Below are 72,089 nucleotides of genomic sequence, written 5' to 3'. Positions count from 1 at the left end.
CTTAGGAAGTTAGGGATTGTTTTCTTGATTGTGTTATTCCTCTCTTTATAACTGTAAACTAATTAGTAGAAAAATAATATAGAGTATTTTTTCTCTAAGTTTGTTCATGGCATTAGAGCTCTAGGATTCGTTCGATCCTACTCATTCGCCTCTAATCTCCCTTCCTAAAAATCCCTTCGGTTTAGTCCTCCCATGGGTGATGTCAATGAAACTCTATTTGGAATTGAGACTTCACAAATAACTCAAAATGTCAATCAGAGAATCACTCAAAGTGAGCTTAATTCCTCCCTTATAATCACCAATCATCGGCTAGATGGGAAGAACTTTTTGCAATGGTCTCAATCGGTTCTTATAGTGAACCGTGGTCCTGGCAAATTAGGGTACATCAATGGAGAAATTCCACGACCAACCACAGCTGACCCTACTTATGCTACTTGGAAACTCAACAACTCAATTGTAATGGTTTGGCTAATTAATTCGATGGAAGGCCATCTAAGCCGCACCTATCTCTTTTTCAAAACTGCAAAAGACATGTGGGATGTAGTCAAAGAAAACTACTCGGATCTTGGAAATGCCTCCCAAGTATTTGAGATCAAGCTCAAGTTAAAGGATATTCGATAAGGGATACTCGAAGTAACTCACTACTACAACAATCTGAAAATTTTGTGGCAGGAACTGGATATGTACTATGAGGCAGATTGGGGTGAAGGCTTAAAACACGAGAAGTTTATGACCCATCTCAATAATGAACGTCTTTATGAGTTTCTAGCAGGAGTAAACCGTGAGTTAGATGAGGTCTGTGGCTGAATTCTGAGAAGATCACCTTTCCCAACCATCGGTGAAGCATTTGCAGAAATTAGAAGAGAAGAAAAATGTCATCTTGTCATGATGGGGATTCAAAGGAACCTAAACCTATGACACCGCTTGGCAACCGTCCTACTGAGATCTCTACCCTCATCTCCAGAGGTCCACAGCCACAAAAACTACGTGCTGGAAATGATTCTGGATCAACCAGACCATGGTGTAACCATTGCAACCGTGTTGGTCATACAAAGGAAAAGTGCTTCAAACTTCATGGCTATCTTGAAAAAAAACAGAAGGATAACAAGACTGCCCTGTTATCCTCCACTGCTACGGATGATGTTATCGATGTTCACCTAAGCAAAACCCAACTTGAGACTCTCCATAAGATACTTGGTACTTACACTACTCATAGATCTCTAGCCACTCAAGGTACTGCCCTCAACATTGCTTTTGAATTTAATAATCAATCCTCTTGGATACTCGATTTGGGTGCCTCTGATCACATGAGAGGTGACTCCACGTTGTTTCACACCTACACTCATTATCATAACAAGTCCCGAAGCCGCATCGCTGACAGTTCTTACTCACCTGTGGCTGGAGTAGGAGAAGTACAAATAACAGAGAATTTTTCTCTCGATAAAGTCCTACATGTCCCAAACTTGTCCTGTAATTTACTTTCAATCAGTAAACTTACTAAGGATGAAAAAGTTCTTGCTGAATTTTCTGCAATTGGTTGTGTAATACAGAAACAGAAATCAGGGAGGATGATTGGCACTGCTAAAGTTGATGATGGACTATATGTTTGGAATAAAGACAGTACACAAGGGGGATTGGCTCTATCCACTTCAAAAGAGGACACTATTATGTTATGGCACCGTAGGTTAGGGCATCCAAATTTTTTGTATTTGAAGAAACATCTTCCGCTGTTATTTCGAAATAAAAGTATTAATTCCTTGAAGTGTGAAATTTGCCAATTATCCAAACATATCCGTGTGCCATACCCATTAAAACTATATATTCAATCCCAACCATTTTTATTAATCCACAGTGACCTATAGGGAGCCAACCGAGTGAAAAATATTACGGGGGCTAGGTGGTTTATAACATTCATTGATGATCACACTAGGGTCTGTTGGGTCTATCTCCTCAAAGAAAAATCTGAAACACCCAAAGTATTCTAAAATTTTCATTCAATGGTTCGAACCCAGTTCAACTCTACCATACATACTCTCCACACTGACAATGGGAGAGAATACTTTAACTCTGTCCTAAGCTCATACCTTCTTGACCAAGGCATTATACACCAAAGCTCTTGTCCTGACACTCCTAAACAAAACGGGATCTCCGAGAGAAAAAATCGACATCTCCTTGATGTGGCTCGAGCCATAATGTTCACCATGAATGTTTCAAAATACTTATGGGGAGGGCTGTCCTCACTACCTGTTATTTCATAAACCGAATGCCATCAAAGGTTCTCAATTTCTAAACACCTCTAAATACCCTTCTAAAGGCATTTCCTCTATTTCATATTTCTAATCTTCCAGCCAAAATATTCAGCTGCAAAGCTTTTGTCTATAACCATCAACCAAATCAATCCAAACTTGATCCTCGAGCCCACACCTACATCTTCATTGGATATTTCCCTACACAAAAAGGCTATAAGTGTTACTCACCAACCTTGCGCCGAATGTTTATCTCTCGAGATGTTACCTTCTTTGAAAATGAATCATACTTTGCAGCATATCATCTTCAGGGGGAGACTTTCAATGAAGATGAGACCCTTAATACTCTACTCATTATACCTCATGATCCTGCCACTACTATCACAAACAAGCCTAACAACTAAGGTGCTATCCCAAGTTTAAATACTATTTCCCCTGTGCTGTAAGAAGTTAGCATGATCCCAAATTTAGATGCTTTTCCCCCTGTGTAGCAAGAAGTTAGCACAATCTTTCCCAATAACAATACCTCCACCGAAGTGCAACATCCCCATGATTAAGGAAAACAGCAAAAATAGGTTCCCGAAATACAGGTTTACTCCCAACGGAATCGTTCTCCTGAAACTGATACAGCAGTGCCAATTATATCCCCAACCGAGGACTATTCTAAAATAGAAGCCTCATCTCCGTTACCATCTATCTATCTTCCAATTGCAGTTCGAAAGGGCACAAGGAGCTGCACTCAACACCCTATTTCTCGGTTCGTGTCTTATAGAAATTTATCTAAGTCTTATAAAGTTTTTGTGACTAATGTAGATTCTATAAAAACTCTAAAAAATATAAAACTGGCTCTTGAATCAGCTGAGTGGAGACAAGCTGTGATGGAAGAAATGAAATCCCTCAAAAACAATGAAACATGGGAAGTCTCGGATCTACCTAAGAAAAAAACAGTAGGATGCAAATGGATCTTCACTACGAAATTTAAACCCGATGGCCGTATTAACCGATACAAGGCCCGACTTGTGGCTAAGGGATTCACCCAAACTTATGGTCTTAACTACAACGAGACGTTTGCACCAGTTGCTAAGCTAAACACCATTCGAGTCCTCCTATCTCTTGCTGCCAACCTTGATTGGCACTTGACTCAATTGGATGTAAAAAAAAATACTTTTTTTCAATGGGGAATTAAATGAGGAGGTGTACATAGATTTTCCACCCAAGTTTGAAGAAAGCAAGGGCCAAGTGTGCAAGTTGAAGAAGTCCTTGTATGGGCTGAAACAATCTCCACGGGCGTGGTTCAACCGATTTGCAAAAGCTATGACTAGCAGAAATTACATTAAAGGACAGACAGACCACACCATGTTCTACAAGCACTCGAAAAAGGGAAAATGCTGCATCCTCATCATTTATGTGAACTTAAAGACTTGAGGAATCTTAAATACTTTCTCGGTATGGAGGTAGCAAGGTCCCAAATAGGTATTTCCATCTCCCAAAGGAAATATGTTCTTGATCTACTGTCAGAAGTTGGTTTGATGGGCTGCAAACCAGCCGAAACTCTTATGGAATTTAACCTTAAATTGGGAACTGCTGAGGATGGAGAAGAAATTGACAGGGGGAGATATCAACGACTAGTAGGAAGACTCATCTACCTATCTCACACCCGTCCAGACATAGTCTTCAGTGTGAGTGTTATCAGTCAGTACATGCATGCCCCGAGAGAGAAGCACCTGGAAGCTGCATATAGAATATTAAGGTACCTAAATGGAACTCCTGGTAAAGGCCTGTATTTCAAGAAAACTGCTAACCAAAATGTGGAAGTCTAATGCAGACTGGGCAGGTTCTGTTAATGATAGAGCTCTACAAGTGGCTATTGTAGTTATGTTTGGGGTAACCTAGTGACGTGGAGAAGCAAAAAAACAATGCGTGGTAGCACACAGGCAGTCAGAGAAGCGAGTATCGAGCACTATCTCATGGTATATGCGAAGGAGTTTGGATACAAAGACTTATGGGGAACTAAAAGTGCCTTACACGGACCTATGAAGATGTCTTGTGACAACCGACAGGTTGTCAAGATAGCATATAATCCTGTGCATCACGATCGGACCAAACATGTGGAAATAGATCGCCACTTTATAAAAGAAAAAAATACACTCAGGAGAAGTGTGCATTACCTACCTACCTACTAGACAACAAGTTGCAGACGTGTTAACTAAAAGTTTGAACAAAAACATGTTTGAAGAACTTATTGGCAAGCTAGGTTTGATAAACATCTACACTCCAGCTTGAGGGGGAGTGTTGGAATCCCTTATGATTAAGGACATAAAACTTACCTTATTACTAGGAGTTCCCTTGTAAATAGAAACTAATCTCAGTCACTGATTCTTAAGAAGTTAGGGATTGTTTCCTTGATTGTGTTATTCCTCTCTTTATAACTGTAAACTAATTAGTAGAAAAATAATATAGAGTATTTTTCTCTAAGTTTGTTCATCTAATATTTTGTTTTTATTGTAGAATAATTAAATTATTCGTTTCATTAATGATATTTTAGCACATTAAATATATATTGCGTTTAAAAATAATAAAATAGATTATATATTATTTTTATAGTGTTATATATTATGATTTTTAATTCAAATAATAATAATTATATTAAGAATTTTATTAAATTATATTTAATAATAATTATGTTAAAATATGGTTAAATTATTTATTATTTTATTAAATTATTTTAATAATAATCTTATTAAAATTTAATAACAATAACAATAATCTAGCTAAAAAAAATTCTGCTAAGGGTATTCTAGTCATTTTAGTTTTTTTTCCTTATGCTATTACAACATTATTCCATTTAACCAAACACAAGAATACTATTACAGTTCTATTCCATTCCATTCCATTCAACCAAACAATTGAATTACTGATTACAGCTTTATTACATTACAACTCTATTCAATTACAGCTCTATTCCATTACGGTGAACCAAACGTACCATTACTATGTTGATTAATAATACTAGATCATGAAACACTCACAATATTAAAGAAATAAATTATCTGAAAAATATATTAAAAATATTTATATTAAAATCAAGTAAAAATAATGTCATCATAGTATTATTTTATTGAAAAATATTAAAAATAAAAATATTCGTTTGTAAAAATATGATATATATTGAAGTTTATTTTTTTCATCGTTGGGGGCAACCCAACAAAGAAAGAGCAAAAAAAGTAAGAAGCCACACTCCAACCATAACTGCTGTCTTCCATTCCATAGCGTCAAATCACCCAAACAACAATAAAACTAATCTGCTGATGAAATTGCCACCGTGTCTCCGAAATGTCCCTTTGGTTACGATTCCAACAACTTCAAGCTTGGTCCTCTCAGTTGTATGATCTGCCAAGCTCTTCTCTTTGACTTCACCAAATGTATCCCTTGTTCACACCTCTTTTGCCAGTAATAATCAAATTAACCCCTTCTTTCTTTATCTATAAATTTCTCGGCTTTTCTTATTCTTTTTGGTGATGATAATTCTTTAGTAGGTCTTATTGGATTGCTTTCTTTAAATGATAATTTTTTGTCTTGTTTGATAATTTTTTTCTGTTTATCATGTCACTTCTTTGATCCATTTTTGACAATCTCTCTGTGCTTTTTAAATGATAGTAATGTATTTTCCTTAATTGGTCCTTCTTTTAATGATACTTTTATTCTGTTTAGAGTGTGTACATCTCGGTTTAAGGATTGTCTATTATGTGGAGCTGATATAGAGAAATTGGAAGCTGATACAAATCTTCAAAGCATGGTTGATCGGTTTATCGAAGGCCATGCAAGGATGAAGAGGCCACATGTTGACGCCAATGGAGGAGGAGGAGAGCAAGTTGTGAATGATGACAAAAAGGTTATTTACGAGGACATCTCGTTGGACAGAGGTGCTTTCTTGGTGCAACAGGCAATGAGGGTAACTCTTTGTTCATTGCTTTATTTCCTTATTCCTAGTAATAAGAGTCCTTCTGTATTTTCTTATATGAAATTAGTATTGGTTTGCTTCGTATAGGCGTTTCGTGCTCAGAATATAAAGAGTGCTCAATCTAGACTCATTATGTGTACCCAAGACATCTGAGTCCAATTAGAGAAAACGGGCAACACTTCGGAGTTTTGCTCACAACTGGGGGCAGTTCTGGGCATGCTTGGTGATTGCTGGTACGTTACCACACCCCTTTCTTGTCCCTTTTGTATTTATATCATCTGCAGATGTTTTAACAAGTGTTTAATGTTTAGGTACCGTATCCGTTGCTAAATGTTTGATTTATTTTGAGAGAGAAGAAGAACACGGTTTGGTTGTGCTTAATGCTTAGATAAAGAACCTGCTACCAAACAAGCATGTGAGGTCTGAAGATCTTTGAGCTATTGTAATCTGATTGATTTCCAATAGCAGAAAGGAAATGCCAATTCTGCCTTGTATAATACGGTTTGGGTTTCCATATTTTCTATTGCTGTTGTTAGCTTCATGGGGCGGGTCGAATTTATGCTAAATTTTAAACCCATTTTTTAGGCTTGAGCCCGATTCAGCCTGAAGATGAAAATGCTAAACCAGAGCTTGACCCACCCGGCAATAATAAAACAACAGTTGCCAGCCCAAAGACAAATTGGAAAGACATTAAAAAAAGCCACTTAGGCAGATTTGGACTGGGCCAAAAAAATTTCTGATGCCTAGCCAATTAGAAAACGGCTCTTATTTTTTATCCAAACCTCCCACTTTTCAGACAAATCTTTAGGCCTAGGCAGGTGGCCCGGCTCATAATCGGGTCTAACTTTGCTCCTTTTAGAAACATAATTAAAGAACTAGAGAAAGAAATAGTAAAAAATCAATAGCACTTAAGATGTCGGTCTAGACTCTGGAATATTGTTCTTGCCAAGGGTATTGCATTCATCTCTAAAAGATGATAATGCGATGGACAAGCTGGTTGACATGTCTGAGCTTTCATCAACATTTGGACTGTCATCTTTACTAAAGTTAATATTCATACTGGATTAGTTACCTGGGAGGATTCTCGAATTGTGTAACATTAAAGTTGCTATCATATTCGTGAACGAAGTAATTGGAGTTATATTCCCTTGTTATTCTTGAAATAATCTGGTTTATGAGGGAAAAATGAATTCTGATGTGAAAATATTTAACACATGATCTAGAAAAATTAGAGCCTCCCGTGAAAGCTTTATTTTTAGGGAAAGGCAAAACTCTCTCCTTGGGGACAACTAGACTAGACATCTTTGTATTTTGGAATTGTCTGAAGAAATATGAACATTCGAGTTTATTGCAGTCGAGCAATGGGAGATTCTGCTTCTGCAATAAATTATTTTGAGGAGAGTGTTGAATTCCTGACAAAATTGCCAACAGATGATCTGGAGGTTGTTGCACCTTAAACTTTGCTTGTGTTACTCACTGCCCGTAAAATTTTCAATAATGAGGTAACCCTGAACTTTAACTTTCTACAGATAACACATGCACTATCTGTTTCACTTAACAAAATCGGAGATCTCAAGTATTATGATGGAGATCTTCAAGCTGCAAGGTCTTACTATTTGCGCTCACTTGGTGTCAGACGTGATGTCATTAAGAATAATTCTGGTGTTGCTTCTCAGGTTAGCAACCTGTTCCTTTCCTTCCTGTAACTTCTTTCCTTTTCTGTTTAGCACCGGAGAAATTCTGTTGTTTTTTATTGGTTACAAGGTTATGTTTGATATGGATATGTTCAACTTTTTCCATGTATTTTGACCTTCCTTGAAGGATCATGTTGTTATACTCGTTTCTGAATTCGTACCAGACATGGATACCTAAAGAAAAGTTTAGTTTTGGAATGGCATAGGATGCTTTTGTTTCTATTGGAATATGGTGTAGCATTGTTTTTATCTTCTTGCTTCCTTATAGCAGGTTATAGATATAGCTGTCTCCCTGGCAAAAGTTGCAGATGTCGATAGAATTCTCGGAAAAGATGATGAGGCTATTGATGGATTTCAAGAAGCCATAAAGTTGTTAAGAGTCACTATCTCTGAAATCCAAAGAAGCTAGTCTTGAACCCCAGATAAGGTCACATTAGATGTAACTTCGAAGCAAATTAATAATCGGTATGTGATTTTTCTTTCTGTTTTCACTTGCAGCGCCTCTCCGTGCTTGCATTCCTCAGAACTCAACTTGAAGAGAAACAATCCAAAGCAACTGCGAGATTGGTGTCTCCGTAAGGAAAACTTACTACGATCCACAACAAAGGAGCCAAACTCGAGTTTGTCCGAGTAACAGGATCGGTTTCAGAAGAGATGATGTTTGTAGGATTAAAGATGTGTGTGCACGCCGGGGTTGTGAAGTACGAGGTCACACATTTGTCTACTAAAGTCTACTAAATCTTACATCAGAATTCAATGTCCTTTTTTTTTCGCTAGTTGGTATCCTTTGATCTATGGAATCATTTATGTGACCACAATAGAAAAAAATTGATTTAGATTTATTAAATACAAGATAAGATACATGTAAATTTTTATAAAAATATGACATGTAAACATAATCATGATATGAGATACAGTACATATTTCTTGCTGCAGGCTTATAATTTTGGATAAATGTATTGAAATTTGAATGCTACTGTGACAGTGTATGAATGGAATCAGGGTAAGTATTCCAGCATGTTAACCAGTTATAATCAACTGTTCCAAAAGTTTTATTTAAGTTAGAGAAGTATTAAAAAAATTTAAAAAAATTCTAATTAGCGAATTTTGAACAACAATGTGATGCTCGCTAAGGTGAATCAATATCTATTAATAAATAAAATATATTTTAAAACCAATTTGACGATCAAAAGAAAAATTATTTGAATTTTTAATTCATGAATTCGTGACATTTAAACAGTTTCATGACAAAAAAATAAACGATAAAAGATACGAGAAAAGAGAGTTTTAGATTAATACATACAGTGCGAATAGGGTTCATTCAACAATAATTTTAACAACCTAATGAATTAAATGGAAACAATGATCGTAACTAAAACGTAAAGTGACTAATAATTTTGTTACATTTACTTACTTTTTTTAATGGTTTGCCCCACGTTACAGTTTTATATTTTATATTTAGATTAGATAGGGATGAGAAATGTGATTAAGGCAAAGAGACCAATTTTGTAGCAACAGACCCATTTCATATGGAAATTCGATCACTACACTTGTAAAGAAAGAGAGATGATATGGGCTTGCAAAGAATGGTCGTAATTTACTCTTTTCATACCTCTATTGAGAAAAGAGTGGCTTATATGAAATGGTTATGCCACTAGTCTCTTCATGTTATACCTTGTAACCATGTTTTTTAAAAAAAAAAAAGTCAAGTAGAATCATCAATGAATTGTTGACATATATTCAACATTATTGTAAAGATTAAATCTTAAATTTTATTTTTAGGTACATAATCCACAACATATTCTCCTTTGATCTGCCTTGCCAATATCACAACCGGACTCACATCCGGACTCTTAAGGGGCAAAGGCATCTTAGATTTATCATTACATTTTAATATCCAAATTCGTAACTAACCTCTATCTCAGATTGTGACTTTAAAATAATGTGGAAAAAAACAAAAACAAAAATTCTTCAGATTATAATGTTAATTGACATAAAACTAATATTTGGCATCCAAAATCCTTAGAGAAGGATGATAAAACTAAACTTTCTCCTTTTATGACAAATCTTCTAACATTGTTCTGTCTCTTTAGAAGACAAAACTGTTTTAGAAGCCTTTGAACTACCGGGCTCGATCCGGCCGTGCTACGATCAAATCACAAAAAAGGGTAAAGTAGAGCAATACTATGATTTCTTTCATAAGACTAAATTTGCTGGAATTAAATCAATCTCTACTTACCAAGTCAGAAGGCCCGTCATTAGTTAAGAGAGTCCTTTTTGTTGTGTTAAAAACTGATCACAGCTCTTCGTGCATCTCTGATTCTGCATTATCTTCTTCGTTCTTTGAGCTATCTGACTCCTCAGCTGGTTTTTCATCTCCAGAGGTATCCTTCTCCGTTTCCTCATTATTTATGGGCTTCTCAGTCTTAGGCTTTGGCTTGGGGATTTTCTTAATGCTATCAGCCTAATCAAACAGCAATATGCATTTCAGGAAGCTACTTACAAATTCCAGAATTGATCAGCTAGAAATGGCAGCCATACCTTGTTTTGCACGAAGGTTACCTTCTCGTAGACTTCTTTAGATGTGAAAACAGGCGTGCTCAATCCAGACATCCTGGAGAGACAGCATGAAAGTAATTTTATAGAAAATGTAAGAACAAAGTCATAAACACAGAATATTCTGATAGTTAGCATTAAAGTAATTTAGTAAACAAGTAAGAACAAGCTCGTAAACACGGAGAATACTAATAATGATAGGAAATGCATGTTTTACTTGCATATGACTAAAAGTACGTTGATTAAATCTAAGAAAACAGAAGCAAATAATCAACAACAAAATGACCGCAGAAATTCTTCACCAACAATTATGTTTAAGGCTTAATAAAAATGAAACTGGATGCGAAAACTATCACTTTGAATACTTATAAGAACCCAAACAAAATAATATACCGGAAGTAGAAGATAAGGGGTGGTTTATAGGATGAGTAGGGTGGCAAATGGCATGGTGAGAACAAAGGAGTCAAAAATGGGCTGGGTTACCGTATAAGTTTAAAAAAAAGAAAACCACTAGTATCTTTGTCAAATATAGAGAAGAGACAAATTTTGAGGGCCTTGATAATTCGCAAATTCCAAATGGCTCTTGGACTTGCTTCTAATGATAAATATATATAAAATATTATGTGTTTTTTATTTACTTCTTTAGTATTCTTCTGTCATAAAATAGTTCTTTCTTATTTTACCCTTCACCTATGCAAATGATATGCAACTAGTTGGACAGCAGAAAAAAATTCTTTTTAATAATTTTCTGAAAGGTAAAGCTCTTAGAGCTTACATTTTTAAAAGAGGAATTTAGAAAGTAATTAAAATTAAGTGACAAGTTAGGCATTGCCCATATTAGTTAGAATATAACTTAGAAGTTAGAGATTGTATCCTATCATGCATATGTTTAGAAAACAAATGAAGATAACCAATGTTGACTTGCTATCCAGATGCTCTTAACATCGTACTAATAGCAATAACTTACTTCTGCTGCTCGGCCTCCTTTTCATCCAACCAAGTCTTGAACTTATCAATATTGATTGACAACTGAAAAGCAAAATGTTTGTAAGTTTCTGCCACAAACATAGGCAGATATCTATTCCAGAAAATACTACAAAATGAATTTGAAGAGAACAAATACCTCCTCTACTTTATCTTTTGGCAGCCAAGGTTTGTCCTTCTCCCACCCACGAATAGTCTACATAGAAACCCACAAAAATAAATATCCATGTAGAAAAATCTATATTATAAAGCCAACTAACGAAAAATCCATGTGGCACTAAAAGTTCATAAAAAAGATAATGTACTTCATCTAGATTGATGCTAGAATGTTTCTAAGGATTTCTTTTGGGCACAAGGAGCACTATGGCGTGAATACAGGGTGCCTACATGTACCCACTGTGCCCTTATCATTTAAGCTGAAGCCTAATTGGCTATAAATTCTTTGACATTTATAGAAATAATACAATTCTTTAACATTATGGAGTGTAAAGCATGTGCAAGGCATGGATAAATGCTGTTGTTTAGTGATGATATCTGATAATAACTTAAGGTTTGTTATTATATCTAGGTTGGAGCTCTCCGATATGATTAGATGTTAAGATAACTTCTTCAAGCAAACTGTTCCAATAGTTGAAGGAAATATGATAGAAGATTCTGAAAGGTGAAGAGCAGGATGTAGAAGGTGCCTCAATTTCTTTCTTCTTCTATGGAGACAGGCATTGAAGATTTTCAGACTAATAAGTCAAAATAGGTTTAAAAGAAGTCAGATTGGTTGTGGATTTCTCCTTCTGCAATTTGAAGAAAATTAGAGTGTTGAAGGAGGAAAAGGGATAAAACAGGGCTGCAGGATGCCCTTTGGTTCATGGATCTCAGTCTGGTCTCTTGGATTTCAGGAGAACAGTCCCTCCAAAAGATATCCCAAAATGCCAAGAAATGTAATGATGTTGGACCACATTAAAGAATTATTAAGCATTTATGGCTATATTTAGTATTTTGCAATTAAGAGTTTGTCAGTTGGAAGCTAAAATACTTTTTGAGTTCGTATTTCTTTGAAGCTGCAGGGTATAAATATTCAGATATTTACTGCAGATAGGTATTCTCTACACCTATTCTTCATCCCTAATTTCTCCTTCATTCTTTTCCTGTCCTCCTATTTTTCCTCCTCTGTTTCTCTGGCCCTTACATTTTCTGCCTACTTCTCCTCTATCTTCTCGTTTCTCGTCAGTTTTCCATCCAAAGACTTGTTCAAAATCAGATAATCATTGGTATCCATATTTGGTCCATTCAAAGAAGTACAAGAGGATTAAGGAATTAGTTATATTGAATCTGAGGTCACTGCCCCTGAAGAATAACAATGACTAACCAAACCTAAGTTGCCACATAACCTTTAGTAAAAACAGCATGTTGCAAATAAACAATCTTAAGTACCTGTTGCAATTCATTAAGGTATCGTCGCGCAAATTTTACTGCTTCTGGCCGTGCAGTCAACTCTTTAAATCTAAAAATTGGTCAGAGAAATTGTTTTAGTCCACTATTTTTAATTCCTTGTAACGAATGATTGTTCAGAATATAGTTTCCACAAAAAAGAGAACTTAATCCAAAGAAATATAGATGATACCGGAAAAATATTGGGTCAGTGGCAGCTTTTAACAAATTTAGGCGTTCTTGAAACTCTGTAGCAGTTGCATCTTCACCATCAGTATACAGCCATTCTTGAACCTGAACAAAGAAAATTCCCTATGCTCAATTTTTAATTCAGATAAACTGGCTAAAAAAATCTCTGAAAACACGAGATTAACCTCGTCAAGCTTTTTGATAACAGATTGGCGTTCATCATTTGAAGATATTCTTTCAAAGTCTTCAGATGTTTCAAACTGGTATAAGCAATAAGGTAATAGAAAATAAAATTAATAAGATATAAGATCAACTAAAGAACTGAATGCCATGGACCAGTGACTGCTCTAACAATCAACCAAACATAGTGAAAAAACTACAAGTTCTGGTTATGCAGAAAATCCAAACAGTTCTATTTTAAATTTGTTTAAAAAATGTGAAACGCGTAACTCAGAAAAACCATCACGAGGGATTGAAAATATAAAGCTAAATACATTTTAACCAGGAAAATTATTTGTTACAATGCCAATGGAGTTTTTAGATTCCACTTTTGAAGGGTGACACAAGTCCCATTTAGGGTGTAGTAAAAAATTTTAGAAGTTTAGTTTTAAAAAATGGACACGTGACATATTTGAAGCTTACTTGTGGAGTTAAAATATCCCAAATGGTAATATAACAAATACTAACCATATTAACAAAAAATGAATAAACAAACACAATCTTTGCACCTTCTCTTTCGTAGCATATATATATTCTTCAAGGTTATTTTTTAATTCTGCTGTCCTTCTCCGTTCTGCATCCTTCTTGTCCAATGCTTCCAATTTACTTTTAGCATTCAACAAAGATTCTTTTGAAAGAGGTATTCCAGGTCCCATTGTTTTCTCCACTATCTACATGGAAAAGAAAATGGGGGAAAGAGTAAGAAATATGAAATAATAATCAGCTTATACTGGATTATTTAGAAAAAGCATGGCAAATAATGGCATGAAACTAATTGAAGAAATTTTCTAACATAGGTTTCTTGTTTGCACCTTGAGTGGGATTCTGAAGGTCATCTTCTTCAGTTTTTTTTCTGTACCAAGATCCACTGTATTTGGTTCAGTGGTACTGTTAGATGCATTACTGATCTCTCCATCTGACTCCAAGCTATTGCTATTTTGTTCAGAAGTGTTTTCAGCACCTAGATCAACAGATACATTGGAAGAAGCAATGGTTGAATTCTCCACGGTCAAATTCCTTTTAGGAACTTCTATCCATTCTGTTACTTGAAAAGCAGCCTCTGCTTGATCCAGAGAAAGAATTCCACTTCTACTAAGAGAGAAATGCAAATTTGTTTTGATGGGAGAAGACAAATTCCGAGATGAGTACCTAAGAATGGCACAGATGAACAAAAGAACTTGATTATTTCCAGCAGAAAGAGTTAAAGAAAATTGTAATAAAGCATAAAGTAGGTGTTTGCTATTAATTAAATAATAACATTAGTATTAAACATAGGTGATCTTTGACCAGATAAAAAAATCATAGAAAGGTTTAGTTTAGTTGGTTTGTTTTGAACTTCCTATGTGAGATAAGAGGAAACAAGAAGCCTAATCTGTAAATCAGCTATTAATCATTCATTTAACTATGCAATTTAATAACTTCATTTGAATCATTTGAACTACTTAAATAAATTAACACTACTTATTTCAACGAATTTGTGCCAAAGATGATAGGATGCCAAAAATTAGGTTGAAAATGTCGAAAGTTTACATTTGAGCCTCCAACTCCAAGTGTGTAAACTTAGAAACTCCAAAGCAAACTATGAACCAAAAAGGTTTCCATGCCAGTATTCATTTTCATTTGTTTCAAATATTGTGAGACCAGCAGTTTTACTTGTTTCAAAATCCCCTTGAAAAGAAACTAAACTAAACCAAACAATTAACACCCCAAACATTGAAAGTGGGCAGAGATCAGCAAGATCCTTACTTATTGGCTGCATCTGTTAAACCAGAAACTGCATACTGAGCAAACACAGGGGAGGAAAGCCCAGGAGGTAAAAGACCTTCATTATCATAGGCAAGCAACAATTCAAAATCTTTGCTGCGATTAAAGGACTTGAAAATCTGTAATGGAAAGTTTGACAATACCATTAGTAAAACTAGAAAGAATATGAGTGGTGCTTTTAAATCTCCAACTCTACAATATGGGTTCAAACAACATATTATTTTTTACCTTGCTGGGAAGCTTTTTCATCCTTGGCACAAGTAAAAGCCTGGTATCCCCATCTTTTGAAAGATCAGGCCCATCTAATTCCATGAAAAAACTGTAGGAGGAACCATCAACCATCCCCAGCTTACGGTTCAACTTAATCCCGTCACTTAAATTTGCAGCATGTAGTGCTGCACCAAGAACAATAGCTTCATCAGCATCCAGATGTTTGTCCAGATCTTTCCTTCCAAAATATTCCAGGAGCTTAACCTGTTAAGGGAAGAGGGAGTTTACTTCAGTTTGTCTTTCATCAACTAAACATATTTCAATCTATGGAAATTACATGGCAGAGATCATTTTGGCAAGTTCATCTTTCTTATAACTAACTGAATCACACTGCAAAGAAGTATAACTTATTATGATGCAGGGTCTCCAAATTTATACCAAATATGCATGTTGCTTTTGTTTCTTTCCTTTATGCTTTTTTTTCCTTTCCTTTGGTACTTGTTCAGTGCACATCACAATGGCGAGCTGTCTATTAAGGAAGATATTTCAAGATCTTAAATGCACAGAGTAAAGAAAAATAATATCTAAGAAAAGTAAGATATCTAGTTATACCCACAGAAATTTTGATAGCTGCGTAGCAGGTTGCAACATTCAAATATTTTTATTTCATGTTGGAAACACCACCAAACATGAATTATGTAATATGCCATCATACTATTAATATATTAATGGAAATAGAAGCTTCCCAAACATGACATGAAAACTTCATCCAGCTGCAAATAATTCTAGAAAAAGGTCCAAGGAATTTGCTTTAAAGTTTTCACCAAGATTTACAAGATTATATTTGCTTTAGTATTTGCAAACTATCATTACAAAAACAACATGCGGAGAATGATACTTAAACTAACCAGGTCAACAGAAAGAAGAAATTTATCGCAATTCCATACTACAACTACGACAATCCTATCTAGCACAAGGAAAATATAAATTGATGTGATCCCACATCCATTAAGTATTAGATTTACTATGGTCTTATATTCAAGTTGAAACTCTCCACCTATTGCCTTAGGTTTTAGGATGGATGCTTGACATGGTATAAGAGTTCAATTTTTCTTGCCTACCCCATGTAAGGTAGACCCCCTTGTCAGGTTGTCCATGTGTAGGGTCCTTGTTGAGCTACACAAGGGGGGGGAAGTGTTAAATGGTGTTATCCCACATTTACTAAGTATTGGGTTTCCTGTGGTATTTTGTTCAAGTTGAGTCTGCCCCTATGGCTTACTGGTATATATCTGCAAATTTAGGAGAAAGTGTAGTACAAACCTGCAACTTTGGAACTCTAGTAGCACCTCCAATCAACTCCACGGCATATATATCATCAGCTTGCAAACCTGAATGCTTCAGCACTTCTTTCACAGGCATAAGAGATTTATCCCAAAGGTCCCCACAAAGCTCTTCAAACTTCTCCCGAGTTATCGTGCTCCTGAAGGAAGAAAAGAAGAACAAAATAATTTTCACACAAGAACATGTGTTACACTCGTATACTACCACAAATTCCAAACATTTGCCCAGCTTATTTTCTCTGTGGTTTTGTGATTTCAGCCTTATGAAACGACACCTAAGGTTTGTCTTCTAGCTCAAATTTTATTTTTCTTCTTTTGATTTACTCTTTTTTATTCAGCTTCAGATCTGAAAGCAGCCACAACAAATAGACACAGCTGACCTCCATAACTTATTTTATAAGAAAATTTTAAACGATCAAAAATCTAAGGATTGAATGAGATTAAAGGGAAAAATAATCAGGGAGAACAAGGAAAAATAGCTACACCATCCTTAGCGTCCTAGACAGCTAATGGATTAAGATGATATACAAAAAAACAAGTACTCTATTCCTTTTCTTCCCTTCTTAAATTGTAAAGAAGAACTAATAGGTCTTTTCCTTATCATTTAAGCAAACACCACAGGAAACTATAATACTTTTGAAGGAATGGTGAATGCCCCAATAATCTATAGGGGAATATAAAAGAAAGAATGTCTATCTTAAATTGTCTAGAGACTGTTACATGATATCTTGGCCTTAACAAGATAGAATACGTGAAAAAAATAGTTAGAAGAAAATATTTAAAGCAACAAGTGGCAAATGAGGTCCCAGGTAAGTTAGTATAGCTGCAGCTAAACTGCATCCAGCTAAGACAAGTCAACAGTTTCAGAAAAACATTAACCTCTAGGCTTGGGTTCAACCATAAATTTAATTTTTAAAACCATTTAAAATGTTTCAGCTATATCCGATAGCTCTTTGGTTCATAAAAGAAATTCCTAAGCTACCTCAAAGAACAGAGACTTGCAATGAGAAACTATGAGGCTTCACAGAATAAACTTTCTCGGATACATCACAGACCTCAAGAATTATTTTTCATGGAACAGAAATATACAAAGCTATACGCAATAACAGGAATAGATGTGTTGGAAGCATGTACTAAAACTAGATTAGATTATTCAAAGGCTACATACCTGAAGTCCCGATCATCGTGAAGAGATTCAACAGATATTGGAGCTGCGGTATTTGCACTTAAAATTTCTTTTGTACGCTTAACCTGTTTCTTCAATTTAGCCATTGCCTTGGGATACTTCCTCACGTCAACCCCGTTTCCAACTTGCTTATTGAATTCATCTGCAAAGTACTCAACTAGCCGTAATTCCATGTTCTGTCCTCCAAGTCCCGAGTCCCATCTAACATCCTTCACCTGATAAAATGCTAAACGTTAATAGCCAAGGAAACAATAGCCAAATGCGGTATAGTGTGACAACAAATTGTGAGCCCAAGATCTGAACAATAGTGTTACACCCCAAAGATAGAGCATGATGCGGCAATATTACCCTAGAACAATGCTCTACAACTATAATTATTTTTTCAAGGTAACATAACTAGAAAATGGCAAATGTAAACTACAAACAGTTTCCAAATTTGTAAAAAACAAATGCAATGAGAGTGTTGTTTTTTTTTACCTGGAATTGATTGGCAGAAACAGTTTTCCCAAACTCCTTAGCATTATAAGCAGAAAAATAAACAAGAGCTGCATAAGTACTACTCGAACCCATATCATAAAAAATCACATGCCTCGAACCATTCGAGAAATCCTTATCGATCCCATACTGCAATGCCGCCCCCGAATGCTCATTGATCAACGAAATCACGTTTATTCCCGCCAATTCAGCCGCCGTCATCAGCCCTTTCCTCTCCGCTTGTCCAAAATACGGCGGCACCGATATCACCATATCTTTAACCATCGCTTTCGAATGAAACTCCGCCAAATTCGCAGCGTACTTCAAAATCATCCCTAACAACTCCTCGATCGAGTAACTAACGTCGTCCGAAACTCGAATCATCGCGGCACCTCTAAAATCCTCCACTACATCAAACGGAAGGTACATTGCATCCGCGAAACGCTTGACGTCTCGGTAGGGCTTTCCAACCATGTCTCGGAGATTGGAGAACACTTTGTCGGGATAACGAGCTACGATTCCAGCAGCTTCTTCGGCGAGTAAGCGAGTTTCGGATTGGAATGCTACTAAGGCGGGGGATTTTCTCTTGGACATCTCGTTGATGGCAATGGTGATCGGAATTTGGCCGGGTTTTAGATTGACTACGGCGACTTTCAGCCATTCAGAACCTAGATCTATGCTAGAAACGGCGGATTCGGACTTAAACAGGAATAACGATAGTAGGGATAAGGATACCCCTAATCTGAATAACATATTCCTCATTAGAATTACGTATATTTTTGTTTAATTAAGATAATATCTGAATTCTGTAAGGAATGGAGAGAAGAGGCGGAGAAGGTTGTTGGGAGAGTTTGAGGAAGTTATGATTTTTCTACGTAAGGGAATGATTTATGTGAAGCGCCACGTGGAAAATTAGACACGTGGCGTGTTTTGAGATGCTTAGAATTGTTTTGCGTACTTGCTGAAAGTAGTTCTTTTTGAGGTTAGATTTTTGCATTTTCTAGCTTAAATAGAAGAAAATGGCATAATGATAAAGTTGGTGTTAAATGTTTATATCTTTTATTAATTTGATCCTTATTTCTTTTTTAGTAAAAAAAGTCGATTTTGACAATCAATCTTTAAAAAAGAGTCATATTATTATTTTTAATTAAAATGTTAATTAAAATGTTTAAATTTTAAACAAAACGACTTGTAATCCACGTGTATTTCATGCTAAATTTTTAATTTTGTATTATTTTATTTTATTTTTGATTAAATTATTATTGACATCACATACAAGGAAAATAGTGTTATGTCAAATGAAGCACATATGGATAGGAGCGAGCTAGAAAATTCTTTTAGGGTCGAAATTAAATTGTAATTTTATGATAGTAAAAATATAATTTTAAAGGATTAAATCAAAATTTTATTATTTTTAAGGGGGTCAAAGTGTAATTTTATCTTTATTAATTTAAATTTTTAAAAATTTTAAACAGCTAAAATGGATCCATTTTTCCATTTTAGGAGGGCCACGGACTCGCTAACCCCTTTTAGATTCGCCTCTGCATATGAACTGTCACGCTAACATCATTTAAAAATTAATATTTTAATTAATATTTCTATTTAGAAAGTAATTTAATTAAATTTTGAAAAATTAATAGTTAAATTTTACTTAAAAAAAAAATAAAGATCAAATTCACAAAAAAAATAAGAAATTGATTTCTAAAAATTATATCCCTAAAAAGAAAATCTTGGTCTTATATCTCTGATGCAATAGGCGTTCGTACGTTTTAAGTTGGTTAATTACGAATACGTGCCACCTTATTTATTTTATGTGATAAGGAGCTTTCTTTCTTAGTTTGTTAAACAAAAGGTAGAAGAGATGTTGATGGTATTTCTATTTACAGAAGTAATCCTATTGTTTCTCATCTTTTATGTGTAGATGACTTCTTCTTTCGAGCAAAAGCTACACAATATCACACTATTAATAGCTCTTCTGTTAGAAATGATTTTTATGCCAGTTTCGTCATTAATTTGAAATTTTAATTATCAGTTAATTTAGTTTAAAATTGGATAAGTAATTAAATTAAAAATTAAAATTAGAAAACCAAAACACATAAAGTGAAAATATTAATTATCATTCAACATGCTAAATTAATATATAATTTAATTAGAAAATTGATCATATAAAATAAGAACATTAATTTTATCATTAACAATGATAATCTACCTTTTTATCTTCATTAAAAGTTATTTTGACATAAATAACCACACCTTTCATACTAAGTAAAATATAAATTATTGTATATTATATAAAATAAAAATAATTCATACATGAAATATGTGCATGTTTAATACAGGTATAATAATTTATTTGATTCTTTAACTTTATAAATAATTATTTTAATATTTCATTTAATTTTTGGTTTTTTAGTTTTTAACTTTGCATTTTTATCAAATCACTTCAAAATAGATAGAAAGATTAACGTTTTTTTAACTTTGTTGGTGTAGCATATATATTGATTGTCACGTGAATGACAAGTCAATATTTAATTAATTTTAAATTTTAAATTAAAAATCATTAAAATTATTAAAATTAATATTTATTTTTAAAATTAAAATTAATTAAATGTTGGTATGTCATTCATGTGTATAGTTAACAAAATTAACAAACGGTAATTTTTCATCCATTTTAGAGTAATTTAAAATTAAAAGAAGTGAAAAAATAAATAAATAGTTAAAATATTTTTTATAAAGTTAAAGGACCAAAAAATTATTATACTTTTTTCTTTTTTCGTATATTTTGGTAATCATATGCCATACTCATATACGAATGTGTTAGAACAATACGGTTTGGTAGCCACTACTTTTAACCCCATTATTTACTTCTTTGGGATTAAAGAAACTCAAGTGGCTGAGTTGCTTCTAAAACTTCCTCCGCTTGGTTAATTGAGGAACATGACTTCCTTGTGACTATTCCTGATTTGCCCACTATTTTAGTAATCCCTTAATGCCGATATTGGCAAGCTAACAGTCTTTCTCGACTATATAGGTAGCGGCGAGAGAGAAAAAGTTTTCAGACTCAAAATTAAATTATATATTTTTACAATTGTAAAAATAAAATTTTATTATTTTAATATTCTATAATTTTATAATTTTTAAAAAATTAAATTAAATTATTATTTAAGGTAAAATATAATTTTACCATTACTAATTTAAAATTTTATAAATTATAAAAAGCCTAAATAGTAAATTTTCCATTTTAAAGGGAATCAAAGTCCCTACCAGCCCCCTAACTTTGCCACTATTCAATAAGATAACTCTTGATGATTCGTTACTTGTTATATGCAAGGGGATCAAGGCTCGAATAAGGAATCCTTATTGAATATCTCTATATTTATAGAACTAAATTTTTATTCTACTTGATATATAACTCTAACATTAATGCCGATTGAGTCTTAACTCGATTGACATCAACATTGTTGCCACTGCAAGAGGAGGATGTGGGTTCAAGTGCGTTGAAACGCATTATCCTCCTACTTAAGGGTTAGGGAGGGGCTATGAACAGTTATAAGTATTGTATCAAAAAAACAGATATGATAAGATCCTATAATGAAATTAATGTTAAAAAAAAACTAACATTAATTAAATAATATTAAAAGCTATGAATTAAAAGATATAATCAATCTACTTATCAAAACTACTCTACTTATCCCTTTATATTTTATCTTTAGACTTTTATTCAAATTATAACTCTATTTTAGAGTCATAAAATTATCACATGTTGATGTTGTTTAAAAATATTGTATAATATTCATTTAGAAAAGAATTCTATATTAAATTATTATTTTTAGATGTCAATGATGAAAAATAAAGACTATTATCTATTTTAATCAGTTTAAAAGTTTTTCTTAACTCGTGTTTTAAATAGAATAACGATATAGGTTATAGATTATGGACAAGCATGAACAAATATAAATAAAAGGTTAAAATATGTAGTAAATTTATGTAGCTTTCATAAATTTAGAATTTAGTTTATATACTTTTATTCCTAAAATATTTTTAAATAGATTATATATTATGGACAATCATGTACAGATATAAATGAAAGGTTAAAATATGTAGTAAGTTTATGTACTTTTCAGAATTTAGAATTTAATTCATGTGCTTTTATTCCTAAGAATTTAGTTCCTCTACTTTTATAATTTCAAAATTCAAGTCTAATTGTTAATACTTTTAAAATAATTTTCTTAAATTCAAGTTCATTGAACAAATTCAAGTTCATTAGAACAATATTTTTAGTTACATTGTTACCAAGTAACTTTATTTATTTATTTCAAAATGTCACACCAATAAATTTAACAAAAAGAATTAATAATGTTAACAATTTAACCTGAATTTTAAAATCTGAAAAGTACAATGACTAAATTCCTGAGAACAAAAGCACATTGACTAAATTCTAAATTTGTGAAGAGCACAAGAACCAATGGCATATTTTAACCTAAATGAAATCCACCTAACATGAAATCCCAAATACTTCATTAGCAAACATAAAAGCTATGCTGCTCCAACGCTTCTATTATATTATTTGTTTTTTCATATTTGGTATTTGTGTCTAATACATGGGTATGAAATATATAATCTCTAGTATCCTCCAAATGAATGAAAAATGCTATATAAACCTAATCATACCCATTCGGATACATACCCATAAATGATATTCACGCTCAAATCCAAGTAACATAACATGAAAGAATAAGTTAATCATAGTAAACATGAAACAATGGCACAGAAAATTGAAAAAAAACTGACAAAATCTTAACTTATAAGTTCAACAAATGTTTCACCACTCAAAAGCTAAAACATTTTCAGATTGCATTTGAGATAAACAAGGGAAGAAGCTATACTTGGCATCGGGTGTAATCAGGAAATATTGGCATTCTTCAGAGACTTGCAGACCACTACACCCGCAGATGTCCGCATCAAGTACTCCCCAAGCATTGCAGTACATGAAGCATCAATTTTAAGATGAGGCTGCACCGATTCCCAAATCTTTTTCTTTTGAACCTGCACAAATTCAGAACAGTAGTAATTAGAAAACATTATATGGAGGAATATGTGTCCAACATAAATATGATCAAATTTTCTATGTTTTTTCACGTATTTTGGAGGAACCTTGGAAGTTAAATCCCCATGCCTATGAGTTGGATATAAGTATCAAACAAGATTACTTCAAAAGAAAAATAAACGTCGAAGCAACATAGGCAGATGCAGAATGAATGGTATGGTCAAATGAACTCAATACTCTCATTGGAAGCATCAAATCTTTTAGCTTTCTCCTATTTTCAGATTGGGACTAGGTTATGTAAAAAAGGTCCTATAGAATTAGCAATATGCCTACAACAACTTCAACCATGACTTTCTCTGCAGCTACTACTACTAGGGATGTAATTGGACAGAGTTGAGCACAAGATGAACGAAGTTTGAGCTCAACTCAAAATTTGATGTTCAAAGCTAAGCTTGATCAAGCATTCAAAATCAAAATCAAAATCAAACTGCTCTAGCTCAATCAATTAAAGCTCGTTTACTTTTACCTAATAAAGACTAAGTTAAGAGTCTCATGCTCAACTTCAAATTTGATTATTTATGCTCCATCCCAATGTCAAATTCAAGTCCAACTTGAGTTTTTCAAAACTAATTAAATATGTTAAAACTCTCTATTCTTTTTAAAGCTCAATTACGCTTATGAACTACTCAAGTCAAGCATTAGCATACTTGAAATTGGCCTGCTCAAGAGAACAATCACTGTACCAAATTTGAATCTTTTCTAAGCCAAACCTGAGTATCTTCTGAACATCGATGTGTGATTCATACCCTAATTACTACCAAACCAAACAAATTCAATATCAGGATGCATGAACGGATGCTACTGCCTACTTGACTCACGTTTGACCCCTCAATTACTAAAAGGGTAATTCAGGAGATTATGATTCTTCAAGAGTTGAGAGCGAATGGATATTCTATATATATATATATATATAAAGAAGAAGCATACTTACTGGATAACAAACTAAACAACTTAGTTCAACATCTATCTATCTATCAATCTATAATATATGGCACTGTATGTCAAAGTTTCAAGAAGGATTGAAGTGAAGCAGGTGATACCTGGTTGGGTGTAGCAGGTTCAGGTTGGCTATCTTTATCGTCTTCAGTCCCAAACCATATTCTCTCGCCGGGAATTGTACCGTCGGGGGGCATAAGAAGCTCAACAGTCTCATGCGACGCATCGGAAGCAGCCATTAGCATTCCACAAGACTTCACACCTCGCATGTTCCTCGGCTTCAGATTAGCAAGAACAACCACTTTCGCATCCTGAAGAAGATCTAAAGGCATGTATTTAACAAGCCCGCTGCAGATGATTCTGGGTTCAGGCTCGCCTACATCCACTTCTTCCACGTATAGAGAATCGGCTTCTTCATGTCTCCACGCTTTGATTATTCGGCCAACCCTTATGTCGAGCAGGTTGGCTGCATTCTTTATATCGTCCGCCGACTGAGAATTTTCCGCCTCCGTAGCCGGCGGAGCTGTGGCTGTGGCCTCCACGTTGACGTCCGGAGACGCACAAAACGAGGGAAAACCCCTGAGAATGGTAGGATTATAAGGGGAAAACAGAGGTTTTAGGCTTCGACTCGTTGGAAATGAGTGAATGGGTAGCTTAATCTTCGCACTACGGAGGATGGGAAGCGATAAGGTACATAAAGATAAGCCTCTCAGGCCAACTGTCGCCGCCACCATTGCAACTGATAGCAGCGAATCAACCTGGAATGATAGGAAATAAGACTTAATTGATGCCAGTCTCTGCGAATATTAGACAATCTAACACGCAAAGAAAAACCTAGAAAATAAAAAGGAGAATTTACCAAAGGGGAATAGAGAATCGATATGTTAGAAGTCCACCGTAGAAGTGCAGCGTCGGAGGAATGTACCAGTAGGCTACTGATAATGAGAGGTGTTAATTGAGTCGAGCTCAAGCTTTCAAAATTTTCTGAGATAAAATAAGAGTAAATTGCAATTAAATTTATTAAACTATTAGTAAGTTTAAATTTTGGTCACTCAACTTTAAAAAGTTACAAAATGGTTATTAAATATTCGAAAGTTTTTATTTAAGTCATTGGGTTCTTAAAATAGTCATTTATAATTCATCATGCACGGTCTCCCACCGTATGATAATCGTTCATCCATAATCATTTTGTCCCTCACTAAAGTATCCGTTAGTTCAAATTCAACTGAACCAGAATCAAATCTCAACCTTGTCCAATTTCGTTGCTATCTTTTCTTGATTTTCCAATAGAAACTGCTAACTTAAGTTATATTTCAATTTAACCCCTAAATTATCCCTAATTTTCTAGGTTTAAAGATTTCGGGTGTGACAAGTATGATATGTGTTATTGATTGCTAATTGTGATAGTATATGAAATGGTATATGACCTGAATAGGTGAAAGTAAAATGTTTGAAACCTAAGCATGCCTTGATTGTATTCATCACATTACTATTTTGTCTATATGACTTCAATCATGAAAGTATTATTAAGCTTTATTGCCCAACATATAGTTTGTTTATTTTTATGCGTAAGTTTTGGTAGATCTTGAAGTCCCGAAAAGTAATCCAACATCCAATCGGCAACCCTCGACTTAGTGATGTTTGTATAGTTTCTTTACGTTTTGAAGTATGGCATGTACCTAAAGTTGAGTTAGTCTTATAATGTGTATAGTCATTTGAGTTCTTACATTGGTAAATGACATTTTGAAACATAAAGTTTATGAAATATTGTTAATATCATGTATGTGGCAATGGTTTAAATGGTTGAAATGTGGAAATTGTTAGATGTATTTGATGTTTGGTTTGAATTGATGAATTGTGTAAAGAATATGTTCATATGATGCTAAATCATGGAAATAAGTATATGAGATATGTTGGAAATGAAATGTGTTGATTTGGCTGGAAATTAGGTTGATGTTTATTGGATTTTGTCAAAGTAGTGGGCGACGTTGTGAAGACATGCTCTCAACGTCATGATGTGAAATCGACAGTGAGTGACATCACGACCACAAACCCTCTGATGTCGCGACGATAGTCATTATTTGTTTGAGGTTGCGACATGGTACCCTGACGTCGAGAGTCCAACTCGAAAGTTTTGTACACCTTACAAATTGATCATCATTTGACCTCGAATTATCAAAAGAGCTTTCGTAAACTCGATTTAGCTTTAGCATTGACTATATAACATGTTGTAATGATGTAATAAACTTGATATTATGTATAAATTGTTGGATTAAATTGCTATTGAATCGTAGTTGCTTAGGGAATGAATATAATATCACGTAGCTCAGACCTAGTGACCGGGGCGAGTATGAGATGTTACACTAGGTGCTTCCCATTTCATAACAGTGGCGTGGATGGGTAGCATTGACGCACGCAAGAAGTTGTGCACCCCAAAAAGATTAAAAAGGAAACAATTTATTTTCAATTCAAAATTTATTAAACTTCTTTTAATAAGTCGTATAAATTTGACGTAAAAAAGGCAAATACTAAGTTTAGTCTTTAACATTTATATCTCTTTTCAATTAAACCCTTGTTCTTTTTTAGCTAAATTTGACCTCAAGTTTCTTGAAAGAGTTAAATTTGACCATCCACCTTTTAAAAAGAACCGAATTGATTTTTTTTAACGGAAATACTGTCTAAAATGTTAAATTTTCGAACAATGCAGCCTACATGGCAATCCACGCATACTCTCATGATAATATTTTTGAATTTTTATGAACCTTTTATAATTTTGATTTTTTTATTTTTATAAATTTTAAATTATTTGTTGACGTAGAATATAAGACAATTAGTGTCATGTCAACATAAAGTACACATAGACTACTACGCAATTTGCCATTCCAGCATCATTAGAACTTAATGTTTAGTTCAATCAAAATTAATGCTTAAGTCCTCCGATATTTTTTTCTCATTTGCTCATTGATAAGGTGACTTGATGTAGTTCATTGATGATGCATAGAATTTATGTATCGACAGTGCATCAAATATTATTTCAAATTGTAATTTGGTATTAAAATTTTTATTATGACAACATGAGAAGCAAAGTCATTATATTTATCTCGGTGAAAGAACATTTAAAATATATTAATTAAAATTTTATATAAGAATGAAATGAAATTTTAATTGAAATGATAAAGTTAAAGTCTAGGTTCAAGTCCCAAAATTTTGTAATGTATTTTACTTTGTAAATAGGTTAATGTATATTTTAGCCCCTGGATTTGGCGACATGTAACTAGTTGGTGTTTAGATATTATTTTGACCTAACTGATACTGAACTTAGGAATCTTTAACTAAGTTGGTACTTTTTTTAGGTATCCGACTGATTGCATTACTTTTTATGCTGACAACCAATAGAATATTGACACATGTTCAAAACATAAAAATATTTAAAAAATAGAATTTTAGTAATTTTACTTTTGATCTTATGTGCAGGATGAACCAAGACAAACTGTGTCCAAATTCATTTAAATCTAGACAACAAAATGTCTAGGTTCATTTTGAAAGTGTATTTTAATAATTTTAAAACTAATAATATAAAAATAATTTTTTTAAATCAAGATGTTTTAGAAAATTTTCATTTATATATATAATTCATTTTTGTATAAATTTATATATTTTAAAAGATTTTTAAAATTTAATTTCAAATAATTCTTGCCACATATAATATTTTTATAAAAATAATTTTATGTTATTATTTATTGAAATTAGAAATAATATAAAATTATTAGAAACATACGTTCAAAATCAACATGGACAAATGATTGTCTAGATTTATTTAAATTTATTATGAATGTGTATTTCTAACAATTTTATATTATTTTTATAATTTCAAAAATAATAATATATAAAATGATTTTTAAATATTTGTATTTTAGAATTTTATCATTTTGATATTTTATTACATTATTAGAATTTTCTCTTGAATTTATATATATATATTTATAAATTTATATTTTTATTTTCAAATGATGCTTGCTACATTTAAAAAAATATATGTTTATATTATTATTAGTGGATGTGAAATAAAAAATCATTTAAATCTAGACATTAATTTTTCCAAAATTATTGTGCATGTGAAATAAAAACTCTAATACTTTTAATTTTTAAGGACATCTGTCAACATTTTATTTGTTGTCACTATAAAATTTATCAATTTCTCGTTTGGTTACTAGTGAAATAACATGATAAAAAAATTTATTTATTACTTACATATTACAAGTATTAGAGAAGCCTCTATATTACAAGTCAAATTACAATTTATCCCCTCTATTTAAAAAATGGGCAAAAAAATTGATTGTTTCTGTTAAAAAATTCATCAAGTTGTATTGTTAAAACTGGCGTGGCCGATAAAACAATTACATGGTCATGGATATCACCAGGATAATCCATATCAAAATTCAAATCATATCATTTTTTAAGTAACCAATTACAAAGGAATCAACCACTTTATTACAGCATTGATCAAGCAATATTAAGGGAATCAACCACTTTATTACAGCATCGATCAAGCAATATTAAGGGTTTGAATGTTGGTAACTGGAGAAATGGAGTGGAATTCTTGGGTAGACCTGGCTTATCAAGCAATATTAATATTACGGAAGAAGGAAGAAATGAGGAGGGAGATACAGTCACACAACGGGGAAAGGGCAAAAGTAGAATGAGTGAGGAGGTTTTGGACTCTGGGTCGTTAACTGAGAAGAGGTCGAGGATGAATGCTAAGGAGGGAATGAATAAAATGAGAATCAAGAGGAAGAAAGGTAAATGATGTGGGGCAGAGGGTGATGAAGAGAGCCTAGTTCGCTTGGTCAAGAGAAAATTGCTAGATGGTGTTTCACCTTCTAAGGCGGTAGCTGGCGAGCAGCCCTGCCAAGAACCATGAAGGTCCTATGTTGGAACTATCATAGGATTGGAAACCCCGCGACAGTTCGCGACCTTAAACAACTTCTTGTTGTGACAAATCCAAATATTGTGTTCTTGTGTGAGACAAAAGTTAGATCAAATGAGATAGAGCGTATAAGAATCAGATGTCATATAGATAGCTACTTTGTGGTTGCTGCAAAGGGGTGTCGTGAGGGCTTGACGATTTTATGGAAAGAGGAGGATTTTGAGATGGGATGGATGATTTCCATTTTATTGGTTTTTACGATTTCGCTGAGTTAAATTGTAAGGACTGTTTGTGGGAGCTTTTGAGGAAATTGGGTGATCTGGTTCAACGAGAGTGGATTATTTGTGGGGATTTTAACGCTATATTAAATAATGCTGAAAAATCGGGGGAAGAAGAAAACCACCCGATCCCCGTATAGAAGATTTCTGTTCTATTTTTGATGACTTAAGCTTAGTGGATATAAAATCGGATAAGGGCTGGTTTACGTAGTCCAATAACAGGGAGGAACCTGGGTTTGTGAGGGAGAGACTTGACAGATTTGTGGCCTCGGTTGGTTGTTTGAAAATGATGTCGTTCCTATCTGCTAATGTTGTCAGGCAAAGCAGCTCGGACCATGATACTTTCTTGTTCGATTCTATGGGTTGTAAACTCAAAAATGAGTTAAAGGACCCTAAACTTCTTTTCCAGTATGAAGCTTACTGGGCTGGCGATAACGAAGCTAAAGATATTATTAATAGGAGCTGAGGGAACAATAATGGGAATCTTGTTGACAAATGCAATCAAATTCGTTTAAATTTGGGCCGTTGGTAGTTTTCTAGGTTCAAAAGAAGAAAAGGATGCATGAATCGGTTGATTGAGAAAATTAATAGAATTATGGATGGGTCTAACTAGGAGCAAATATTGGTCTGCTCAAAAGCTACAAAAAATAATTGGGCACTTGTATGCTGAAGAAGAATCATATTGGGCCCAACATTCTCATATTTTTTGGCTTAAAGATGGGGATCGTAACACTCGCTTTTTTCATGCTCAGGCCACAAGTAGGATAAAAAAATCGTATTGAGGGTATTTTTGTTTCGGATGGTTAGTGGGTAAAAGGCACGGCTAATGTGTGCAGTATTTTCAAAACCTCTTTCGGTCTAATGCCACTCTTGATGATCGGGATTTGAGCCATATTCAAAGGTATATTTCTTCGAAGATGAATGCCTCTCTTATGGACCAAGTGACTGATAAAGAAATTATGGAGGCTGATTCCTAGATGGATCCTCGAAAAGCTCCTGGTATTGATGGGTTATTTGGGCCCTTTTTCCGGGAAAATTGGGATACTGTTGGAAGGGATGTCCTTCGTTTCTGCCATGATTTCTTTAATGGGAAACAATATATTGGTGTGGTGAATGACACTGTGATTGTGCTAATCCCTAAGAATCAAGAGCCCAATGAGATATCGAATTTTCGCCTTATTAGTCTCTGTCGGGTTCTTTTTAAGATTATCTCTAAAGTTCTGGTTAACAGGCTGAAAACGGTGTTTCATTATTGCATTAGCTAAAATCAAAGCCCGTTTGTCCCGGGGCGAATGATTCACGCTAATTTCCTTATTGCTTATGAACTTATGCTCTACTTCCAAAGTTCTAAGAATGGCTGAATAGAGGTTTAGTTATTAAGCTCAATATGAGCAAAGCTTATGACAGGGTCGAGTAGTGGACTTCCTCGAATCTGTGATGCATAAAATGGGATTCGCGGATAGATGGATCACAATGATTATGAGCTGTGTCCGTTCTGTTAAATATGCTATTAAATGAAATATGTCTCTTACTAATGTTTTCGTGCCGGAACGTGGTTTACGTCAGGGAGACCCATTATCTCCTTACCTGTTTCTTTTTGTATGAAAGCCTTTTCTAGGTTGTTATGTGATGCTCAGGTTGATGGTAATGTTCGGGGCATTAGAGCAAGCCACCATGGTCTGAGAATTAACTATCTTTTTTTTTTGCCGATGATGCCGTCCTTTTTTTAGAATTAAAGGTAAGGAGATTGATACGGTCTTGGAGTTTCTCAAGCTTTTTGAAGGAGCTTCGTGGCAAAAAATTAATCACCTTAAATCCATGGTTTGATTTAGCCCTAATACGACTAGAAACCACCAGTAGAATTCTGGAGATCACTTAGGGATGAGGGTGGTTGCATCCCTGGATCATTATCTTGGGCTGCCTTTGCTTGTTGGAAAAAAGAATAAGGGAGCCTTTAAACATATCATTGATCGTTTTTACAATCATTACCAACTTATGCTTTCTCTATTTTTCTTTCTCCTAGGGGAACGCTAGATGAAATTAATTCCATCATGCGCAGATGGTGGTGGTGGGCCAGCAAGGAAAAGGGCTGAGGGTAGGCTATGATGGCCTGGGAAAAACTATGCTTTCTGGAAGGGATGAAAGGTATCAGTTTTAGAGATATGAGGCTTTTTAACTTAGCTCTGCTGGGCCATCAAGTTTGGAGGCTCCTCACAAATAAGGATACCTTGTGCTTTAAGGTCCTTTGTTCAAAGTATTTTCCGGATGGTGACCTTTTTATTATTATTATCTAAAGTAGTGTGATAAGCTCTCTTTTACATGGTTTAGTATTTTGACTGCAACAAAAACATTGAACAAGGGCTTTGGCATGAGAATTGGTAATGGTCGTGGTACAAGTATTAGTACAGATAAATGGGGCTTCGAGGGACTAGACGATGAGGTATTGCGCTTTCTAGGTACATCTATTTCGAAAACTTTGGTTTGTGATCTATGGCTCCTCGATAAAAAATATTGGAATGGGATTCGTGTTCGAGAGTTATATAGTGACCATGTGGGTGACTTTTTGTAAAATTCCTTTTCGGGATTTTTACTAAAATAATACAAAAGAAATAAAAAAATACCAAAATAATATATAAAAAAATTTATTTACCAAAATAATACAAAAAAAAAGGTTGAAGGAGGGTAATGGAAAGGCGGCACCAAAGGTGCCTTTCCGATAGGCGGCACCGATGGTGCATTTTTCATAGGCGGCACAGGACTAAAATGTAATAATATGCAGTTTCAAGGACCTGACATGCAAATTTACTATTTTAAATTTTGAAAGTGAATTGGTGCCGCGCGACACTAAAGTTGAAACGTGGCTAATTGCTTTCTAAGGCCTCCTTATTTATTATTTTCTTTTTATTCCCCTTCAACTCACTTTTTTATTTAATAAACAAGCCCTCAACCTATTTTTGTAGTTAAATAAGCTATTAATCTAAGATTTGTACTCATAAAAGCCCTTTTTTATTATTAAAGTAAATATATTTTACCTAAAGTACTAAAGCTATTTAAAAAGTATAAACTAATTCAGTATTTTTCTATTTAAAAATAAAAAATTTACTAAATTTGATGAGAATAGTTTATAATTATAATTTATTTTCTATTTGGGTTACATTTATGGTGATCAGTTTTATTATTACTTTTGGTTTTCAATAAAGCATGCCCGGTCTTTCTATTAATTTTTTAATTAAATCTAATATTAGTTAAGTGATAATTAAGATACTTAGAATTCTAATTAAGTAATAACTCTATTTTACTTTAATAAAAGTAGCATCGTCAATTTTTTAACTAATAACAATAAATTATAATTATAATTATCACAATTTTTTGTCTTTTCCTTTATTTTATTCTTAGAGTTCTATTTAAATAAAAATTCTATTTTAAAATTAGCACAATATTTTTAATAATAATTGCAGTTTAAGTTATAATTATTTTGAAATATATAATTCTCACAACTTCTATTAAATTATAATTATTTTTAAATTTATAAAGAGTATTTATATAGAAAAATATTTTATTTAATTAAAAACTTGAATTCTTATATTATTTTAAATTCATCCAATTATATTCAATGATTTTATAGATTTATAGTTTTATTAATTAATAATATTATGTTTTTTAAGTAGAGCCTTTATAATATATGACCAAATTAATTAATTTCACATTAATATATTATTATTTTAATTAATCTTACTTTTTATTATTATATAATAATATTAATAAATTATTATTCTAATGTAGTTTAGTAATATAATTAACAATAAAGGATATTTTTGTCGGTTCAAAAGTTTTTTAAGACTCGTGCTTTTATATATATTATAGATAGATATTTTTATGGTTTTTATCGGAGATATGAAAGATTAAATCACAGCCTGTCATATTTCGTCATCTAATTGGTCCGTTAATTGATTTTAATGGTTAATGTAACAAAATGTGAAAATTATTAATGTAAGAGCTTAATTAAATTTTCAGGTTAATGATAAGGGATCAACTGGGTTCAAATTAAGTCAAGGGGCTTAGTAACTTTTTTTGGTTTTTTTCTTAAGGGACTATTATAGCTATAAGCCTTTGATAAATTTAGTAAATTTTTTTATTTAATAAACTATTCTCATCAAATTACCAAAATAATACATAAAATGCGAATTAGTTTATGCTTTTTTAAATAGCTTTACTTTAGGTAAAATATATTTACTTTAATAATAAAAAGGGCTTTTATGAGTAAAAATCATAGATTAAGAGCTTATTTAACTACAAAAATAGGTTGAGGGCTTGTTTATTAAATAAAAAAGTGAGTTGAAGGGGAATAAAAAGAAAATAATAAATAATGAGGGCTTAGAAGACAATTAGCCACGTTTCAACTTTAGTGCCGCCACACCCATAGGCGGCACCAATTCACTTTCAAAATTCAAAATGATAAATTTGCATGTCAGGTGCTTGAAACTGCATATCATTACATTTTAGTCATGTGCCGCCTATCGGAAAGGCACCATTGGTGCCGCCTATCGGAAAGGCACCTTTGGTGCCGCCTTTCCATTACCCTCATTCAGCCTTTTTTTGTATTATTTTGGTAAATAATTTTTTTGTATATTATTTTGGTATTTTTTTATTTCTTTTGTATTATTTTAGTAAAAATCCCATTCTTTTTCTTCCGGATGGCTCTGATGACTGCCGAGTCTGGTTCCATAACCCTCACGGGATTTACTCTACAAAATTTTCTTACTATTGGCTATTGCTCAAGGATATTGGATTTGGGCCTCATCGTCTCTATTAGAGAATAATCTGGAAACTTAATATTCTTTCAAAAATTCGTGTTTTTTCCTGGAGAATAGTGCATGACATTATTCCTAGAAATGTGAAAATTTCGTCTATTAAATGAAATGTCAGCTGCAGGTGTCCTCGTTGTAATGTTGAGAATGAAACTGTGCTCCATGCTTTGAGAGACTGTCCAAAAGCTCGGGAAATCCTGGTTGTTGAGGGCCTTGATAATAGGCTGTTGAGGAAACATTTTAACTCCTGCATTGACTGGCTGGAGGATTCCATGCGCAGCTTGGATAAAAAAGCTTTTTGTGGATCTCTTAGTTGTTTTGTGGAACATATGGAATTCTCGCAATAATTGTCTTTAAGGGAAAAACGGAAGAAGCAAGTATTGTTTGGGATAGAGCTTGCCAGCTTAGTGATGATTTTCGCGTCCACAATTTGTCTACTCACCCTATTCTTCCTCGTCCCCCCCCCCCCGTGTACGTAAGTGGGAGAAATCGATGGAGGGTTTTTTCAAAATAAATGTCGAAGCTACTGTGAATAAAAGGGGGACAGGATTGGGCATTATTACTAGAGACTCGGATGGTTTCTTTTTAAGAGGCAGATGTATTTTTAAAGAAAGTCATTAATTCAGAGTGGGCTGAATTGGATGCACTGATTGAATGTATTAGTCTTGTCCAAACCCTCAACCTCTCCAAAGTTAATTTTGAGATAGACTGCGCAAGTGTCGTTAATAAAGTCCAAAATGTTCGTGACGATCTCACGGTTGTTGGGCACTGGATTAAGGAGATTTAGGACATGTGTGTTTCCTTCAGTGTGCTTGACATTAGAGGGGTCGATTGATGGGGCAATTTATCAAAAAAACCCTATTTTTTAAAAATTACCGAAATGGGCCCGGTATTTTATTATTTACCGAAATGTGCCTTTTTTGGCAAATCGCGTCCACGTCAGCGCGATGTCAGGGGACGTGCCAGGAAATCGCGGCCACGTCAGCGCGCTTTGCTGACGTGACAACATATCGCGTCCACGAAGGGGCGATTTGTTGCCACGTCAGGAAAGCGCGTTGACGTGGCCGAGATTTCCCCCGCGCGTGAACAGTACAACGGTCCAAAAAAAACTATAAATACCCCCACCCCTTTTTTTTCACAAACTAATCCCCTCTCAAATTTCCTCTCAATTTGCTCTTAAGTTCCTCTTAAATTTCTCTTAAATCCATTTTTTAAATAATTTTTAAAAATTGTTTTTTTAAATTTTTTTAAACCGTAAAAATTTGTATGATTTCAGCAATGGCCGGAGAATTGACTCGTCTTGATAAGCATCACATATCGGTGGAACAAATGAAAATGGTAAGCGTTAAATTTAATTTTTAAATATTATTTAAGAATTTTTTATTTATGCATTTTTAAATAATTATTAATTTATTATTTGTTATAAAAGTCTGTAAATCGGGTATTGGAATGCAATATCCGGAATATGCATGGTCCTCCATCACCGTTGGTAGAGAACTACCTGCGGGAAGTGGGTTTTTGGCATGTGGCGACGGTAGGCCGGGGATACAGGGTGGACCCAAAACTAATCAATGTGTTGATCGAGAGGTGGAGAACCGAGATGCATACATTCCATCTTCCATGTGGAGAGTGCACTATCACTCTGGAAGATGTCAGTTTGCAATTGGGATTGCCGGTGGACGGGTACCCAGTCACCGGATCTGCCTAATCTAGCGATTAGGGAGCGGTGTGCTACGAGCTTTTGGGCGCTATTCCGGAGAAAATGGACGGAGGTAATATCGAGATGGGCTGGTTACGTGACACATTCCCTAATCCAGATGAATATTCAACTGAAATTGAAAGAATCTGATATGCTCGGGCATACATTCTTCAATTAATTGGAGGTTATCTGATGCCCGACTTGTCACGGAGCCACGTACATCTAAGATGGTTGCTGAAACTCATTGATTTTAGAGCAGTTGGTGAATTGAGTTGGGGGTCTACCGTCTTGGCAATGTTATATCGGGAGATGTGCGGAGCGACGCGACCGAGGAGAGCAAAAATCGGAGGTTGCCTTTCACTACTGCAGTCATGCGCACGGTTTCGCTTTCCATTTCTACGTCCTCGAGTGGACCACCCATATACATTCCCACTCATAACGAGGTAAATTTTATATTAGATTTTACAATTATTATGTAGATTTTTAAAAATAAAAGTATGCTAAAAATTTATTTAATTAGGTGGAACCATCCAGCAAGTCATGCTCGATTACCTACCTCTCTTGAAGATATATGCCTTATATTAGACCAACAGTCGGAAGCACATGTAAGTATTAAATAAAATTAATATTTCCATCATTCGCTAGTCGATTGGTATTTAGTATTTAGTATTATGTATATAACTAATATTTCTATCATGTTCATATAGTTTCAATGGACACCATACGAGGATCCGGCAATTCGGACAGTAATTCCGGAAGAGTTCTTACACAATTCGAACGCTTGGCACGTGAAAGTCGCGTTGATCAACTACGCGACCGTGGAGATGCACCAGTCAGACAGGGTGTTACGGCAATTTGGATATAGACAACCGATTCCCGTGGAACCTGAGGTGTTTGACGATCACCACAAAATCGACCTTCGGTAATTGAATACTGATTGGACAAGATTCAGGTCCGAGTTCATCGAAATGTGGGAAGATCGGTATGCTTATATACCTAATAGGGAACCGATCATCATTCCGGAGTTAGCGTGCGTGGCGGAGTACATGCCATGGTTTAGGATCCATGGCAAGCCGTATTTACTATCGCCAGAGGAGAGGCAGCGGCAATTACGTAACCAAAGGGAACGACGTGGCCCTTTAAATCCAAGAAGAAGGGACGACGACGCAGGCCCATCAACTATGCCCAGAAATTTGCCCAGCCCATCATCAGCGCCCATAGAATCACCAGGGCCAGCAAGAGCACAGACACAGTCACCCGACCCAGCAATTCAACTGATGATACCCACGCAACCGCCTTTTTAAATGATGCCAAGTGCGTTTCCTAGCCCTTTTATGTATCCTAACCCTTATATGTTTCCTTTTCCGAGTCCTATGGTAGGTTGGAGCCAATGGCCCGGTTTAGCTCCATTTCCTATTACGCCGAGTGGACCGCCGATGTATAGGCCAACGACGCACGAGTGATTGCAAGAGAGGCCGTCGGGGAGCTCTTCTTTTACCAATCCCCACCACCGTATGGGTTTCAAACACCGTCGCCGTTGGTGATGCAAACACCTCCACATTCACAATTCTATCAAGGTGGCTCATCGTCCCAACTCCGACAACCAGATGCCCTATTGGAAGAATCAGAATCCCTGCCGGAAGAACCACAACAGCCGCCAGAAGCTGGACAAAGGAGGAATCCAATACAGAATCACGACTACCGCCATGTGGCATCAATCTCATGAGCACAGACATTGATTTTTGTATTTAAATATATTTGTACAAATATTTTTAATATTTTGATATTTTTTTATGTAATAAAATAGAAATTTTTTGAGTTATTACTTAAAAACCCTAAACCCTAAACTTATTAAAAATTTATAAATTATAATTAAATATATAATTTAATTGACAAACCTTAAACCCTTAACAAAAAAACCCTAACCCTAACCCATAAATTAAAAACCTTAAACCTTAAATTAAAAACACTAAACCCTTAAACCCTAAACCCTAAGCCTTAACTTAAAAAGCCTAAACCTTAAATTAAAAACCCTAAGCCTTAAATTAAAAACCCTAACCTTTAACTTAAAAACCCTAAACCTTAAATTAAAAACCCTAAACCCTTAACTTAAACAACCTAACCCTAACCCTTAACTTAAAAACCCTAACCCTTAAATTAAAAACCTTAAACCTTTAACTTAAAAACCCTAAATCATTAATTTAAAAACCTAACCCTTAACTTAAAAACCCTAAAATCTTAACTTAAAAACTCTAAACCCTTAACTTAAAAACCCTAACCCTTAACTTAAAACCCTAAACCTTAGATTAAAAAACCTAAAACCTTAACTTAAAAACCCTAAACCTTAACATCAAAACCCTAACCCTTAAATTAAAAACCTTAAATCTTTAAGTTAAAAACCCTAAACCCTTAACTTAAAAAAACTAACATTTAACTTAAAAACCCTAAAACCTTAACTTAAAAACCCTAACCCTTAACTTAAAAATCCTAAACCTTAAATTAAAAAACCTAAAACTTTAACTCAAAAACCCTAAACCCTTAACATAAAAACCCTAACCCATAACTTAAAAACCTTAAACCTTTAACTTAAACACCCTAAACCCTTAACTTAAAACCCCTAAAACCTTAACTTAAAAATCCTAACCCTTAACTTAAAACCCTAAAACCTTAACTTAAAAACCCTAACCTTTAACATAAAAACACTAAACCTCAAATTAAAAACCCTAAAACCTTAACTTAAAAACCCTAAACCTAAATTTAAAAACCCTAACCCTTAAATTACAAACCATAAACCTTAACTTAAAAACCCTAACCCTTAACTTAAAAACCCTAAACCTAAATTTAAAAACCCTAACCCTTAAATTACAAACCCTAAACCATTAACTTAAAAACTCTTACCCTTAAATTAAAAACCCTAAGCCATAAATTAAAAACCCTAAACCCATAACTTAAAAATCATAAACCCTTAACATAAAAACCCTAAAACCTTAACTTAAAAACCCTAAACCCTTAACTTAAAAACCCTAACCCTTTAATTAAAAACCCAAACCCTTAACTTAAAAAACCCTAACCCTTAACTTAAAAACCATAAACCCTTAACCTAAAAACCCTAAACCTAAACTTAGAAACCCTAACCCTTAAATTAAAAATCCTAAACCCTTAACTTAAAAACCCTTACCCTTAACTTAAAAACCCTTACCCTTAAATTAAAAACCATAAGCCTTAAATTAAAAATCCTAAACCCATAACTTAAAACCATAAACCCTTAACTTAAAACCCATAAAACCTTAACTTAAAAACCCTAAACCCTTAACTTAAAAACCCTAACCCTTTAATTAAAAACCTTCAACATTTAACTTAAAAACCCTAAACCCTTAACTTAAAACCCTACCTTTTAACTAAAAACCCCAAACCTTAAATTAAAAAAACTAAAACCTTAACTTAAAAACCCTAACCCTTAACTAAAAAACCCCAAACCTTAAATTAAAAACCTTATACATTTAACTTAAAAACCCTAAACCCTTAACTTAAAAACACTAGCCTTTAACTTAAAACCCTAAAACCTTAACATAAAAACCCTAAACCTTAACTTAAATCCCTAAAACCTTAACTTAAAACCCTAAACCTTAACTTAAAAATCCTAACCCCTAAATTAAGAACCTTAAACCTATAACATAAAAACCCTAAACTATTAACCACAAAACTCTCACCCTTAACTTAAAAACCCTAAAACCTTAACTTAAAAACCTTAAACCCTTAACATAAAAACTATAACCCTTAATTAAAAACCCTAAACCTTAAATTAAAACCATAAAACCCTAACTTAAAAACCCTAACCCTTAACTTAAAAACCTTAAACCATTAACTTAAAAACCCTAAACCCTTAACTTAAAAACCCAAACCCTTAACTTAAAACCCCTAAAACATTAACTTAAAAACCCTAAACCATTAACTTAAAACCCTAACCCTTAACTTAAAACCTTAACCCTTAACTTAAAACCCTAAGCCTTAAATTAAAACCTCAAACCTTAACTTAAAACCCTAAACCCTTAACATAAAAACCATAACCCTTAACTTAAAAATCCTAACCCTTAAATTAAAACCTTAAACCGTTAACTTAAAAACCCTAAACCCTTAACTTAAAACCCTAAAATATTAACTTAAAACCCTTAAACCCTTAAATTAAAACCCTAACCTTAACTTAAAAACCCTAAGCCTTAAATTAAAAAACCTAAAACCTTAACTTAAAAAACCTAAAACCTTAACTTAAAAACCGTAAACCCTTAACTTAAAAACCCTAACCCTTAACTTAAAAACCCAAACCCTTAAATTCAAAACCTTAAACCTTTAACTTAAAAACCCTATACTCTTAACTTAAAAACACTAATATTTAACTTAAAAACCCTAAAACCTTAACTTAAAAATGTTAAACCCTAATCCCTAAACCCTAAACCCTAAACCTTAAACCCTAAACACTAAAACCATAAACACTAAACTCTAAACTTTAAACCTTAAACCCTTAAAAATACTAACTTTTAACTTTAAACCCTGAACCTTAAATTAAAAACCCTAAAACACTAACTTAAAAACCCTAAACCCTTAACATAAAAACCATAACCCTTAACTTAAAACCCTAAATCTTAAATTAAAACACTAAAACCCTAACTTAAAAACCCTAACCCTTAACTTAAAACCACTAACCCTTAAATTAAAAACCTTAAACCTTGAACTTAAAAACCTTAGACCATTAACTTCATAACCCTAACCCTTAACTTAAAAACCCTAAACCCTTAACTTAAAAACCTAAACCCTTAACTTAAAAACCCTAACATTTAACTTTAAACCTTAAACCTTAAATTTAAAAACCTAAAACCTTAACATAAAAACTATAACCCTTAATTGAAAACCCTAAACCTAAAATTAAAAACCCTAAACCCCTAACTTAAAAACCCTAACCATTAACTTAAAAACCCTAACCCTTAAATTAAAAACATTAAACCTTTGACTTAAAAACCCAAAACCCTTAACTTAAAAACCCTACACCCTAACCCTTAACTTAAAAACCATAAACCCTTAACTTAAAAACCTTAAACCATAACTTAAAACCCTAACCTTTAACTTAAAACCCCAACCCTTAACTTAAAACCCTAACCCTTAACTTAAAACCCTAAACCCTTAACTTAAAAACCCTAAACCTAAACTTAGAAACCCTAACCCTTAAATTAAAAACCCTAAACCCTTAACTTAAAAACCCTTACCCTTAACTTAAAAACCCTTACCCTTAAATTAAAAACCCTAAGCCTTAAATTAAAAATCCTAAACCCATAACTTAAAACCCATAAAACCTTAACTTAAAAACCCTAAACCCTTAACTTAAAAACCCTAACCCTTTAATTAAAAACCTTCAACATTTAACTTAAAAACCCTAAACCCTTAACTTAAAAACCCTAACTTTTAACTAAAAAGCCCCAAACCTTAAATTAAAAAAACTAAAACCTTAACTTAAAAACCCTAAATCCTTTTAACTTAAAACCCTAAAACCTTAACATAAAAACCCTAACCCTTAACTTAAAAACCCTAAACCTTAAATTAAAAACCCTAAGACCCTAACTTAAAACCCTAAACCTTAACTTAAAAACCCTAACCCATAAATTAAGAACCTTAAACCTATAACATAAAAACCCCAAACCATTGACCGCAAAATTTTCACCCTTAACTTAAAAACCCTAAAACCTTAACTTAAAAACCCTAAACCCTTAACATAAAAACTATAACCCTTAATTAAAAACCCTAAACCTTAAATTAAAACCATAAAACCCTAACTTAAAAACCCTAACCCTTAACTTAAAAACCTTAAACCATTAACTTAAAAACCCTAAACCCTTAACTTTAAAACCCAAACCCTTAACTTAAAACCCCTAAAACATTAACTTAAAAACCCTAAACCATTAACTTAAAACCCTAACCCTTAACTTAAAACCTTAACCCTTAACTTAAAAACCCTAAGCCTTAAATTAAAAACCTCAAACCTTAACTTAAAAACCCTAAACCCTTAACATAAAAACCATAACCCTTAACTTAAAAATCCTAACCCTTAAATTAAAAACCTTAAACCGTTAACTTAAAAACCCTAAACCCTTAACTTAAAACCCTAAAATATTAACTTAAAACCCTTAAACCCTTAACTTAAAACCCTAACCCTTAACTTAAAAACCCTAAGCCTTAAATTAAAAAACCTAAAACCTTAACTTAAAAAACCTAAAACCTTAACTTAAAAACCGTAAACCCTTAACTTAAAAACCCTAACCCTTAACTTAAAAACCCAAACCCTTAAATTCAAAACCTTAAACCTTTAACTTAAAAACCCTATACTCTTAACTTAAAAACACTAATATTTAACTTAAAAACCCTAAAACCTTAACTTAAAAATGTTAAACCCTAATCCCTAAACCCTAAACCCTAAACCTTAAACCCTAAACACTAAAACCATAAACACTAAACTCTAAACTTTAAACCTTAAACCCTTAAAAATACTAACTTTTAACTTTAAACCCTGAACCTTAAATTAAAAACCCTAAAACACTAACTTAAAAACCCTAAACCCTTAACATAAAAACCATAACCCTTAACTTAAAACCCTAAATCTTAAATTAAAACACTAAAACCCTAACTTAAAAACCCTAACCCTTAACTTAAAACCACTAACCCTTAAATTAAAAACCTTAAACCTTGAACTTAAAAACCTTAGACCATTAACTTCATAACCCTAACCCTTAACTTAAAAACCCTAAACCCTTAACTTAAAAACATAAACCCTTAACTTAAAAACCCTAACATTTAACTTTAAACCTTAAACCTTAAATTCAAAACCCTAAAACCTTAACATAAAAACTATAACCCTTAATTGAAAACCCTAAACCTAAAATTAAAAACCCTAAACCCCTAACTTAAAAACCCTAACCATTAACTTAAAAACCCTAACCCTTAAATTAAAAACATTAAACCTTTGACTTAAAAACCCAAAACCCTTAACTTAAAAACCCTACACCCTAACCCTTAACTTAAAAACCATAAACCCTTAACTTAAAAACCTTAAACCATAACTTAAAAACCCTAACCTTTAACTTAAAACCCCAACCCTTAACTTAAAAACCCTAACCCTTAACTTAAAAACCCTAAACCCTTAACTTAAAAACCCTAAACCTAAACTTAGAAACCCTAACCCTTAAATTAAAAACCCTAAACCCTTAACTTAAAAACCCTTACCCTTAACTTAAAAACCCTTACCCTTAAATTAAAAACCCTAAGCCTTAAATTAAAAATCCTAAACCCATAACTTAAAACCCATAAAACCTTAACTTAAAAACCCTAAACCCTTAACTTAAAAACCCTAACCCTTTAATTAAAAACCTTCAACATTTAACTTAAAAACCCTAAACCCTTAACTTAAAAACCCTAACTTTTAACTAAAAAGCCCCAAACCTTAAATTAAAAAAAAACTAAAACCTTAACTTAAAAACCCTAAATCCTTAACTTAAAAACACTAGCCTTTAACTTAAAACCCTAAAACCTTAACATAAAAACCCTAACCCTTAACTTAAAAACCCTAAACCTTAAATTAAAAACCCTAAAACCCTAACTTAAAACCCTAAACCTTAACTTAAAAACCCTAACCCATAAATTAAGAACCTTAAACCTATAACATAAAAACCCCAAACCATTGACCGCAAAATTTTCACCCTTAACTTAAAAACCCTAAAACCTTAACTTAAAAACCCTAAACCCTTAACATAAAAACTATAACCCTTAATTAAAAAACCCTAAACCTTAAATTAAAACCATAAAACCCTAACTTAAAAACCCTAACCCTTAACTTAAAAACCTTAAACCATTAACTTAAAAACCCTAAACCCTTAACTTTAAAACCCAAACCATTAACTTAAAACCCATAAAACATTAACTTAAAAACCCTAAACCCTTAACTTAAAACACTAACCCTTAACTTAAAACCTTAACCCTTAACTTAAAAACCCTAAGCCTTAAATTAAAAACCTCAAACCTTAACTTAAAAACCCTAAACCCTTAACTTAAAACCTTAACCCTTAACTTAAAAACCCTAACCCTTAAATTAAAAACCTTAAATTATTAACTTAAAAACCCTAAACCCTTACCCTTAACTTAAAAACCCTAAAATATTAACTTAAAACCCCTAAACCCTTAACTTAAAACCCTAACCCTTAACTTAAAAACCCTAAGCCTTAAATTAAAAAACCTAAAACCTTAACTTAAAAAACCTAAAACCTTAACTTAAAAACCCTAAACCCTTAACTTAAAAACCCTAACCCTTAACTTAAAAACATTAAACCTTTAACTTAAAAACCCTATACTCTTAACTTAAAAACACTAACCTTTAACTTAAAAACCCTAAAACCTTAACTTAAAAATGTTAAACCTTAAACCTTAAACCTTAAACACTAAACTCTAAACCCTAAACTTAAAAACCCTAAACCTTAAAACCACAAACCCTAAACTATAAACCCTAAACCTTAAATACTAAACCCTAAACCCTAAACCTTAAAACCATAAACACTAAACTTTAAAACCCTAAACTCTAAACTCTAAACCTTAAACCCTTAAAAATACTAACTTTTAACTTTAAACCCTGAACCTTAAATTAAAAACCCTAAAACCCTAACTTAAAAACCATAAACCCTTAACATAAAAACCATGACCCTTAACATAAAAACCATAACCCTTAACTTAAAAACCCTAAAACCCTAACTTAAAAACCCTAACCCTTAACTTAAAAATTATAACCCTCAAAATTAAAAACCTTAAACCTATAACATAAAAAGCCTAAACCATTAACTTTAAAACCTTTACCCTTAACTTAAAAACCCTAAAACCTTAACATAAAAATCCTAAACCCTTAACTTAAAAACCTTAACATTTAACTTTAAACCCTAAACCTTAAATTAAAACCTTAAAACCTTAACTTAAAAACCCTAAACCCTTAACATAAAAACTATAACCTTTAATTAAAAACCTTAAACCTTAAATTAAAAACCATAAAACCCTAACTTAAAAACCCTAACCCTTAACTTAAAAACCCTAACCCTTAAATTAAAAACCTTAAACCTTTAACTTAAAAACCCTAAATAGTTAACTTAAAAACCCAAACCCTTAACTTAAAACCCCTAAAACATTAACTTAAAACCTTAAACCCTTAACTTAAAACCCTAACACTTAACTTAAAAACCATAAGCCTTAAATTAAAAAACCTCAAACCTTAACTTAAAACACTTAAAACCTTAACTTAAAAACCCTAAACCCTTAACTTAAAAAACCAACCCTTAACTTAAAAACCCAAACCCTTAAATTAAAAACCTTAAACCTTTAACTTAAAAACTCTAAACTCTTAACTTAAAAACACTAACCCTTAACTTAAAAACCCTAAAACCTTAACTTAAAAATGTTAAACCCTTAACTTAAAAACCCTAACCCTTAACTTAAAAACTCTAAACCTTAAATTAAAACCTTAAACCCTTAACTTAAAACCCTAACCTTTGAGTTAAAAATCCTAAACCTTTAACTTAAAAACCCTAAACCCTTAACATAAAAACCCTAACCCTTAACTTAAAAACCCTAAAACCTTAACTTAAAAACCTTAAATCCTTAACTTAAAAACCTTAACCCTTAACTTAAAAACCCTAAATCTAAAATTAAAAACCCTAAACCTAAAATTAAAAACCCTAAAACCTTAACTTAAAAACCTTAAACCCTTAACATAAAAACCATAACCCTTAACTTAAAAACCCTAACCCTTAAATTGAAAACCTTAAACCTTTAACTTAAAAATCCTAAACCCTTAACTTAAAAACCATGACCCTTAACTTAAAAAACCCTAAAACCTTAACTTAAAACCCTAACCCTTAATTTAAAAACCCTCAACCTTAACTTAAAACCCATAACCCTTAACTTAAAACTCTAACCCTAAACTTAAAAACCCTAACCCTAAACCCTAAGCCTTTAACTTAAAAACCTAAACCCTTAACTTAAAAACCTTAAACCTTAAATTAAAAAAAACTAAAACCTTAACTTAAAAACCCTAACCCTTAACTTAAAAACCCTAACCCTTAAATTAAAAACCTTAAACCTTTAACTTAAAAACCCTAAACCCTTAACTAAAAAATAGTAACCCTTAACTTAAAACCCTAAAACCTTAACTTAAAACACTAAACCCTAAAATTAAAACCATAAACCCTTAATTTAAAAATCCTAAACCCTTAACTTAAAAATCATAACCCTTAAATTAAAAACCTTAAACTTTTACCTTAAAAACCTTAAACCCTTAACTTAAAAATTCTAACCCTTAACTTAAAACCCCAAAACCTTAACTTAAAAATCCTAAACCCTTAACTTAAAAGCACTAACATTTAGTTTTAAACCCTAAACCTTAACTTAAAAACCCTAAACCCTTAACTTAAAACCCTAAACTCTTGACATAAAAATCATAACCCTTAACTTAAAACCCTAAACCTTAAATTAAAAACCTTAAAACCCTAACTTAAAAACCCTAATAATTAACTTAAAACCCATAACCCTAAATTAAAAACTTTAAACCTTTAACTTAAAATCCCTAAACAATTAACTTCATAACCCTAACCTTTAACTTAAAAACCCTAAAACATTAACTTAAAAACCCTAAACCCTTAACTTAAAAACTCTAACATTTAACTTTAAACCCTAAACCTTAAATTCAAAATCCTAAAACCTTAACTTAAAACCCTAAACCCTTAACATAAAACCTATAACCCTTAATTGAAAACCCTAAACCTTAAATTAAAAACCCTAAACCCCTAACTTAAAAACCCTAACCCTTAACTTAAAAACCCTAAACCTTTAACTTAAAAACCCTAACGATTAACTTAAAAACCCTAACCCTTAAATTAAAAACCTTAAACTTTTAACTTTAAAACCCTAAACCCTTAACTTAAAAACCTTAACTCTTAATTTAAAAACCCTAAAACCTTAACTTAAAAATGGGAAAAACGGGCAAATCGCATCCCCCATAACGCGCTACGCCAGGAAATTACGGCCACGTCAGCGCGCTTTGCTGACGTGGCAACAAATCACCCCCTCGTAAAAGCGATTTGTTGCCACGTCAGCAGAACGAGCTGACGTGGCCGCGATTTCCTGGCACGTCCCCTGACATTGCGCTGACGTGGACGCGATTTACCGAAAAATGGCCCATTTCGGTAAATAATAAAATACCGGGCCCATTTCGATAAATTTATAAAAAAATTAAACTTTTATTGGTAAATTGGCCCGATTGATGCTGTAATAAAGTGGTTGATTTCCTTTGTAATTGGTTACTTAAAAACTGTTGTGATTTGAATTTTGATATGGATTATCCTGGTGATATCCACGACTATATAATTTTTGGATGCAAGTTAATTTGAATTCTGGCCATTATGGCCTTTTCTTTGTTAGCAAAAAAGGACCAGATTTTGACAGCAGAATTAGATGAATCTTTTAACAGAATGACCAAATTTAACAAAAAATAGTGTATAAGAGCCTTCATGGTACTTTTACTCAATAAATAGATATCAAATAAATTATGGTTGTACAAATTTAAGGTGGGGTTGGATGGGCTATGCGTCTACCTGCGGTTAGTTTAAAAACAATGGTGGCGATGATATTAGATACTGTAGCATGAGACAAAAAGTAAGCTAAACGCACCGCATCACACCCCACTGCCCATTCAAACCCATCCTGGAACTTTGAAACTAGAAATATGAATAAAAAACTCTTGTAAAAAATAATCTCTCTCCAAAATAAACAAAAAAAAATTCATTCTATTTTATAAAAATAAGTAATATACTAATTTTAATTTCACATCACTTGTTTTTAAAAAAAAAGAATTTTTTTATTTATTTTAAAGAAGTTTTATTATTTTTTAGGTTAAACTATCAAAATAGTTACTTTTGTATATCTCAATTACATTTTAGTTATATATGTTTGAAATGTTATGTTTTAGTCACTGAGCGGTTAATTACTGCTAACAGTGCAATGGTAAACTGACGTGACACATTAAATCATCATTTCAAACAAAAATTTTAAGTTATTTTATACAATTGGTCCCCATATTTTTCCGTTTAGAGCAAATTTTTTTACCTTTTATGTTCTTTTAACTTTTCTTTTTTTTTCCTTTATTTTTCATTCTTTTCTGTTTCTTTTTCATTCCTTCTCCATTTCTTTTAACATAGGTTTTCTATGTTTTACATTTGTTAAAACTAGTCTTTATACTTTTATTTTTTTGAACAATTTAATTTTTCGAGTGAAGCGAGCTTGTGGATTAGTAAGGGTCATTTTTTTAACGTGCCATGTCAGCTTACCGTTACACTGTAATTAACAACCCGGTGACTAAAATGTTATAACTCGATAACGTAAGTAATTAAAACGTAACATTTTAAACATAAATGACTAAAATATAACCTAAAACAAATAAAAGTGACTATTTTAATAGTTTACCATTTTTTTACTCAGTATTATTTATTTTATATCTAACTATTATAATACTTAATAAGTAAACTTTTATTTATTGAATAAATTTTTTCCGCGTACGAGGTAAAGTTTTTTAAAGGGCAAAATTTTTTGAAGTTAAAAAAATATTTAGGAGTTAGTACCGATTTTCCCCAATTTCTAGGGTTAGCCAAAAAAAATTAACATTGCTTCGACCCAAGCATCGAGCGAAAGTTTTCGCCATCAATAGAAAAGAAGCTTATTCACTGAGACACAAACATTGAAGAACAAAGCAGAGCAGAGGCCCCTCCTTTTCTCCATTTTCTTACAAAAATGCAACTGTAAGTTTCTTGCCCGAAATGGACATTTAATTTTATAACCCATTTCTCTTGATCAAAGATAACTCAATTTTTAATTTCCCTCTTACATCTCAATTTTATAGTCCTTTTGGTTTCCCTCCCGCATTTTCAGTTCATTTCTCTGTCATTTTGTTAGTCTGCTCAGTTGCACTTCATTGATGCTTCCATCAGTTCTTTTGTAGAATTGAATTACTAGTTTTTTGTTTTTAAAGAATGATTTGGATGGGAATTGCATTGAGTGAGCTTGTAATTGATAACCATGCATTTAAACAGTTACATTGACTGAATGGAGGAGGGTTTAACCCTGGTTCAGTAGAAAGAAAAAATGCTGAATTGCATGTTGTATGAGATGAAAACATGGATGTGGGAGGGGGAAAAGGGGATAATGTCCGGGGAGTAAATATTGAGTCTAGTAAGGGTGGTGGTAGTAGTGGGAATTTAATAGAAAATTTAACTGGAATAGATGTGGTTGTTAATCCGAATGATGATGGAGGTGCCGGAGGTAAGCCATGTGTGGGGATGGAATTTGAGTCGGAGGATGCAGGCAGGACATTTTACGATGGATATGCTAGGCGGTTAGGGTTTAGTACCCATGTTGGTCAGTTTACTCGTACTAAGCTCGATGGGCCAATTGTAACATGGGATTTCGCATGTTCAAGGGAGGTTTTAAAGAGGAAAAATGTTGAAAGTTGTAATGCAATGTTTAGGATCGAGAGAAAGGATGGAAAGAAGTGGGTTGCTACAAAGTTTGTGGAGGATCATAATCATTCGATGGTTAATCCTAGTAAGGTTCATTACCTTAGACCTCGTAGGCATTTTGCTGGAGTCACTAAAAATGTTCCCGAAACATCTGATGCCGCTACTGACGTTTGGGCTTTGGTGGATGGAAATCATGTTTCTTGTGAAGCCACTAGGGTTGGGAATACCTCCTGTGTCGACCCTAATCACCTTGTAAGGAATATGGGGTCTGTAGGCTATGTTGGACTTCCTAGCCAAAGGAGAACACTGGGGAAAGATGCTCAAAATCTGCTGAACTATTTCAAGAAGTTGCAGGCTGAAAACCCGGGCTTTTATTATGCAATACAGCTTGATGATGATAATCGAATGACTAATGTTTTCTGGGCCGATGCAAGATCAAGGGCAGCTTACAATCACTTTGGAGATGCAGTTATTTTTGACACAATGTATCGACCAAATCAGTATCAGATTCCGTTTGCTCCTTTCACAGGCATAAATCATCATGGCCAGATGGTGTTGTTTGGTTGTGCATTACTTCTGGATGAATCTGAGTCTTCCTTTACTTGGCTATTCAGGACATGGTTATCTGCAATGAACAATCGATGTCCCGTTTCCATCACCACAGACCAAGACAGAGCAATACAAGCAGCAGTTTCTCAGGTCTTTCCTGAAACTCGCCACTGCATTTGCAAGTGGCACATCTTGAGGGAAGGACAAGAAAGGTTGGCACATATCTACCTAGCCCATCCTTCTTTATATGGTGAGATCTATGGCTGCATAAACTTTTCAGAGACGATTGAGGATTTTGAATCATCGTGGACCACTCTCCTTGATAAGTACAACCTCCAGAAAAATGAGTGGCTTCTGGCAGTATATAACGCTCGTAAACAGTGGGCTCCAGTTTATTTTCGTGGTACTTTCTTTGCTATTCTTTCTTCTAACCAAGGGGTTAGCTCCTTTTTTGATGGGTACATAAATCAGCAGACAACTATTCCACTTTTTTTAAAACAGTATGAAAGGGCTTTGGAATGTTCTCTAGAGAAGGAAATAGAAGCAGATTGTGACACAATCTGCACCACACCGGAACTAAAAACACCATCACCTATGGAACAGCAGGCAGCAAACCTCTACACGAAGAAAGTTTTCTCAAAGTTTCAGGAGGAACTAGTTGAAACTTTTGTGTATACAGCAAACAAGATTGAGGGAGATGGCATTGTCAGTAAATACAGGGTTGCAAAATATGAACATGATGATAAGGCATACTTTGTCATGCTGAATGTTTCTGAGATGAAAGCAAGTTGTACATGTCAGATGTTTGAATATTCTGGTATTCTATGTAGACATATATTGACAGTGTTCACAGTGACAAATGTTCTTACCCTTCCATCCCATTACATTTTAAGGCGGTGGACCAAGAGTGCCAAATCTTGGGTTGGATTGGATGAGAAAAATGCTGATCCTCAAGGTGTTGAGACTCTAACTGCCCGTTTCAATATCCTATGTCAGGAAGCCTTCAAATTGGCAGAAGAAGGTTCTGTTGTCCCTGAGACATATAGCGCAGCAATCAATGCTCTTAGAGATGCTGTAAAAAAGGTTGCATTTATAAAGAAGGATGTAGCTAAAGTCACCCCACCTAGATCTTATATTAATGGAAATAGTCATGAAGATGGTAGCAAAAAAACCACTTCTCCGGTCTCAGAAATGGTCCCATCTTTATGGCCATGGCAAGATGTAGTATCACCTCGCTTTAATCTTATTGATAGTGGAGCTCCACTTACTGACTTGAATCAACCTAGCATGGCCCCTGTATCTATTGATCGTGAAACTGATCACCTTGATAGCACGGTATGTTTGGAAGAAGTTTATATCTATTTTATTAATATACATCATATATGTATGTCACCAACTCTTACACACGTCTTGGATTTTTGTTGTATTCAGCATTAACCAACGTTTTTGTTAGTGAAAATACGTGAGAGTTCTATTTCTGTTGGATGCAGGTGGTTCTCTCTTGTTTTAAGTCCATGACTTGGGTTATAGAAAATAAAAAAGAAGTAGAAGCTTGTAAAGTAGCTGTTATAAACTTGAAGGTATGTTGGCATATACTCTCATTTCCTATCTTGTTCTTATTTGTTTCTTTTAAGTTTCTCTTTATATATTCAAGATGAAAGTTATCTAATATTAGATGCTCTGGCAACTGGTAGAATTAAAAGCTAACTTATCATAGTTAGTCTAATGCACAGAAATCCTTCTATACTCTTTGTGGTGCTTCCGAAATGACTATTCACTTTCTCAGATTTTCAGTCATGTTCCAAATTGTCAAAGCAAGCATCGTGTAATCATACTTGAGTTGACTGTTTTCAATTGGTATAATCTTCTTTCACCTCTGTTGCAGCTGCATGACTATAGCAAGAACCCTTTGGGAGAGGCTGAAGTGCAATTTAGTCTCACAAAGGTAACTCTGGAGCCTATGTTGCGATCAATGGCTTACATCAGTCAACAGCTCTCAACACCAGTCAATAGGGTTGCTGCCATAAATTTGAAGGTTTGAAATGTTGAACTTATATCCATTTATATCCTAGTTTTTTTTTTTTTCTTTTTAAATTTCTAAGGAGTTGGTTTTTGGTGATGATTTTCTATTATATGAATTACCTTAGTGTTAGGATAATGATATTAGATGCTATTACGTCACAAATATTTTCAGCTAAGCTGACTAGTTAACATATCTTATTTAATGAGTTTATCATGATATTCAATATTTCGTCAAGTTATAGAGAGCATGGTATGCTGAATATCTGAACAGGGAAAGACAAACACCCTTTTAGCATACTAATTAGTGAACTGTCCTTTGACATTTTAATCTATAATTCCAACTTTTATTTTATAGAGTCCTTAAAAATTGTTCCTCTTTTTCAATTTTCAACCAAAGGTAATTGCAATTTAAGGTATTATTTAAGGGAAATTTGATGATTGGATTTTGCTTTTTCCCGAGAACCAAATTCCCAACTTTTGGGCATTACTTCTTTAGGTGAACAGTAACAATGAAAATAAACCTAATAAACACTAAGCATGTAATGGTCTTTGGTGTAAAATAAGTTTAAGTTGACTTAATACTCGAACTAGTTTTGTTTTGTTTTATTTTTTTTTCCCAGACAATGGATATTTCCTGCTTCCTTAAGGCTTTGCTTGGTACTAAGGATGAAAAAGAGTGAGGATGAAATTTTTGTCAATCAAATGGTTATCATTCATAACTACTTTCCTACTTTGTCACTTAACCAATAAGATTTGAACTTTTAATGTATTAATTTTATATTAAAGATCATACCATTAAGCTAAATACGTTTTTTATTAATTACAAACAACATTTAATATTTATCTAACAGTAAAAATAAATATTAAAAAGGGTTTTGATCAAACCGGCCAGCCTAACCATTTGAATTAATTGGAAGAATTGAAAGTCTGACTTGTTTAACTTTTGGTCCAGTTTTTCAAACCTTGGTTAGCAATACTTTTATGATTTTGCCCATGTTCATTGAAAGTAACTTCAAATGATAAACATCATGTGATTAGCATTACATTGAACCATAGTTGCATTGATGTGATAAATTTAGGAGTAAGATTTACGCTGCTGCTTCTTGCTTTTAAGTTCTTATCTTTTGTTTTAGTTAAAGTCTAAATAGGCCAACTAGCTATTAGTGTAGTGACAAATGACTTGCATTGCTTGAGTTCTTGTTAATGTCCCAGGTTCAAACTTGGACAATCCCTTCCCCTATCCCTGATGAAAGAAAAATCGAATTTTTGGACTTATTGCTTGTTTATTTGAATTTCTCAGCTCCAAGATACAAAGACAACTTCTGGGGAGAAAGAAGTAAAGTTCCAAGTGTCAAAAGATACTTTGGGTTCGATGTTGAGATCAATGGCCTATATTCGTGAACAACTTTGACAACTGTAAGCATTTTATTTCCACAGTTCTCTTTTATCATTTAAGGAACCGTAATTCAATAAAATACCAACATGTAAAGTGGCAACTTCCTACTCACAAGCTGGCAAACAGATTAATTTCTTAATGGTGAATCAATGTTAAAAGATTCCTTAGTAGATGACTTGAAACTAGACCTTTTCTCTTTGTCGAAGATCATTTTTGGTTCAGCCTAGCCCGAAAATGCAAAGTTCACTATTCACTTGATATTAAAAAATAAAAATATTTATATTTATATATCTATACTTCTTACTATGGATAATGCCATTGGTTGAGATGGTGTCACTCATGAATTAGGTTCCAACTTAGTTGTGAATTTACCAAAACCCATTTATTTTACTAAGAGACGATTATTATTTGGAGATATTTATGTGTGTTTATATTTTAATAAATCTAGAAAATTATATACATTTAACGAGGTTTGAACCCAAGACCCTTAAAATTTTACTATCTCAACTTTACCATTTCAACCAAATTCATATTTAGTTTTATATCAATATTTAATAAATTTATTACGTAAATGTTTTCACCCACATAGTAGGTGTGTTATAATATAATTTTTTGTTATTGAGTCAAGTTGGGAAAAGTTGACAAATTCAAAGATTTAAAAAAATTTCGAGGCAAATAAAGTTAAGTTCGAGAGGAGAATTTAATTAAGCTTAAAGAAAGTAAAATGAATAGGACATTAGTTGATATTAATTAAGCTTAAATAAAATTATATTTGATAATTTGAGACCATAGAATTATTTGAAGAATATAATTTAAATATGTTAATATTTTATTTAAATAGCTTTTGAGTTGTTTTATTTTTATTTTTAATTAATAGTAAAAAAATTCAATTCAAGTTCAAACTTGAGCTCAAGCATAAACAATAGAATTATGAATGTCTATGAATAAATCAATGTTTTATATTGTGTTGAGCTTCAATGTTTTAAAACCTGAGTTTATTTCCATTCAATTATATCCCTAAAATATAATATGCAAATAAAAAAGAAAAAGTAATGGATACATAAAATATGATATAATTTGAGTAATAAAAAACTACAATTATGTGAATATATTAAAGTTTATTATACATAAATTATTAATCATATCAAAATTTATATAAATATACTATACATTACAATAATAAAATAATACATGTATTTGTATCCGACACCCACATTCAAGTCAAATTACATAGTGTTTGGTAGGACAAAATGTTCATTGGGTTATGGATTTGTAAATCAACTATTCAAGAGAAGATTACTGTCACATTCAAAGTTCAAGCAGATATTTATTCAAAAAAAAAAAAAAGGTTCAAGCAGATATAACTTTGAAATCATGTTAACTTAGTTAAAAGCTATCCCTGATGAAGATGGTTAATAGATATCCATTGAGAATGATTAATTTGATATGATTTGATTCCATGTTTCCTACTTGATAACCATGAAAAAAAGGGGGTCCTAATTGACAGTGATCATTCAAACATCATCTAAGAACATGATGAATTTTCATTGCATGGTGCAGTATTGCTTATCAAACTTCCCAAATCCTTCATGGAACTCGATATGAATCCAATTCAAGATAAACTGATTGACCAGAAGTTGATCAACAAGCATCGACCATCACAGGGTTAAAACATTGGACCATCATCATAGATATCTTTCATGATTGCTCCCACTGCTAGATGCAGATTCACCGAAAAGGGTGGAAGCACTCGATTTGCTCGAAATTGGAGGCGATGGTGGAAGCCTTTCATTAAACAGACTAAGGCTATTTGCAGATGTAGTTTCTATGGTGAAGACTGAATCATCTTCAAAGGGAGATTGTGACACTGAATCATATGAGTCCTGGCTTACAGTATCTGATTGTGCAGGTGAGAAATCTTCGATGCCACAGAAGTTGTCGCAATCCGTTATGTAGTTTAAAGCAAAAACAACCTGCAATAATTATTGCTTAATAGTAGTAATCTGTTTAATGTGGTTTTAGCTATTCTGATCTATGTTCAAAGAGGATAATAAAGTTTAATCTGTTAGTGCTACTTAGTTGTGACCTATGTTGCTCTGACTCTTCATTTGCTTGAGGGTACTACTTTTTAACTGCTATAGTGTCTAGTTTGTCACTAACATACAGGGTGTCATATCATGATTGATAACTAAGTTTATCAGCAACATGGATGCTAAATATGGTCCATGAATGGAATCCATGCAAAGGAGAAGTTTGGGTTTAGGGGGATATCAATATCTGAGGTGCTATGAGTATGTAAATCATAATCGACGTTGCTCAGTTATTGTAGCATTGAATCTTGATTTGGAACATTTCTTCAAAACTTACCTTATCCATTGATAATCTCTTCTGAGGATCCTTGGTGAGACACTTCTCGGCTACTCGAACCATCCAAAAGAGTTGATGAACATCATGCTTATCGAGGATCCTTTGGTCAATTAAATCCGGGTAGTTCCTGTCTTTCAGTAGTGGTCTTGCCTGCAAGAAGATAGAAAACTTCAATAATGGAAGATCTTTCTGACCTTTCTATGTGTTACTCATTTTCTTGGTGTTACACTTCAGCTGCTGGAGTTATTTAAGGCACTGCACAACTTAGCTATGTGATAGGTGGCCATAGTTTTCATTATCCGGATCCAGGTTAGTTTCAGATACGAGTATATATCTTTCATATAGTTAATAATTTATTCAGATATCAAGAGTTTTACCCATCCAACAAGGCTTTTCCCTCCAAGTCTTTTGTCTGTGGTCTTCATTCCAGTGATTAGCTGCAACAGCACAACTCCAAAAGAATAAACATCTGTCTTGGTTGACACTTTGCCACATTCAGCGTATTCTGGTGCCAAGTATCCTAAAGTTCCGACAACTCTTGTCATTGTCTCCGATGACTTATCTGAGTCTTCATGTTGAGTTCTTGCCAAGCCAAAATCTCCTAGCTGATATAGTGAACCGGGTATGAACTTTGGTGAGTTGAGGTAAAAGAATGAATGTACTTGCAGAAAACGTACATATATATATGTATAAATGTAGTTTGATCATTACCAATGGTTCGAATTCGTGGGTTACAAGGATGTTGTTCGGTCTCATGTCTCGATGGATGATGTTGTTGTCATGCAAATATTTCAAGCCCTTAGCAGTTCCCAGTGCTATCTTCACCCTCTTTTGCCAACTAAGAGGTCTTCTTGAGTGCTCTGCAATCAATTTAGCAAGAAACGAAATACATACATGCATACATCGATTAGATATTTCATTGCACAAAAACAGAGTAAAAAACCAAAGGGTTGTCTTGAATGAATCCTTACTTGATAAATGAAGGTCAAGTGAACGATTGCAGACATATTCATAGACAAGTAGCCTGTGGTTTCCTTCAGAGCAAGAACCAACCAGCATGACCAAGTTCTCATGTCTCGCTGTCCGAAGCACGTGAACTTCAGACTTGAATTCTTTCTCACCTTGGAGACTTGCATTGTACTTGTGCTGCTTTACTGCAATCTTCATTCCATTGATCTCTCCCCTATAGACGGATCCAAATCCGCCTTCCGATAGGAAGTTTTTAGCATTGAACCCTTCAGTAGCAGCTTGGAGCTCTGCGTAAGTGAAGTCTCTCATCCATCCGATCTTCGGCCTTCGATTTTTGCATATCAAGCAAAGGGAGTTTTTGAATACTTGATCCCCCGGATTTCCCCCCATCCAATCATCGTTGTGATTATGTTGCTTTGGATTTTCATCTGGACTCTGCAAGTCTTTCTGGTCTCCACTTTCGTTGATGGATAGCGGGGAATGTTCTCCCCCTGTTTCTGGTCCTGTAGTTGTACCATATGCTTCATCATGTACATACATGGATGAGGATGAGGACTTTGGTTCATTATAACTCAAAAACGGTGCTCTGTTACCAGAAATACTCGAAGCTGAAGATGAACGCGAGATGGATTTCCTATTACTATGCGATTGATGCTCTCCAATGCTTTCACCTTCACGATCTGCAACAACAAATGACATGATTTCTTGACACGAAACATAGTATGTTTTACATTGCATTCCAAATAACTTACTTTGAGGAGAATGCAGTCTTTGGGGGCCAATCGCGGGAATCATTTCGGCATACGGTATGTGACATTGCGGCAGTTTGAAATTATCCTTTACATTTGGTCCTCTTAATTCTTCAGCATTGCAATCTTTCTTCAACCTTACTATATTACATGACAGGTTCTCTACAAAGTACCTCTGGTCATTCTTCATATGCCTATCTCAAAGATAACACATATTTACGATGTACAATGTTAAAATCAGGGATAAAAACTGGTAGGATATTTGCATTTTTGTAATATTCAAATCGGATCTGCACAATTACTTAAAATCTGAGTCTGTTTATTATTAATATTAAATCTAAGTATTATTTTTAAATCCAAATCCGCCAAAATCTTAATATAATAAGAAAAAAGTTAAATAATTTTTTGATAAGTATTATTATCCAGATTTGAGTATAAAATAAATGAAAATTTTGAAAAGTATAATAAAATTGTTTATCTAAATTATCCACAAAAGTAAGCGAATTCAGATAATGAAAATACGAGGATTACTATCCACATCAACTTTGAATCTACTTTAAATAGTAATTATAGTATCCAAATATTATAACAATATGCAAGAAAGCATATCAAATATCCACAAATACGTGAATCCGTACTATCCATTGCTCATTTTCTGAGTTCATTAGCAGCAATCAAACACATACCTGTCGAGTACCAACCATGTAGCACCAAAACTTTTCACAGCTCTTGCAGCAACATCCTTTAATGGATAACCTGCTAAAATCTTTACCTGGAATTCTATCTGGGAGAAAGAAACTCAAGATAATGTCAGTAATTTGATCATAAACAAGCCATGTATACTACATTAAACATTTTAACAAACAAGAATTAGCAGCTTATTTGAATCATACTATTCATATATGGCATAATTGTGATTCAGTTTTGCAGTTCAGTTCAAGGAAGGCCACCATGTTCCTTTAGATGTCAATGGATGGAGTGCCTGCTTATTTTCTATCAGTACTTATTGTTCATTACTAGATGAAATACGGTTAGGGCTATGGATGTAAATTACTCAAGTTCAACTTGAAGAAAAGATTCAAATTTGGTTGGGTCATTGTAGAGTCAAGCTCAAGTAACCTGAGCGAGCTGAATTCGAGTATCCTAATAGCCTAAGTAAAACTTTTAATTTTTAACTAGTTGTTTTAACTTGAGAACAAATATTTGAGCTTGAAGTCTAGTATTAGAATCAAGCTGCTTTTTTACTTTATAAACGAGCTTAATCGAGCAAGTTCGAGCATTTCGATTTTTATTTTGAATCGAACTCAAACTTTGAAAACAAAACTCAAACAAACTTCAAGGTTTGAATTTCGAATTGAGCTCCATTTGAGAATACACCATAAGGCATGGTGTCTCACAGTCATAACTCATAACTTTAATGACCTAGTTGCTTTGACTAGAATCATGAGTAAACTTCAGAAAATAAGTTCACATACACACACAAACACATATACAATCTATTGTCTCTAACAAAAAATCCTTTCATGGATAATTTTGTATTATTTTATAAAAAAAAATACCCCAATCCAAAAATAGAGAAGTTATGGATGTTGAGATTCAAATCTTCGACTAAAGAAGTTAACGCCAGGAATCAATTGTACTAAACCATGATCAAAGTTCATGATTTATGTAACTTATATCATTTTTTCATTTTTAAAAAAAACTCTCTCATGATATCATTGTAAAGAGCTAGAAAGCTACTATACCTGCTCCTTTTTGTACTGTTCGGATATTTTCACAAGCGCAGCATCCTTATTGTACTGTTCTAACTTTTTCCCCATTTCTTCTACCGTGATCCTTCTGTTTGTTCCAAAAATTGAACTTGTATCCACCTTGGATTTAAACCCCACTGAAAAAATAACCCAAAAATAAATTATGGAGATAGAGAAAACTTAAAGGCAGCTAGCAATGCATTGAATGTCATTTGTCCAGAGTATTTCTTTGTCGGAAGAGTTGCAAATGTTAGGATTCGAGATTTATCGGATGCCATCTCTTATTGTAAAAAATGAACCAATCAAATTAAATCCCGGATTCGTTTTCTAGTCCTTTTCAAGAAATAAAAAAAAATGAATGAATTGCTAGTGTGTTTTCTAGCTCCATTTAGATCACCAACTAGAATTATTATATTTTAGATGCTATCTTAAGCGAGGCATGAATTATTATTGAGTAATTTCTATCTCCCAAGAAAGATAATGTAATAAGACTATTATCTATTGCATGGAATTCAAAAGGTGATTACATGAATCAACTGGATTAAACTCTAAATTGTTGGTAAGTTAGAAACACGAAAGTCTAACAACTAACATACTAAGATTATTATCTATAAGATGCCATCTTTTAAAGATGGTTAAATGAACCAATCTAAATTAAACCCTGGGTTCCTTTTTCTTGTCCTTTTTTCAAGAGAAAAAAGAAGCATGAATTCTTATTGAGTTTTTCTAACTCCCATGAAAGACAACATATGAAGACTACCATGGGATACTACCTTTTCGAGAGTGGTTACAAGAACCAATAGGATTAAACGAGTTCACTTCGTTTGTCCTAAGAAAAAAAAAATGGAAGCATGAATTCTTACTGAGTTTTCCAGCTCCCATGAAAGAAAACGTACTAGGATTAATAACCTGGTGAAGAATTCCAAGGACCAAAAGCTTGTCTCCAGGCTTAAGTGATAAGCCAAAGAGGGGCCATTTGATAATGCTTGGATTTAGCTCCTTCGACCCATCCAGGATCACCACCACTCTCTCAGCTTCTTTTGTCATGTTTTCTTTTTGTTTTGAAACCTTTTGCACAAGCTATTTTTGCAAATAATAAATTCAAGCACAAAATTTATTCAGAAATATTCACAAACACATGGTATGCATGAATCAAATCCAATGTTCTTTTTTTTTCTCTGCAACAAAAACAAAGCTTTGATCATATAATGCTGGTTCAAATCTTATTTAAAGTAACAGAAACTGTGAGGAAAAATAGAAACAAGTGTCCAAAATTTGAGTTGCATCAATTTGAAGAAGATGGTTTTAAAGAAGAGTTGAGGTGATGAATCCAAGCGTATATTCTCGAAGGATATCCAAGCTATTGATGGCCCTGTGAGTTTCTTCCTGTTGTATTGACAATATATTATAGCCTTCGTAGTTTTTCCTGCTTATTATTTTATTAATTCTTTGATAATAACTATGGGTTTTTTTTCAATTTATAAATTACTAAATTTCAAGAGATTCAAATGTTCATAGATTAAATCAAAGCTTTCTTGTACTCTCCACGATCAAATTACTTTGTTTTTTTTTTAATAAAACTTTGAGATGAGAATTTTCCTTTTATAAATGTTCAAAATCAAATTTTAACTTAAAACTTATTAAGAAAACTAAATCAAAATTTTATTATTTTTTGATGACTCGAAGTTTTCTTTTATAAAATAATATTAAAATATTAATTATAAAATGAGGTAAAAAATTAATTATAAAAAGAATTTTATCAGCGCTGCTAATGTGCCAAATTACATTAAAATTACTGTTCAATTTTTAAAATTATTTTGTATCCTACCCTAATTTTGTAATTAATTATTTTTTAATATATAAAAAAACATATGTGGATGGGACATATACGCAAATGGACAATGATGGGAATCGGAGGTGGTGAGAAATAAAGACTTAAGACTTTGTCTGTCCCCAGCTGTACATGGACATGAACATGTTTGAAATTCCAACATATGTGAAGCTGGTTCTGAAACTGTGTGTAGAAAATCCAATTATTTTAATATTTCGGCTTCAATTTTTTACGGATTGACCAAGACTTTTTTTAAAAAACAGAAAGGTAGGTACCCTTTGTTTTGTATGACCCAACATTATTCGCTTCATCTAAGCATTTGCCTCTTTAAGGAGAAAGTATCGCGTACATTATTGTAATGAGATTTGGATTGTATTTTATTTAAAAAATAAGTAAATTAATTATTGTATATTAGATTAATGAGTAAATTAGTTCTTTTATTAAAAAATTTTTCATTTTTACTGTTAAAAATTTGTAGTTGTATGTCAGCATGAGGTACATGTGATACATTACGTGTCACTATCTGGTTATTCCATCAATCACGTCGATTTTTTACTGTACAAATGAATAAATTTTTTAACAAAAATGATCAATTTGTACACAGATAGAGACTAATTTGTCCATCTTTTAGTAGAGGGAGTAATATGTAATCTTACTCCTACTACAAGGGCCTTCACGATACTTTTACCAATTATTAGATCCTATTTGTCACCGGATATTATCCATCTATTATTTAAACTCTTTAATAAGCTGATATTACGATTCGGTTGGATGCTAACTTGATCAAGAAAATTACAAAAATATCCTTTCATAATTAAAAAAAACTATATTATTATGAGGTTACCTTTGCCCTTTTATGTTTTTAACAAAACTAATAAAAAATACAAATAAAGATGCTTGAACTTATGTCATAAATATAGATAAAACCTCAACTTTACCACTACAACCAAAACTTCAATTTATTTAATTATTTTTGTACATTTTAATATTATTGCACAAATATGGCGCACACATTGTTAGCATCTATACATATAATCTAATATTTATATTTAAGTACTTTCTTGAGCTAATGTCACTCTTAACCAATCACTAATTCAGTTATGAAATAATAAAATATCATTCTTTTAAATTACAATTAATACTATTAATTAAAATAAAACAATTAAAAATACAAATTCATTATCACTTCACTTATAATTATTATTCAGTATATTTTAAAAGAAAATATTTTTAATATAAAAAATTTTTCTTTCACCCATCATGGGTGTGACAAAATTTAATATTATTTAAAGAAAAATTATTTGGTGCACTGTTAGTGAACTTAAAAACTCCACAAGGAGTGGTGAAATGCTACCATGTGTCCTGAGAGAATATTAAAAAAATAAATTAAAACAAACACATGTCATGTACTAAACTCTGCTTGTGGAGTTAAAAAACTCCACTGAGCAATGGATAGAATACTAACCCTTATTTAAGTGTGTGATTGAATTGGCGTCACAAGTCAATCGAACACCAATTCGATCAAAAAAATTACAAAAATAGCCTTGCAAATTTTAAATAAGTTATATTATTACGAGTGTATTTTTGTATTTTCCTTATTTTAAAGAAAAATCAATAAAAATGTAAATGCTAAAAATTGAACCCATGCCACCAACATCTAGAAAATCTTTTTTTTTTACCACTTCAATCAAAGCTTTATTTTGATATTTTTCTACATTTCAAATTTATTATACAAATTGTTTGACTCACATTGTTTATATATTTATTTATATTATTATGTAAACCTCTGATTGAGTTGGTGTTGAACGCTAGTTTGGTTAAGAAAATTACTGAAATAATCTTAAATATTTTTCATGATCAAGTGTAATGATTAGTGCATCAGGAAATAACAATCTCTTCATCGTAAATAAATTCATTGAAGTTAGGCCAATGCAAAACCTTCGTTACATATTTTTCCTTCACTTTCTGATCAAACAACAATTAAAATCTCTAATATCGCATCATATAGTTTTATATTCATCAATTCCACACAATGCATACACATTAGGCATCACATACCCTTGAATAGACCATTAAGCTCCAATATCTCGATAACACCCTATACTCAACTCGGTTGACCAATCTAGGTACCAAATGTCACATCAACCCGAATGACTTAACAACATTTCAAACCTAACAAAATTTACACTCTTAAACAGTATCAAAATTCAAAGTTTGACTTCTATTATAGCTTGTATCATACAAGTACTTCCAACATAACCCCCAAGGCGTGGCCTCTAAGGGTGCCCTTCTATATACATGAAACAATTTCCCTGCCTATCTCTAACACTGGTGGGATCTGGCTTGGTCTCTCTTTTGGATATAAAGTCTTTATCTATCCTACACCCACGCAATAAATTTTATAAGTTCAAAAGTACTTAGTGAGATATATAAAATAAATTCATGTATGGCAGCATAAATATTAAGAAACCGAAATTTCTGACTCATAATTTAACTCCCTGTTTTTCATAGGAAGATTTACGAAATTAGTTGACAAGGCCCATGCCACTTTCTCTCTTTGAGTTGACTATAGGCAGACATGATCCCTAGTCTGGCCATACCATACTCTATCTAGAGATACCTTCTCTTGGGTCTTACCTCTGGTTGTCGTTGTTTTAGACTTTCATTATACCCATTTTTTTTACATGCCACAACCCTAATACTCAGACTCGATACCTTTGTCTAGCGGCATCTATTGGGGTGTACCCAAGTAATCACCATAACCTTGGATCCTTACCTGAATAAGATATCTTAAATCCCTTTTATTCAATGTACTCCAATGGGTCGATAATTCCCAACACAACGTTTTATTTTCTTGTGTTATTTGATAGTTTCCACTCTTAGTAGCTCTAAAAAGTCCTTTCCATGTTACAGGGTCCTGATAGACTCATGTTTCCCACTACTTTCTGGCAGACTTTATTAATCATGTAGCCTTCAGCTTGCATTTCCTCTTTTGAACCCTCCTATTGGTCCGCTAATTTTTCATTCATCTATTTGTCGATTACCAAATTAGGATTTTATCCTTGCAATTTCCTCTACATCTATTTAACCAATATGAAATCCACGACTTCTCTGGCGAACTCTTATTGAAGAAAGTCATTTTTAGTATCTCGTTTAAGGAATCACTTCATCCTTTCACACATGACAGAAGTTAGAACGCTTCATAGGCTCCATTCATCATTGCCCTTGACGAATCCCCTAGTTGTCTCGATATCCTGGGTCTCCAGACATGCCAAGTCCATTTTGTCTAATGCCTGGTCCCTCAAGTCACATCGTGACTCCTCCTTTTTACCTTGGTGAGTTTTCTGATTACTGATCTGTGGACTTTACATACTGTCATAGTAGAGCTATGGTCTTACACAAGTAATCTCATGTTTAAGGTCCTAGCGGGTTACCCCATTTTTTCTGTCCCAACAGACCACCCTATGTTTAATGTCTCGATGGACTACCCGTGTTTACTGCCCTGGCTGACTCCATTAGTTGCCATAGCCAAGCTTTGGTCTTACACATGTAACCCCATATTTAATGTCATGGCGGACTCTATTGGTTGTCATAGTTGAGCTATGTTTTTACACCTAAAACCTCCTTTGAGGTGTCGCCTCGAAAGACCTTACCGCATTTGCGGTGTCACCTCATAGAGCCTGCTGACTATCGCCGCGTTGTTCCTCTATGGAACCTAATAACCGTCATTAAGGTGTTACTCCAAAGGACCAGTCGATAATCATCGTCACTGTCATTCTAACAAGCTAGATATTTATTCCATGATGTCGTCCAAACTCCCTTGATTTCCCATTCATTCAGCTCATTCCTTCATTACTCCTCACTTTTAACATTGATGCTTGAACACTACAATGTCCACTCCGCAAGGCCCGGAGCTTCACACATCACGCGTTGCACCCAACAATCCCGGATGGCGATAAATGAAAACTCTAATTCCCAACCATTCGCCCAATCCTAACTTCATCTAACCCGTCACTACTTTTCCCAGCGCCCCGCATAATATATATATATATATATATTTATATTACAAGCATTCACCTGATTACTTATATTTACCATTAACATGTGGTTCACCACCCATTAATACTTCAATTTGTAAGTAAATAAACATTCAATATACATACAATCAAGCATACTCAGTCACCATGTTCATACACTACTATGGGTTTAGACAGCACAAAACAACATAAACACATATCATCCATTAGTTCAATCTCTTTAGTCACCCAAAGATGGAGCATAGAAACTCACCTTGCTTCCTTAACCCCTGTCAGCCTAGCTTGTCCAAACGTTAAAGCCTCTTTCATCATGGTAGTTAAGCATGACAATCATTTATCGATTAAATCGAAGTTATTCAACCTTAAAACCAGAATCCAATTTACTAAAACTTATCATGAGCCCTTACTTTTTCCTTCCTCGAATTCTCGAGTACCGAAGGATAATAAAGCTTACTTGATACTCGATTTCTTTACTTCTAACCTCCAATTCTCATGACTACAGCTCAATACAAAGCTCTCACCAATTCTCTTCTTCTCTGAAGAAATTGAAGAAGACAAAGCAAATAAAAGAAAGAAATTTACAGACTAAATTAAAGAGGATTTTTTCCCTCCCAATACGTCTTCTTTCACCTATATATATAACTCCTATACATGGTCTCCCACACCCTCCTAACCAATTGTCGAAAATCATTATATATCCCACTATGGAATCAACCGGTTCCATCCTAACCAAACTAAGATTAGAACTCAACTATTTGCTCGCCGGTTTACAAATTTTCCCAAAATTCCTAATAGAGTCCGCCAACTTATCATACATGCAATTAAGTCCCAAATTTCCTTCTTAATTGGGTTTTTAAAGGTATTTGAGTGTGACAATCTCATCCGATAAGTTTTACGCTCACCAATTTCACACAATGCATGCACATAGGCCATCACAATTTCGAAATTTTATTGAACCTACCTCCATATAAAATCAACTAATTGTGCTTAACAATATTCAAATTCATTATAAATCTTCTTATTCTTCTTCTTCTTTTATCTCAGATGATGATTAATCCAATGAAACAAATGAGCTTGAAATCCTCATTAACCCTCACTTTGTATTTTTTTTTCATTCTCTGTCAAGGAAAAATCAAGAGAAGAAATAATCATCATCATGAAACATTCAACTTAATTCCACTATTTACACTCTCAATGTTCAATGAGAGAATATCATGGTATCGCTTGAAAAATTTATTCACATACAAATTAATTTTAACCCATTTTTAAACATTGTACATACATACTTTAATATTTAACAAAAATAGTAATAACATAAACGTGTATGTTTCATGCAATGAAGGTGATATTGAAGACTAGTTATACTTAAAATCACTAATTAGGTCGGTGTCACGAGTCAACCTGACACCTATTTAATTAAAAAGTGACTAAAAGATAATTTTTTTACAAAGTAAGTTATATTATCATGAAGGTGTTTTTTTTTTTTTTTGTCTTTTTTATCTTTACATAACAACAATATAAAAAGCCAGCACATAGTAAGATTTGAATTTTGAACTTAGGACACCATGGTTTTTAAACTTTCAATCAGGGGCGAAGCTAGAATATTGTTTGGGGGGGAAAATGAATAATAAAATTTTGAGGGTCAATGTACAACTTCACAATTATATGAATTTGTAATTGCATAAATTTAAAGGGATTAAAAAGATAATTTTACCTCGTTGGGTGCCAAGGCCATTGCATGCTCCCTGTCTCCGCCTCTGCTTTAAATTATACTATTTCAACTGAAAATATTTGATTTTTATAATAAAAAATTAATATATTTTTACTTGATTTTTCACCTACATTGAGGGTGCGTCTTAATCTAGTAATATATAACATTATTAAGTCTTTACTTGAGTTAATGTTACGAGTTAATCAAGTACCAACTCAATTCATAAAAATACTTAAAAATCATTGTTTTTGATGAATAGAAATCATTCTTTTAAAAATTAACAAATGTTACTACAAAATGTTTACTTTTAAGTTTTTTATAAAAAAATCTAAAATAAATCTAAAAAGCACATCAACTTAAAGACAATAAAACTTTTTAACTTTACCAATTTAATTAAAATTTTTTTATAAATATAATTTTTACATAATTTTGTATCCAGAATGTTGGTAATCTAGTAACAATGTTTTTTTTGGCTTCGAAAAATAGATGTTGAAACTTTTATTTATTGATGATTAATAGAATTGAATCTTTATTATAAAGGTCCTTAAATTAGGAGTTAGACTATATTTTGTCCCTTTCATTTAAAAAATAAATAAATTAATCCATATATATATGTTAGATTAAAGAGCAAGGTCCTTTCATTAAAAAATTTATTCATTTGTATTGTTAAAAATTAACATGGTTGATAGAATAACCAAACAATGACGCTTGGCGTACCAGGTGTATCTCATACTGATGTACAATGATTGGACAATAGAAATGGATGAAATTTTTAATAGAAGGATCTACTTACTCTTTGATTTAACGTACATTGACTAATTTACTTATTTTTAGTAGAAGAACCAAAATACAATTTAACTCCTAATACAAGGACCTCTATGATATTTTTACCATTTATAAATTTATCAACGTAACAAACTAAATTTCAAAACACAATAGACAAAGAATGTTGATAGGGGTATCATTTTTAATTAATTGGTTGATGATGTCTATGAAATATTATTTATTCATTTATGTTTGAGATTCCTAAATTTGTTTTGATTTTGCTAAAGCTTTCGAAGAATCATAAAATTCATCTCTCAACTATCCAATCCTACATGGTAGCATTCGCTTTCTTGAAATATAAAAAGGTATTTAGTTAGAATTAAAAATACAATATTTGGAAAATAAAATATGTAAAAATAAAAATTAATAAGTAATTATTTTCATTAATTCACTAAAAAGTTATTAAATTGGAAAAAATATTTTTTTACTTTATATGAATTTATCTTAATTTAAAATATTTTTACGAACATTAATCGAGTATATGATGGATTAATTTGTATGAATTAATTATCTTACAAGCAATGATGAATTATTGTCGAGCTTAGGATTATTAATTGAAATTAAGTCATTTGTTTTGTATTAAAGTCCATAATTTTAGCTATTTGTCAAGATTAGATCTGTCTAAGGGTCAAGTAGCCCGTTTGAAAAAATATATTATTATTTAAATTTAACTATAAAAATATATAAAATATCAATTAAAAATATATTTTAGATATTTTATTAAGTTTTGAATAATAAAATAAACTTTGTGAGTAAATTAAATTGATCTGAAAATATTTTTATTAAAACTGAACCTGAACCTACCTTAACCTTGACTTTGATCCGAATCATAAATAACTCAACATGCTCATCATATAGTTAATTATACTTGCATAGCGAGGATAATGTCATTTGGTGGAATCATCCAATGACTGCTTTCATATCGAGGTTCTAGAACTCTGGTTTGAGCTTATATAAATATAGTATTTTATTTTTCATGTTTGTTATTATAAGAAAATTGTATCAAACATGATTTTTATTTATAAAATGTATTCTTTAATTTTCAAAAATAAAAAAATAAATATATTTTTCAAAAGCCAAATAGAGCATACTTTCTAGTGTTCATTTCATTTTGTGCTTTGGAAGCAACTATATGATATATTTTACTAATTTGAGTAAAACGTAACAATTTAATAAATAGAAAATAAAAATAACAACATATTCTAATAAAGTTACTGATAAATAACCAACCTATTAATAATTTTATAAAATATATTATAAGTATGACCATGAATGAGTGTTTGAGATGGTTAAGATAAAAAAATTTATTATATTATATATTCTAAAAATAGTTTATGTATTTTATAAAGTTATAACAAAATAATATATTATTTAAATCCTAAAACTTCTAAAATTATGGCTAAAATGTTTATTATGCAAATAATTTACATATTATAAAAGTGTTATAATATATTTATTTATAAAATGTTATGGTTAAGAAGTATGGATATAACTCATTTATGTGTGTTATATCCTATAAAAATAATATATTTATTCATAAAAATGCTATAGTTTTTTTATCATAACTTATTTATAAAAATAATTTTCTAAAGTTATATCAAAAAATATATTATTTATAAGAAGTGTTATGAAAGTTATTGTACATTTTATAGAACCTTTATATATAATAAATTTTATATTATTTTGACTTAGTTTACGTATTATATAAAGGGATATAACTTAGCATAAGTTGTTCTTCAAATCAAATTTAGATAAGTTTTTATAATTAAAACTACAGATTATCTGGACTGCAAACCTGAATATTATAAGGTTGATGCTAATTATGTAAATACACAATGTTTTCTTACACCATATCGTGGGGTATGATACTATTTGAGAGAATAGTGACAAACACTAGCACCACGGAACTCTTTTGTTTGAGAGATTTAAGGCTTCAAAACATACTTGAGAAGACACTTGTTGTTCCAAAAAAATATTCATCATATTAATAAAATCATCTTAGTATAACATAAAAAAGAAAAAGTTGGATCGTACTAGCATGTTGCATATTTCATAACTTCAATCATAAGTGGAATTGAGATAACCTATATTTCGAAAACTACATGGAAGAAGGAGATATTGTAACACCCCTTACCTGTATTCGACACTAAAATAGGGTACGAGGCATTACCGGAGTTTACTAATTAATTTTCAGACATTTCATTTTTATCTAGTATTCATATTTATAACCAATCAAAATCAATACATTATTGAGCTAACGTTAACCAATTCAACTTATACATGCCATTATAACCAGAATCAAATCATCCAAAATTACCGATAGAACCAATGGATACTTGTGATATATCTCCAACAAGCTTCCAACTCAATTTAGCTTAGATAATCATTAAATGTATCAAATAATTATACATATTACCAATAATAATTTAATTCCAATAATAATACACACATATATAATATTTTCATTACCAAATAGCATTCACTTCAATTAAAATTATTACGAATATAGCTCATTCGAGCTTACTGGACTAAATTGCGAAATACCAAAATTCAATGATATTTTGGAAGTTTTCTATTTTTCTCAAAATTTCACCCAATCTTGATCTAAATTAATATTTCATTCCATTTACTAATTTAAATAATAAAACAATTCATTTCATGCAATTTGGTCACTTTTTGACATTTTTACAAATTTACCTTAAAGTTTTACTTTTATTCGATTTAGTCCTGAGTCTAAAACGTGCAAGTTATCCATGCTAACTGAATATTCATATATATATATATATATATATATATATTTCTCCTCCTCCTCTCCATTCCAGATCCTTAATTTATAATACATGCTTATAAGTAACATTATCTATGATTTCACAATTTACTTGTAAATTTATTCAAAGCTGTCCATTTGAGTCATAGTCACTAAATTATTTTTATCTTGAGCTACAGAACTCAAAATTAGGATCTGCTAATTTTACCTGAAACTAGACTCACATACCTTCTTACCATAAAATTTTCATAATTTTTAGTTTATCCAATAAGTACATTTTATTCTTTAAAGTCACCTTTGTTCTGCTGTCTGACAATTCCGACCCTTCTTCGCTAAAAATTAATTATCTCTTTTTTCAGAATTCGGATGATGTCCCCATTTGTTTCTATTGAAAATAGACTCATTAAGGATTTTAAACATATAAATTGTAAGCCATAACTATTTTTGTACAATTTTTAATTATTTTTCCAAGTCAGAATAGGGGAACCCTAATTCATTCTGACCTTGTCTCACAAAATTTATTATATCTCATAATTTACAATTCCATTACTTACACCATTTCTTTTATGAGAAACTAGACTCAATAAGATTCAATTCCATATTTTATTCATACTATAATTCGATTTTCATAATTTATGGTGATTTTTCAAAGTGAGCCCACTGTTACTGTCCAAAACCATTTTAGTGCAAGATGTTTATTACCATGTTTATAACACCCTTATTTTCTTTCTCTACACTATTTCTCATCACTTTCTCTTATTTTCTCTTCACTAACATATCAAGAACATAGGACCATATATACAAAACTTTACATTAACATCATTTCCATGCTTTTCACTAACATCAAACTTAAAAATATATTAAAATCTTGATGTACTTACCTTGTCATATTGATTTCAATCTTTAACTTGATTTTCTCTCTCCTCCAGCTTTTATTTCTTGAATCTAACTAGATATTCTAGCTCCCCATAGTCTCCTTGTTATCTTTCTCTCTTGATGGATATGGAAATTCTTTTGATTTCTAGATAAAAATGATGAATTTTTTGATGGAAGGACTAAATTGTAAAGAAAGTAAAACTTTCTTTCTTCTCTTCTCTTCTAACGTGAATTGCATGGAAAAGATGGTGGGTTTTCTCCTTCTCATCTTTCTTTCCACATATATATATATACTAAATATTAAAATAATAAAATAATAACATATCATTTAAAAATCAAATCAAAATATTAATAAACTAATATTTATTTATTTATTTAATCTAAAATATCTCCAACATCATCATTATCTTCTAGATTTCTCTCTCTTCTAATTGACCATTTTGCCCTTCATGATCTTTTAAAATTCCATCTTGAGTCATCACTTAATTTGGTAAAATTGTGATTTAGTCCCTCAAACTTATTCACCTTTTTCAATTTGGTCCTAATCCATCCATTTTTCTTAGTTTCTAGATCATTCCACCCTTAAAATATTTACACCATTGGTCCTTCAACTCTTCATATTTACACTTTAACCCCTTAATTTTTGAGTATTT

General features: G+C 32.6%; 4 protein-coding genes and 1 pseudogene across 11 annotated transcripts; 2 read left to right on the top strand and 3 right to left on the bottom strand.

The window, feature by feature from the left end:
- The first annotated feature begins 5,444 nt into the window (after positions 1-5,444).
- Positions 5,445-8,845, top strand: LOC105776959 (protein NCA1-like; annotated as a pseudogene).
- An 802-nt stretch (positions 8,846-9,647) lies between these two features.
- LOC105776958 (heat shock 70 kDa protein 17) lies at positions 9,648-19,106 on the bottom strand. 2 transcript variants are annotated; one of them, XR_001128151.2, is made up of 15 exons: positions 18,252-19,106; positions 17,757-17,989; positions 16,569-16,728; positions 15,267-15,512; positions 15,021-15,157; positions 14,087-14,423; positions 13,784-13,945; positions 13,241-13,315; positions 13,060-13,160; positions 12,870-12,939; positions 11,581-11,637; positions 11,425-11,486; positions 10,443-10,515; positions 10,141-10,365; positions 9,648-10,046 (listed from the first exon to the last, which is right to left on the bottom strand). XR_001128151.2 is itself a non-coding variant. In XM_012599947.2 (14 exons), the coding sequence occupies exons 1-14, from the start codon at positions 19,008-19,010 to the stop codon at positions 10,198-10,200; spliced, it is 2,640 nt and encodes an 879-aa protein (XP_012455401.1). In that variant the 5' UTR covers positions 19,011-19,106; the 3' UTR covers positions 9,648-10,197. The 2 variants fall into 2 exon arrangements, 1 of the variants encoding a protein (XP_012455401.1); XM_012599947.2 differs by having other exon boundaries at positions 9,648-10,365.
- Positions 19,107-23,023: 3,917 nt separating this feature from the next.
- On the bottom strand, positions 23,024-25,328 carry LOC105777977 (uncharacterized). Its single transcript, XM_012601516.2, has 3 exons — positions 25,151-25,328; positions 24,396-25,049; positions 23,024-23,294 (listed from the first exon to the last, which is right to left on the bottom strand). The coding sequence occupies exons 2-3, from the start codon at positions 25,023-25,025 to the stop codon at positions 23,151-23,153; spliced, it is 774 nt and encodes a 257-aa protein (XP_012456970.1). The 5' UTR covers positions 25,026-25,049; positions 25,151-25,328; the 3' UTR covers positions 23,024-23,150.
- Positions 25,329-48,674: 23,346 nt separating this feature from the next.
- LOC105776592 (protein FAR1-RELATED SEQUENCE 3) lies at positions 48,675-55,627 on the top strand. Its single transcript, XM_012599325.2, has 6 exons — positions 48,675-48,869; positions 49,161-51,470; positions 51,626-51,715; positions 52,021-52,170; positions 53,458-53,573; positions 55,114-55,627. Exons 2-5 carry the CDS (start codon positions 49,245-49,247, stop codon positions 53,566-53,568), a joined length of 2,577 nt encoding a protein of 858 aa, XP_012454779.1. The 5' UTR covers positions 48,675-48,869; positions 49,161-49,244; the 3' UTR covers positions 53,569-53,573; positions 55,114-55,627.
- Positions 54,936-60,968, bottom strand: LOC105776593 (proline-rich receptor-like protein kinase PERK3). 7 transcript variants are annotated; one of them, XM_052622824.1, is made up of 9 exons: positions 60,253-60,967; positions 59,384-59,526; positions 58,325-58,422; positions 57,642-57,832; positions 57,483-57,569; positions 56,632-57,392; positions 56,298-56,525; positions 55,921-56,070; positions 54,936-55,526 (listed from the first exon to the last, which is right to left on the bottom strand). In XM_052622824.1, the coding sequence occupies exons 1-9, from the start codon at positions 60,434-60,436 to the stop codon at positions 55,239-55,241; spliced, it is 2,130 nt and encodes a 709-aa protein (XP_052478784.1). In that variant the 5' UTR covers positions 60,437-60,967; the 3' UTR covers positions 54,936-55,238. The 7 variants fall into 7 exon arrangements, with proteins under 7 accessions (XP_052478784.1, XP_052478783.1, XP_012454785.1 ...); XM_052622823.1 differs by having other exon boundaries at positions 57,483-57,832; positions 60,253-60,968; XM_012599331.2 differs by having other exon boundaries at positions 56,632-56,780; positions 56,892-57,832.
- Between the last annotated feature and the right edge of the window lie 11,121 nt (positions 60,969-72,089).

Source organism: Gossypium raimondii, chromosome 10, assembly GCF_025698545.1.
Source record: "Gossypium raimondii isolate GPD5lz chromosome 10, ASM2569854v1, whole genome shotgun sequence".
Lineage (NCBI taxonomy): Eukaryota > Viridiplantae > Streptophyta > Magnoliopsida > Malvales > Malvaceae > Gossypium > Gossypium raimondii.
This window is presented reverse-complemented; position numbering and strand designations above follow the sequence as displayed.

What these genes read in the sequence shown, in the direction of transcription:
- LOC105776958 (XM_012599947.2), bottom strand. Translation starts at nt 19,010, where the DNA reads ATGAGGAATATGTTATTCAGATTAGGGGTATCCTTATCCCTACTATCG. An exon ending in CCTTCAGAATCCCACTCAAG is followed by an intron (nt 13,946 to 14,086) that starts GTGCAAACAAGA and finishes TTTTCCATGTAG; the next exon opens with ATAGTGGAGAAAACAATGGG. An exon ending in CAAAAGATAAAGTAGAGGAG is followed by an intron (nt 11,487 to 11,580) that starts GTATTTGTTCTC and finishes TTTGCTTTTCAG; the next exon opens with TTGTCAATCAATATTGATAA.
- LOC105777977 (XM_012601516.2), bottom strand. Translation starts at nt 25,025, where the DNA reads ATGGTGGCGGCGACAGTTGGCCTGAGAGGCTTATCTTTATGTACCTTA. An exon ending in AACCTGCTACACCCAACCAG is followed by an intron (nt 23,295 to 24,395) that starts GTATCACCTGCT and finishes GAATTTGTGCAG; the next exon opens with GTTCAAAAGAAAAAGATTTG.
- LOC105776592 (XM_012599325.2), top strand. Translation starts at nt 49,245, where the DNA reads ATGGATGTGGGAGGGGGAAAAGGGGATAATGTCCGGGGAGTAAATATT. An exon ending in CTGATCACCTTGATAGCACG is followed by an intron (nt 51,471 to 51,625) that starts GTATGTTTGGAA and finishes TGTTGGATGCAG; the next exon opens with GTGGTTCTCTCTTGTTTTAA. An exon ending in TTGCTGCCATAAATTTGAAG is followed by an intron (nt 52,171 to 53,457) that starts GTTTGAAATGTT and finishes TGAATTTCTCAG; the next exon opens with CTCCAAGATACAAAGACAAC.
- LOC105776593 (XM_012599328.2), bottom strand. Translation starts at nt 60,436, where the DNA reads ATGACAAAAGAAGCTGAGAGAGTGGTGGTGATCCTGGATGGGTCGAAG. An exon ending in ACATGGTTGGTACTCGACAG is followed by an intron (nt 57,833 to 58,324) that starts GTATGTGTTTGA and finishes TCTTTGAGATAG; the next exon opens with GCATATGAAGAATGACCAGA. An exon ending in AGAGATTATCAATGGATAAG is followed by an intron (nt 55,527 to 55,920) that starts GTAAGTTTTGAA and finishes TAATTATTGCAG; the next exon opens with GTTGTTTTTGCTTTAAACTA.